This window comes from Rutidosis leptorrhynchoides, chromosome 3 (assembly GCF_046630445.1).
Source record: "Rutidosis leptorrhynchoides isolate AG116_Rl617_1_P2 chromosome 3, CSIRO_AGI_Rlap_v1, whole genome shotgun sequence".
NCBI classification, from domain to species: Eukaryota; Viridiplantae; Streptophyta; class Magnoliopsida; order Asterales; family Asteraceae; genus Rutidosis; species Rutidosis leptorrhynchoides.
The window spans coordinates 478,039,610-478,111,698 of NC_092335.1; positions in this window are offsets into that span (position 1 = coordinate 478,039,610).

A 72,089-nucleotide genomic window follows, 5' to 3' on the forward strand; every position below is an offset into this window, starting at 1 on the left:
CTACTACACCGAGATGATTGGCGGTTCGGACGAGCGGATGAATAAGATCCAGAATTTGAGAGAGTATATGATCATGACGAGATATTCTGGAGATGAGAGAGAAAATGGTATTACGAACAGGTTCGCCGGTAAGTGCCTCAGGTTCTTCGCTAAGAGGGCAATGTGGTGGATGGAAGGGATCGCCTTCTTCTTGTCTCCAATAATTAAGTAGGCTACGAACCCATCCCCAATTCATCCAGAATAGATGATGGCTAATTGGTTGATCCATTCCGGTTACACTGTCTTCGGAATTCAGGTGAATATCTATATCGGAATGGCTGTCAGAGTTTAAGGAATTTAAACTAGATACGGGATCCATCTTGTATAATTAGGGAGATGATTTTTGATATGAATTAGATTATAGAATTTAGTTTGGTATTCTTCAATACATAATTTACATATGCATATATAATACCAAATTCCATAAATCACGGAGAAATTTTCGGAAGATGTCAGGAAAAGTTTACAGTAACAGATACGCTAAGATATGAATTTTGTCTATACACTATTCATGCAATCAATGCAGTAAAACGTGTCTAGAGTAGGAATGATAAGCAGGTAATTTCTGACAAGAAATGATAAGCAAAACTTTTGACATGCAGACACGGTCGAAATCCAGACTTACTAATGCATCCTAACAACTATCAGTTAGACACACTCATTCAAGACCTGGTTCGCTAGGACCAACGCTCTGATACCAACTGTGATATGTGGGGACAACCACCGTCCCACCCAGTGCCTTCTCAGCTAACCGCCTGGTGACCACTGAGCATATCTCAGACACTGATTTTAGGGCCTGCCTCTCGGCTACTGCCAACCCTCGTAAGGGATCGCAAGGAGTAAGAGCCAATGCTTCGTCAGTGGTAACACTGTGAGAACCTCCTTTATGACTAACCCGCCACACATGGACGGCGTTATACCAGCTCTGATACCAACTGTGACGATCGCTCCAAATCCATATGGACGAACACGTCATTCATCGATTTCATTGCGAGGTATTTGACCTCTATATGATACGTTTGGTAAATATTGCATTCTTTTGAAAAGGCACACCATAAATGAATATTTAAATCAAAGGTTTTCGACATCTGATGATTTCTACATATAGACAATCACCGTAAATAATAGTTTACAATAGTACTTCCGTTAACAATGCAGTCAAAATAAGATACATGGTGATGATTTGGTGAATGCAACATTTCCTTGAAAAATATGCCATGTACGACTCCATGCACATAGCTTGTCTAACATATAAGCAAACAGCGAAAGACTTCTAGGAAACCTGAGAATAAATATGCTAACAAGTGTCAACACAAAGGTTGGTGAGTTCATAGTTTTAGTGTTTCGCATGATCTGTATATAAAAGTGGATCACAAGATTTCAGTTGTTTCATCCAGAAATGTTTATCAAAAGTTTCAATAGATTCTACGTAACAGAGCACCCTGGTAACTAAGCTTTAATGTTATAATGATAAATACCCCATTCGTTTTAATACACGCAAACCAACGTGTCCTAAACTCAAATAACACACGTCCGTTAAAAGGCTAGCGCTCTAGCTCGGACGGGGATGTCAAGCCCTATGGATCCATATACTGTTATTCGCGCCCACCAGTCCATATCCTATGTACTAGCAGCTACTAGTTACCAAAGCTAAGGGATTTTTGGTTCAAACTCAGTGTAGAATTAAGTATGTACTTGTATCCATTGCGATTAAAATAAATTGCATGTATTCTCAGCCCAAAAATATATATTGCAAAAGCAATTAAAAAGGGAGCAATGAAACTCACCTTAGCAGCATATAAAGTCATTCACCAAAATGTGACCGAAACTCGGATTACCAAATAACCGTAGATCTCAACCTAGAGAACATATGTTGGTCAATAAATGTCTATCAAGCTAGGTCTGGTCATAGTTTATCACAATCCTAATGCTCGAGATCGACATACAAAAGTTATCCAAAGTCATTTCAAAAAGTCAATTTTGACAATAGTTCAACAAAACGAGACATACCTTATATAAGGAGTCATTTACTCGTTTGGTAATATTCAAAAATCTATTTTATCAATCTCGTAAACAAGTTGTTTAAATCTTAATTGCAGATTCAAAAGCAATTTCAATTACGTCAGTCATAATTCAGTTGATCATATCTCTTAATCCGTTCATCGAAACTATTCGATATCTAAATGAAAAGTCATTGATTTTTCGCCAGCTTTCCAAAAACATGCATATCATATACCTTTTACCAGTAACATATGTATTAAATTCGTGATCTATTATAAACTATTTAACGACAAAATTAATCGTACTAGCATGCATAATCCTATATACTCGAGCACTAGTCAGGGATACACTATTAATATATAATAGATAAGATATAAATGCTTACGTATCAATATTGTGATTCAATATTGTAGAAAAGTACGTAGACGCAACGGAGATGATAAATACTAGTTTGACTCACGAGCAAAACACTTGAACAATACTCAAAACCTCCTTAGTAATAACCCATAGTTTCCTTAGCTCTATCCCGCTTGAAAACCCATTTTGAAAGTGACACGCTCATGAACTCGTCATAGTATTTTAAGTGATATAATTAGTAATAATAATAATACTACTAATAATAATAAAATAAATAATAATAATAATCTTATTAATAATAATAATAATAATAATAATAATAATAATAATAATAATAATAATAATAATAATAATAATATTAATATTAATATAAATAATAAATAATAATAATATTACAGAGGGAGTAGTATAGGTGTAAACAAAACTCGAGCAGAAACTGGCATTTTATAGGTAACTTTTTGGAATCTGATGCCCATGCGATCCCATGGGGTTTTAGTGTATTTTTCATGCGATCGCATGGCCGCCTGATCCAGCTCAAAATGTTTTTGTTTTCTTGTTTATCGACATATTATTATATAATATATATAATATATATAATTTAAATAATTAATTATATATTATATTTAATTCATGTGCATAGTTGACTTGTAATTTTCGTTCCGATGACTCGTACGTTGTCACTCGACTTATGTCCCGGTTCCGGTTTCTTGAACGCATTTTCGTACGCTTAGAAAACTCGCAATTTACGTTTTGTGACTCGTACCTTTGTCAAAATATAGTCTTAAATTATCAATAAACTATATCTTTCAAAGTGTATCTTAAACTTTCGAGTGTTTTGGTCATTTACTTCTATAAGTCATTGTCTCGCTATTTGTTAATATATATATAATAACAAATCATTTTATGACCAAGTTAATATATATTTTCAACATTCATAAACACGTTTTAAATATACGTCGCAAGTTATTCATATAATTAATATTCCAACTTATCATATATATTCAAATAAATATTTAAACCAATAAGTTTAATGTACGGTATCAAACAATTAATACAGTATTACGTTTTCAAGTTATAGTATATATATATATGTATCTATATACATATAATTGTTCGCGAATCGTCAAGAATAACCGAAAGGTATATGAATATATGAAAGTAGTTCAAAAATTTTGAGATTCAGTTTTACAGACTTTGCTTATCGTGTCGGAAATGTTAATCATACAAAGATTAAGTTTAAATTTGGTCAGAAATTTCCAGGTCATCACACCAAGTAAGAATACAACTCACTTAAGAGTTTTAGAAGGATGATGACCCAAGGTTACATCATATTCTTAGTCTTAACAAAAATACAAGTTCTATTTACAACTAAAGCTACAAACTTTCATTCAATCAAACAAGTATGAACATAAACTTGATCAAACAAAGTAATGGAACCCTAAACTAGAGAGCTTGGATCCTTTTCATGTAGTGACCCGAACTTTTCCATGTTTATATATATTAAATGAAATTGATATTTATATGATTATGTGTTTCCAACATGTTAAGCATTCAAACTTGTTAAGATTTGATTAATTGAAATAGGTTTTATATAGACAATTGACCACCCAAGTTGACCGGTGATTCACGAACGTTAAAACTTGTAAAAACTATATGATGTCATATATATGGATATATATATATATAGTTAACATGGTATTATGATAAGTAAATATATCATTAAGTATATTAACAATGAACTACATATGTAAAAACAAGACTACTAACTTAATGATTTCGAAACGAGACATATATGTAACGATTATCGTTGTAACGACATTTAATTGTATATATATCATATTAAGATATGTTAATATATCATAATATCATGATAATGTAATAATTTAACATCACATTTGATATAATAAACAATGGGTTAACAACACTTAACAGGATCGTTAACCTAAAGGCTTCAAAACAACATTTACATGTAACGACTAACGATGACTTAACGACTCAGTTAAAATGTATATACATGTAGTGTTTTAATATGTATTTATACACTTTTGAAAGACTTCAATACACTTATCAAAATACTTCTACTTAACAAAAATGCTTACAATTACATCCTCGTTCAGTTTCATAAACAATTCTACTCGTATGCACCCGTATTCGTACTCGTACAATACACAGCTTTTAGATGTATGTACTATTGGTATATACACTCCAATGATCAGCTCTTAGCAGCCCATGTGAGTCACCTAACACATGTGGGAACCATCATTTGGCAACTAGCATGAAATATCTCATAAAATTACAAAAATATTAGTAATCATTCATTACTTATTTACATGTAAACAAAATTACAAATCCTTTATATCTAATCCATATACCAACGACCAAAAACACCTACAAACACTTTCATTCATCAATTTTCTTCATCAAATTGATCTCTCTCAAGTTCTATCTTCAAGTTCTAAGTGTTCTTCATAAATTCTATAAGTTCTAGTTTCATAAAATCAAGAATACTTCCAAGTTTGCTAGCTTACTTCCAATATTGTAAAGTGATCATCCAACCTCAAGAAATCTTTCTTATTTACAGTAAGATATCTTTCTAATACAAGGTAATACTCATATTCAAACTTTGATTCAATTTCTATAACTATAACAATCTTATTTCGAGTGGAAATCTTACTTGAACTTGTTTTCGTGTCATGATTATGCTTCAAGAACTTTCAAGCCATCCAAGGATCCTTTGAAGCTAGATCTATTTTTCTCTTTTCCAGTAGGTTTATCCACAAAACTTGAGGTAGTAATGATGTTCCTAACATCATTCGATTCATACATATAAAGCTATCTTATTCGAAGATTTAAACTTGTAATCACTAGAACATAGTTTAGTTAATTCTAAACTTGTTCGCAAACAGAAGTTAATCCTTATAACTTGACTTTTAAAATAAACTAAACACATGTTTTATATCTATATGATATGCTAACTTAATGATTTAAAACCTGAAAACACGAAAAATACTATAAAACTGGATATACGCCGTCGTAGTAACATCGCAGGCTGTTTTGGGTTAGTTAATTAAAAAACTATGATAAACTTTGATTTAAAAGTTGTTCTTCTGGAAAAATGATTTTTCTTATAAACATGAAACTATATCCAAAAATCATGATTAAACTCAAAGTGGAAGTATGTTTTCCAAAATGGTCATCTAGACGTCGTTCTTTCGTTAGAAAATGACTACCTTTACAAAAATGACTTATAACCTGTTTTTTGACTATAAACTTATACTTTTTATGTATAGATTCATAAACTTAAGTTCAATATGAAATCATAGCAATTGGATTCACTCAAAACGGATTTAAAACGAAGAAGTTATGGGTAAAACAAGATTGGATATTTTTACTTGTTGTAGTTACGTGAAAATTGGTAACAAATCTATACAAATCACATCCTAGCTAACTTATATTGTATTATACATGTATTCTAATATATTATGTAATCTTGGGATACCATAGACACCTATGCAAATGTTTTGACATATCATATCGACCCATGTATATATATTATTTGAAACAACCATAGACACTCTACATGCAGTAATGTTGGAGTTAGCTATACAGGGTTGAGGTTGATTCCAAAAATATATATACTTTGAGTTGTGATCTAGCCTGAGACGTGTATACACTGGGTCATGTATTGATTCAAGATAATATATATCAATTTATTTCTGTACATCTAACTATGGACAACTAGTTGTAGGTTACTAACGAGGACATCTGACTGAAAATATTTAAAACATTAAAACGTATTAAAAAATGTTGTAAATATATTTTGAACTTACTTTGATATATATGTACATATTTGTTATAGGTTCGTGAATTGACCAGTGGCCAAGTCTTACTTTCCGACGAAGTAAAAATCTGTGAAAGTGAGTTATAGTCCCATTTTTTAAAATCTAATATTTTTGGAATGAGAATACATGCAGTTTTATAAATGTTTTACAAAATAGACACAAGTATGCGAAACTACATTCTATGGTTGGATTATTAAACCGAATATCGCCCTTCAAGTCTGGTAGCCTAAGAATTAGGGAAATGGCCCCTAATTGACGCGAATCCTAAAGATAGATCAATTGGGCTTAACAATCCCCATTCAGGTTATGGATGGTTTAGTACTTCGAGATTATTATACAGATGAGAGGTTCTGTTTTGGGGATATTCTATGCATTAAGTTAATGTCGGTTACCAGGTGTTCAACATATGAATGATTTTTATCTCTATGCAGTTTGCGAAATGCCTGATAAGAGATGTGTTATAAAAATGAAATCTTGTGGTCTATTATTATGATTTAATAATATGTAGGTTAAACCTATAACTCACCAACAATTTTGTTGACGTTTTAAGCATGTTTATTCTCAGGTGATTATTAAGAGCTTCCGCTGTTGCATACTAAATTAAGGACAAGATTTGGAGTCCATGCTTGTATAATATTGTTTAAAAACTGCATTCGAAGACTTATGTTGATGTGTAATATTATTGTAAACCATTATGTAATGGTCGTGTGAAAAACGCTATATTTTAGATTATCATTATTTGATAATCGTCGTAATATTTTAAAGGTTATGGTTTGCTTTAAAATCGAATGCAGTCTTGGAAAAACGTCTCATATAGAGGTCAAAAACCTCGCGACGACATCAATTAATATGGAACGTTTATAATCAATATGAACGGGACATTTCAGTTGGTATTCGAGCATTGGTCTTCGAGAACCAGAAAATTTGCATTAGTGTGTCTTATCGAGTTTGTTAGGATGCATTAGTGAGTCTGGACTTCGACCGTGTTTTCTTTAAAAATGATGGCTTAACATTTTTGTTGGAAACTATATATTATTGACATGTAAATATTATGTGATATATTAATCTCTTAACGTGTTTGATATTGTGTGATAGATGTCTACCTCAAGCATGAATCCCATTGACTCACCTAATAATAATGAAGAATCGAATATATATTGGGAAGATTCACAAATTCCCGAAGAACTGGAAGAAGAAGAACCGGAAGAAGAAGAACCGGAAGAAGAAGAACCAGAAGAAGAGGAACCAGAAGAAGAGGAACCGGAAGAAGAAGAGGTTTCGGAGGGGGAAGTATTAGGAACCACAGAAAAACGGTCAAATAAAAGAAAATCCTCAACCAATGGACCAAAGTTAATAATGGTCAATGGTGTTTCTGCTAAGGAAGCAAAATATTGGAAAGATTAACAATTCTACGATGAATCGGATCCCGATGAGGATTCCGATGATGTTATAGAAATTACCTCGACCCAATTTAATAAAGCGAAAGAAAATAATAAGGGAAAAGGTATAAAAATAGAGAAACCTGATTCCAACCCCGATGAACTTTATATGTATCGATAACATCCGTATTTCCTAAAATGTAACAATGACCCGGGAACCTCTAAACCACCAGGTTTTTCTAAACCATTGTGGAAAATGACAGCTCGTATTAGGCGAGCATCATATATCCCTAGGAAATTAGCAAAACGAATGTAAGACCCAAATATTTATTGTACATAATGTATTTATGGTGTACGATGCGTGTATGAAGTTTACGTGTTGCTTGCTCGAACGCCGAAGGAAACTGGACATTGTCTGAAGTGACAAGGTGTGTACGTATCCTTTCAACCCCAAATAAAGTTTGTGTTGATGTTCCAAAGCCTTACCATTGGAAAGGAAATCTTATCACGTTTCCAACGATATTTGATTCATCGAAAACGGAGCTACGGTCAAAAAGTTATGGCCAAAACAAGAAACTGAAAACTGACCTGAAGGTTGGAGCGGCGCTCCACCTTTCGGCGCGGCGCGCCGAACCCGTCTGATGCAATTTTCAGCCTTTTTAAAAGGTCTAAATGAGGGTTACTTTGGTATTTTCACTTGGGGTCGGTTTGGGGTCATCAAAACTGATCCATTGATCAGTTTGGATCACATCTCACTCATCAAACACTCCCATCCTCAAACCCTAGAGAGAGATTGAGTTCTAGTGAGAGAGAACTCCATTTGGAGAAGAAGGAGGTTGTTTCGGGTCAAACCTCAAGCATTAAAGTTGTTCTACTCGTCAACGGCATCATTTTGGCGGTATTGGTAAGTTCTAACTCCGAATTTCATTGTTGATTTTGCTATTCAAAGTTAGGGTTTGAACTTGATTTGTTGATAAACCCATTTAGACTCATGAAGTGGGTTTAGTGATGCTAGTAATCGGGTTTATTGTTAGTGTTGGTGGATTTTGGGTTGGTGAACAAATTGGCCTTGATTAGGACTTGTAATTGGGTTTAATCACTAGGTTTAGTGATTATGGAAGTGTTAGAACACTTTAGGTGTGTTGGTTGACTAATTTTGACTTTGGGTCAAAATTAGGGTTTGGTGATGATTATGACACAATTGTCGAATTAATAAGGTTTATAAACTTAAAATGGATTAGGTTGAAGCATAGAATCGAGTTAAATATGTTTTGGTGTCAAAACTTGCTAATGGCGTAATATTGACTTCTTATGGGTCAAATTAGGGTTTAAGTGTCATTTTGGGAAAGATAGGTATTTAACACCTATGATGGGGTTTAATTGGCGTATTAAGACCATTCTCACTTGAGTTAGTGATTATTGGTTAATTTTGGGCGCGGTTTGTACTTGGAAGTGCATTTGGGTCAAATTTGCACTAAGTGTCAAATTGGGTTGGTTTGTAAATCCAATCTAAGTGTGTTGTTGAATTTGTGATAATGGAATAGGTACTTTCCATTGACGAGTTTCAGATTATTCGGTAGCATTCTTCAAGGCGACAAGGTGAGTGGTAATATCCTATATGCATATGTATGTGTAGGATGGGTGCGGGTCGGGAGAAGGGGTTCTCGCTTGTAGAGCTCGCTTCTCGTATAGGTGGAATAATTATATGTGTAGGTATATAATATATCTATTTGTGGTAGCGTGAAATGTGTAGTGTCGAGGTGTTAAGACACCACGTTTCATGTGACGAGTGATGTGTCGAGGTGTTAAGACGCCACTCGGAGTGAAGCATCGAGGTGTTAAGATGCCACTCTAAGTAATTGACGGGTGAAGCATCGAGGTGTTAAGATGCCACTCGGGGTGAAGCATCGAGGTGTTAAGGTGCCACCTAGGGGTGTAGTGTCGAGGTGTTAAGACACCACTCCGTAAAATAATGAGTGAAGCATCGAGGTGTTAAGATGCCACTCGGGGTGAAATACCGAGGTGTTAAGGTGCCACCCTAGGGTTTAGTGATATTTGTTATCATTCGTGTGGCGTGTCCATTTTATACATATATATGTATGTAGTATGTTATCATTCACTAAGCGTTAGCTTACCCTCTCGTTGTTGACTTTTTTATAGATTGCATGGATGCAGAGGCTCGGGTAAGCGGGGACTAGTGGACTCGCGTAGTTGCTTTAGAAGGCTTGCTTTTGAATTGATTAGGATTGGGTAGCGTATCCCCAATCACCATGCTCGACCTTTATTTTGTATTACAAATCATGTGGTTGAAAACTTGTATTTTCGTACGAAAGTTGTAAAACGGACGATGTGGTCCCAGTCTTCGTAAAACTAATTTTATTAATGGAACGTGTTAGTTCTACATATGTTAATGTATGGTTAAAAGTGTTTTGTCTAAATACGTCGGGAAGTGGTCAAACATTTTCGCATTTCATGACTTTTTGGACAGGCCACTTTGGCGCGCCGCGCGGCCATATGGTGCGCCGCGCCAGGTGCTGTACCAGCAAAATATTTTTTTTTCTGCGTTATTGGTTGGTTAACGGGTTGGGTTGTTACAAGTGGTATCAGAGCATGGTCTAAGGGATTTGGGTGACTTGAGATAGGTGCCTAGACTTAGACTTGTGTGTGTGCTTAATTGTTGCGGGACTTGTAGGATTACGGGTCGGAATGGGTTTAGTTAGTGCCTTGTTTATAGATTGACTAACGTGTATATTAGTAATGCGGATATTATTAATATATTATTGTGATGTGATAATAATTCTTGCGTGTGTTTATATCGCATAGGATTTTGTTTGTGCTTTGTTTATGTTGCGGTTGCATATATCATCGAGCGAGGCGGTCGTTGTACTAACGAGCCGATACGGCGTGTATGCGTAATAAGGACTTGCAAACCTTATTACGGGTGCAAATCGTGCTAGCAAGTGATGTACAATGAGTGTTTAGCAAGATGGGACGGTGTTGTGCGTGTGGTTTATACGTTCGTGATCTAATCATTTGCATTCCTTAGAATGAAAATGGAAGATGGATGCGAAGCGAGTGAGCCTATTCACGAAGGGAAGGATGAGTTAACGTTAAAGATTGAGGCTGTGTTTGAACGATATGTCTCGATTTTCACCGGCAGAGTTAGAGAAGTAACCAAGGGGTTGGTCGAAGGACAAATGACGAAAGTGGTCCGAGACCAAGTGACTAAAGTTGTAAAGGAATAGTTTGAAAAGAGGTTTCCCAAACCTCGAGGTAGCGATGATGAAGATGTACTTGCAAGGTTAGGATTACACGGTGCTCATGGTAAGAGGGCACGAAGTACGCCTGAAGGCGTCGGGAATGTGAAGAAGAAGAGTAAGAAGGGTTACAAGCTTACGTGCTTTAAGTGTGGGGAACGGGGTCATTTGGTACAAGATTGTACGGTAGTGCCTTTAGGCTCAATCAGGTGTTTCATTTGCCGGATGGAGGGACACCGGAAGTCAGAGTGTTCCGAATCGCATGACGATCGGGTTAGGAGGTTAGAGCGCAAATATATGATGGGAAGTGGAGCACGGAAGCCCAACAGCGCTACATCAGGTACTTTTAGTACGAAATCATATGTCATTCGTCTATAATAACATGCAGTATGTGCGTAAGTCTTAGCTAAACTTTATTCTCCGTTGGAGATAATTTGTAGCAAGCGGGCGGTTTACGTTTATGGTTCCGGTTTGCTCTCAGCAGAGCGTATAAGTGGTGTGTTGTGCCTTGACTCTATGGTGTGAATCCTTGGGTGCTTAGGCATTTTGGTTGGTATCTGGTTGTTTAGCTCGTTCGAGTGAGACCCTTAAGGTCTCAATTGTGTTGTGCATGTTATTGATATGGGTGACGTTCCTAATGGAAGTACCCTATGGTGACTTTGGATTTTCGGGCGAAGGGCGTAAGACTTGGCGTAACCAAGCATTCCTTAGTATTTGGGAAATGTCTCTACCAAGCCATGGAAATGAGTTTTGGTGTTCGGATGTTAGAGCGTGTTCGCTCTCGTGTTGAAGTTGATGAAACATGAGGTTCGACGGGTGGGATGAAACCCGAGAAATCGAGTGTTTTGGATCTCGATGTATGTTGGTAAAGGATTCTACGTGACGCAACATTAGGTGCCTCTTTTATACCTACTAGCGTGGTGTTCGACTCCGATTGTGTTGCGGTTACATTGTACTTAGGGTACCGAAGTGAAACCCTTAGGTTCATGAGTGATCAGGTGAAATTCGACAAACTAAAGCAATTGGATGATTGCGAGTGTATAGTTCGTGTAATTTGTGGTACATTTTTCGTTCGAAATGTTCAAGGATAGGTTAGGATCCTTAGTATGCTCAAAGTTGGAGCAAGACATGGTGATGGGCCGTGCGAACCCAATTATTGGTAAAGTCTACCTTTGGTAGCATTGTACGGGTGTACGAGATGCGGTTATGGAACGTAATTCCAAGTGGAGGAGTTACACTCCCACACGAGGAGGTTTTAGTGTGAGATTTCGGACAATGTTTTAGTAAACCGAAACTTGTGTCGGGACCTAGATTTGGTCGATTGTGGTAGAGTACAATTTCGGTTAAATTGTACTTATGATTTTGGATTTGAATTATCACCAAGGTGGTAATGTGGTAAATCTAGTTGAGAGATAATGGACGTGTTTGGCAAGCAAGGTGAAATCCCTCGGTTAAGGGATGTGTGTGTCGGATTCTCTTTTAGAGAATTATTGTTTTGTACCTATGTTTGATATAGGTGGTTCTTGCTCGATTGTGTGGATGGTTAGTGGTATCCGTTAGGGTTTACTATAGTGTAACAGAGTGCGATGTTGCACTACTCGTTGTTCGAGGCCAAAAGTACGTATGTGATTGGTGAAGCATGACCTTCGGGGTCCGCTGACTTCATCCGGTGTTGAGTGATCTATTGATTGTTTTATACACCGATGGTGGGATCGTGAGGACCATGTTGTGTGATTAGTGATTGCGATAGCCGTGTTTCGCTCACGTGTTGTTACGGGTGTGACAATAGTCGATTTTGGACACCTTAGGATTAGCGTTGCCATAGTCGTTTTGGGCGCTTTTGGTTTTAGTCGTTGCTTATGACGTTAGGATAGTGGCGTATTGGTTGTATTGCGCACTACAAAGGATGTTTAGTGGTAAGAGTAATCCGTGAGGATTCATGTGGTTCGATCTTCAACGTTCGGATTGTTGACTTTAGGTTGAGACTTGGTCACTTTTAGCGTTGTCCGTGGTAAAGGTACGCTAAGGAATTTATATCTTGGTACGAGGTTGGTTAGGTTTTTCCTGATATGGGAAATTGAGCAGGTTTTAGTGCTCGGATTGTGGTTTTGATAAATCACGGTTGACAATTTTAGTTGTTAAAAGTGATCCATTGAGAAGAATTGTCAAGGAAAGTTCGTATTGGGACTTGAGTGAGGATCGTTGAGTAGGTCCGGATTGGTTAAGTGGAGAAGATCACGAGGACGTGATCGAGTTTAAGTGGGGGAGAGTTGTAAGACCCAAATATTTATTGTACATAATGTATTTATGGTATACGATGCGTGTATAAAGTTTACGTGTTGCTTGCTCGAACGCCGAAGGAAACTGGACGTTGTCTGAAGTGACAAGGTGTGTACGTATCCTTTCAACCCCAAATAAAGTTTGTGTTGATGTTCCAAAGCCTTACCATTGGAAAGGAAATCTTATCACGTTTCCAACGATATTTGATTCATCGAAAACGGAGCTACGGTCAAAAAGTTATGGCCAAAACAAGAAACTGAAAACTGACCTGAAGGTTGGAGCGGCGCTCCACCTTTCGGCGCGGCGCGCCGAACCCGTCTGATGCAATTTTCAGCCTTTTTAAAAGGTCTAAATGAGGGGTACTTTGGTATTTTCACTTGGGGTCGGTTTGGGGTCATCAAAACTGATCCATTGATCAGTTTGGATCACATCTCACTCATCAAACACTCCCATCCTCAAACTCTAGAGAGAGATTGAGTTCTAGTGAGAGAGAACTCCATTTGGAGAAGAAGGAGGTTGTTTCGGGTCAAACCTCAAGCATTAAAGTTGTTCTACTCGTCAACGGCATCATTTTGGCGGTATTGGTAAGTTCTAACTCCGAATTTCATTGTTGATTTTGCTATTCAAAGTTAGGGTTTGAACTTGATTTGTTGATAAACCCATTTAGACTCATGAAGTGGGTTTAGTGATGCTAGTAATCGGGTTTATTGTTAGTGTTGGTGGATTTTGGGTTGGTGAACAAATTGGCCTTGATTAGGACTTGTAATTGGGTTTAATCACTAGGTTTAGTGATTATGGAAGTGTTAGAACACTTTTAGGTGTGTTGGTTAACTAATTTTGACTTTGGGTCAAAATTAGGGTTTGGTGATGATTATGACCCAATTGTCGAATTAATAAGGTTTATAAACTTAAAATGGATTAGGTTGAAGCATAGAATCGAGTTAAATATGTTTTGGTGTCAAAACTTGCTAATGGCGTGATATTGACTTCTTATGGGTCAAATTAGGGTTTAAGTGTCATTTTGGGCAAGATAGGTATTTAACACCTATGATGGGGTTTAATTGGCGTATTAAGACCATTCTCACTTGCGTTAGTGATTATTGGTTAATTTTGGGCGCGGTTTGTACTTGGAAGTGCATTTGGGTCAAATTTGCACTAAGTGTCAAATTGGGTTGGTTTGTAAATCCAATCTAAGTGTGTTGTTGAATTTGTGATAATGGAATAGGTACTTTCCATTGACGAGTTGCAGATTATTCGGTAGCATTCTTCAAGGCGACAAGGTGAGTGGTAATATCCTATATGCATATGTATGTGTAGGATGGGTGCGGGTCGGGAGAAGGGGTTCTCGCTTGTAGAGCTCGCTTCTCGTATAAGTGGAATAATTATATGTGTAGGTATATAATATATCTATTTGTGGTAGCGTGAAATGTGTAGTGTCGAGGTGTTAAGACACCACGTTTCATGTGACGAGTGATGTGTCGAGGTGTTAAGACGCCACTCGGAGTGAAGCATCGAGGTGTTAAGATGCTACTCTAAGTAATTGACGGGTGAAGCATCGAGGTGTTAAGATGCCACTCGGGGTGAAGCATCGAGGTGTTAAGGTGCCACCTAGGGGTGTAGTGTCGAGGTGTTAAGACTCCACTCCGTAAAATAATGAGTGAAGCATCGAGGTGTTAAGATGCCACTCGGGGTGAAGTACCGAGGTGTTAAGGTGCCACCCTAGGGTTTAGTGATACGAGGTGTTAAGTATACTAAAGAATGTTATGAACATCGATGACTTGTTTCGCGAAGTCATTCCCTTGCGAAGATTTGGTTAACCATGGTTATTGTGATGTAAGCGTAAGCAATTATGCTATTCGAGATATTATATATATATATATATATATATATATATATATATATATATATATATATATATATATATATATATATATATATATATATATATATATTGTATACGTATAATGTTGTTTATATTAATGAATTGTTGTGATGTAGCTAACCCTCCGGGTGTGGCTTATTGGCGTTGTTCACATCGTCGTTGGTGAACTCACTTTATTTATTGTTAGCTTGTTGCTTAGTGATGTTACGGTATGCTTAGACTAGCTTGCCTTTATGCTTGGATGCTTCGGTATGCGGTATTTGATATTTGTGTGGCGTGTCCATTTTATACATATATATGTATGTAGTATGTTATCATTCACTAAGCGTTAGCTTACCCTCTCGTTGTTGACTTTTTTATAGATTGCATGGATGCGGAGGCTCGGGTAAGCGGGGACTAGTGGACTCGCGTAGTTGCTTTAGAAGGCTTGCTTTTGGATTGATTAGGATTGGGTAGCGTATCCCCAATCACCATGCTCGACCTTTATTTTGTATTACAAATCATGTGGTTGAAAACTTGTATTTTCGTACGAAAGTCGTAAAACGGCCGATGTGGGCCCGGTCTTCGTAAAACTAATTTTATTAATGGAACGTGTTAGTTCTACATATGTTAATGTATGGTTAAAAGCGTTTTGTCTAAATACGTCGGGAAGTGGTCAAACATTTTCGCATTTCATGACTTTTTGGACAGGCCACTTTGGCGCGCCGCGCGGCCATATGGCGCGCCGCGCCAGGTGCTGTACCAGCAAAATATTTTTTTTTTCTGCGTTATTGGTTGGTTAACGGGTTGGGTTGTTACAACGAACCAAGTCCGAAGAAGAAGAAATGAGTGAGTCGGATTAAAGAGTTGTAATCATGTTGTGTAATATATGTAATATAGTGTGCTTGTACTTTTATGTTCTATGTAAAAATTGCTTGTATTGTTTGTTAATTATCTTTTACGAATCTAATCCTTGTCTATTTTACAGTATAAAAACAAAATGGACATTAAGGGTAGACAACCGAATATTTTAGAAGACCTACCAGAGGATATGATTGAGGAAATCTTGTCTAGAGTCGGTCAGAATTCATCAGCACATTTAGTTATGGCGAAATTAACTTGTCAAACATTTGAAAGACTTTCCAGAAATGCCTTAGTTTATAAAAGGCTTTCCTTTGATAGGTGGGGTATATCACATTGGGGAGACCGTAAGTTACGCCGTGTTTTCTTTAAAGCGTTAAATGCGGGGAACCCAAATGCAATTTTACGCTACGGGTTAAGAACCTATTTTGACTTAACATATCCCAACATAGGATTTCGTGAGTTAGAAAGAGCTTCTAACATGCAACATAAAGAAGCATGTTATGCTTACGGGTTAATAATGTTCGCTTCTCATCAAATTGAGAAAAAGAACATTGGGTTGCAACTTTTAAATAAAACATTCCCACAAGTGATGGACTCGGTAGTTGAGATGAGAAACAAGTTTTTTAGATTATTACGGGGCTGTTGGACATTACGAAACCCTCGTCCTTTTGACGACATTACAATATGCTGTCTTGTCAACGATCACAATGGTTATGTTCCACAAGACCAAGGATGGGAAGTAGTCATAGTAAAACCAGAATGCATGACTTGTTTCTGGACGTATGAATTACGTGTCTTTATTGCCTTTATTGAACGACTTGCGTATTAACTAGAATTGTCTTCGCAACTGTTTTGTATCAGAGTTTTTATGTGCTATATTTCATGCTATATGTAAAATAGCGGTATTGTAAGTTTGCAAAATATTGTATAAAAGTTTGAATGTGAAATATTATTATAATCAGTTTTCATATAGAATTGTAGTAGTTGAATTGTATGTTAGCTACTAAGTATGAACTTAACGGGTAGGTATTACCCGAATTAAAACTTATAAAACGCTAATATGAAGAAAAAGCTTTTATAAATGAGTTCATATTATGCTACGGAATACTATTGACTACTCTTAATATTCTATATGATTAACTTAATTCTTTTGGCTATTTTTGAAGGAAATGGCACCGACTACTCGTCAGAACTTGAACATGAGTGAGGAAGACTTCCGTGCTTTCCTTGCAGCAAATATAGCTGCAGTACAGGCTGCAATGCAAAACAACAATAACTCAGGGTCTAGCAGTGGAGTTAACTGCACTGGAAACCGTGTAGGATGCTCCTACAAGGCTTTCACTGCCTGTAAACCTCTGGAATTCGATGGAACTGAAGGACCAGTCGGACTGAAACGATGGACCGAAAAGGACGAATCTGTGTTTGCTATAAGCAAATGTGCTGAGGAAGATAAGGTAAAGTACGCCATGCATACCTTCACAGCTACTGCGTTAACATGGTGGAATACCTATCTCGAACAAGCGCGATAAGATACTGCTTACGCACTACCGTGGTCAGCATTCAAACACTTAATGAACGAGCAGTACCGTCCCAGAAACGAGTTCAATAAGCTCAAGTTAGAGCTTAGAGGGTTACGAACACAAGGGTTTGATATTACCACGTACGAACGACGATTCACAGAGTTGTGCCTATTGTGTCCGGGAGTGTTAGAAGATGAAGAAGAGAAAATCGACGCATTTGTAAAAGGGTTGCCGGAAAGGATCCAAGAGGATATAAGTTCACACGAGCCTACCTCCATACAAAAGGCAAGTCGAATGGCTCATAAACTTATAAATCAAATTGAGGAAAGGATTAAAGAACAGGCGGCCGAAGAAGCCAATACGAAACAAGCCAAGAGGAAATGGGAAGAAACCAGTGACATGGGTCACAATTTCAACAATCAACCCAACAATCATAACTACAATCGCACCAATTTTCGCAACAACAAACGCAACAACAACAACCACCCCAGCAACAACTACAACAATCGTTTCAACAACAATAACAACCGCAACAACAACAATCCCAACAATAACAACAAGTGGCAGAAATTCTTCCAGAGATGTGAAGGATACCATCCAACTGGGCTTTGTATAGCAGTGTGTACTAAGTGTAATAGAAAGGGCCATGGTGCGACAAAGTGCGAAATCTACGGATCAATGGCTAAGGTAATAAATAATGCCGGAGCAAGTTATGCAGACATTACCTATTTCGAATGCGGGAAGAAGGGCCATTACAAAAATATGTGTCCAAATCAGGGGGATAATAATGGGCAAGGCCGAGGAAGAGTCTTCAACATTAATGCGGTTGAAGCGCAGGAAGACCCGGAGCTTATTACGTGTACGTTTCTTATTGACAATACATCTGCTTATGTTTTATTTGATTCGGGTGCGGATAGAAGCTATATGAGTAAGGATTTCTGTGCTAAATTAAGTTGTCCATTGACGCCTTTGGATAATAAGTTTATACTAGAATTAGCAAACGGTAAATTAATTGCAGCAGATAATATATGTCGGAATCGAGAAATTAAACTGGTTAGCGAAACATTTAAGATTGATTTGATACCAGTAGAGTTAGGGAGTTTTGATGTGATAATCGGCATGGACTGGTTGAAAGAGGTGAAAGCAGAGATTGTATGTTACAAAAATGCAATTCGCATTGTACGAGAAGAAGGAAAACCCTTAATGGTGTACGGAGAAAAGAGCAACGCGAAGCTAAATCTTATTAGTAATTTGAAGGCGCAAAAGCTAATAAGAAAGGGTTGCTATGCTGTTCTAGCACACGTCGAGAAAGTACAAACTGAAGAAAAGAGCATCAATGATGTTCCCGTCACAAAAGAATTTCCCGATGTATTTCCGAAAGAATTACCGGGATTACCTCCACACCGATCCGTTGAATTTCAAATAGATCTTGTACCGGGAGCTGCACCAATAGCTCGTGCTCCATACAGACTCACACCCAGCGAAATGAAGGAACTTCAAAGCCAATTACAAGAACTTCTAGAGCGTGGTTTCATACAACCAAGTACATCACCATGGGGAGCTCCTGTTTTATTTGTCAAAAAGAAGGATGGTACATTCAGGTTGTGTATCGACTACCGAGAGTTGAACAAACTTACCATCAAGAACCATTACCCACTACCGAGAATCGATGACTTATTTGATCAATTACAAGGCTCGTCAGTTTATTCAAAGATTGATTTACGTTCTGGGTATCATCAAATACGGGTGAAGGAGGACGATATTCCGAAGACTGCTTTCAGAACGCGTTACGGTCATTACGAGTTTATGGTTATGCTGTTTGGATTGACTAACGCACCGGCTGTGTTCATGGACCTCATGAACAGAGTGTGTGGACCATATCTCGATAAGTTTGTCATTGTCTTCATCGATAACATACTTATTTAATCAAAGAATGATCAAGAGCATGAAGAACATTTGAGGAAAGTACTGGAATTGTTGAGGAAAGAAAAATTGTACGCTAAGTTTTCAAAGTGTGCATTTTGGTTGAAAGAAGTTCAATTCCTCGGATATGTTGTGAGTAAAGAAGGTATTCAGGTTGATCCGGCAAAGATTGAAACCATTGTAAACTGGGAAACCCCAAAAACTTTGAAGCATATACGTCAATTTTTAGGATTAGCTGGTTACTACAGAAGATTCATCCAAGATTTTTCCAAAATAGCAAAACCCTTGACTGCGTTAACGCATAAAGGAAAGAAATTTGAATGGAAGGATGAACAGGAGGAATCGTTCCAATTGTTGAAGAAAAAGCTAACTACGGCACCTATATTGTCATTGCCTGAAGGGAATGATGATTTTGTGATATATTGTGACGCCTCAAAGCAAGGTCTTGGTTGTGTATTAATGCAACGAACAAAAGTAATTGCTTATGCGTCTAGACAATTGAAGATTCACAAGCCAAATTATACGACTCACGATTTGGAATTGGGCGCTGTTGTTTTTTGCATTAAAGACTTGGAGGCATTACTTATATAGGGTCAAAAGTATTATATATACCGACCACAAAAGTCTCCAACATATATTTGATCAGAAACAACTAAACATGAGGCAGCATAGGTGGATTGAATTGTTAAATGACTACGACTTTGAGATTCATTACCACCCGGGGAAGGCGAATGTGGTAGCCGACGCTTTGAGTAGAAAGGACAGAGAACCTATACGGGTAAAAGCTATGAACATAAGTATTCGTACTAACCATACTACTCAAATAAAGGAGGCGCAACAGGGGGTTGTAAAAGAAGAAAAGTTGAAGAATGAGTTACCCAAAGGATCAGAGAAACATCTTAAAATTTGGGAAGACGGAACCCGATATAGGGCTGATAGAATTTGGGTACCAAAGTTTGGGGATGTGAGAGAAATGGTACTTAAGGAAACACATAAAACCAGATACTCAATACATCCCGGAGCAGGAAAAAATGTACAAAGATCTCAAGAAACACTTTTGGTGGCCGGGTATGAAAGCCGATATTGCTAAATATGTAGGAGAATGTTTGACGTATTCAAAGGTCAAAGCTGAACATCAGAAACCATCAGGTCTACTCCAACAACCTAAAATCCCAGAATGGAAATGGGAAAACATTACCATGGATTTCATTACTAAATTTCCAAGGACTGCAAGTGGTTATGATACTATTTGGGTAATAGTCGATCGTCTCACCAAGTCATCACACTTCCTGCCAATGAGAGAAGATGACAAAATGGAGAAGTTAGCACGTCTATACTTGAAGGAAGTTGTCTCCAGACATGGAATACCAGTCTCTATAATCTCTGATAGGGATGGCAGATTTGTTTCAAGGTTTTGGCAGACACTACAACAAGCATTGGGGACTCGTCTAGACATGAGTACTGCTTATCATCCACAAACTGATGGGCATAGTGAAAGGACGATACAGAAGCTTGAAGACATGCTACGAGCATGTGTTATCGATTTCGAAAACAGTTGGGATCGACACCTACCGTTAGCAGAATTTTCCTACAACAACAGTTATCATTCGAGTATTGAGATGGCGCTGTTTGAGGCACTTTATGGTAGAAAGTGCAGGTCTCCAATTTGTTGGAGTGAAGTGGGGGATAGACAGATTACGGGTCCGGAGATAATACAAGAAACTACCGAGAAAATCATCCAAATTCAACAACGATTGAAAACCGCCCAGAGTCTACAAAAGAGCTATGCGGACAGTAAAAGAAAAGATATAGAATTTGAGATTGGAGAGATGGTCATGCTTAAGGTTTCACCTTGGAAAGGCGTTGTTCGATTTGGTAAACGGGGGAAACTAAATCCAAGGTACATTGGACCATTCAAGATTATAGATTGTGTCGGACCAGTAGCTGACCAACTGGAGTTACCTCAACAACTTGCAGCTGTACATAACACTTTTCATGTCTCGAATCTGAAGAAGTGTTTTGCTAAAGAAGATTTCACTATTCCGTTAGACGAAATCAAAATCAATGAAAAACTTCAATTTATTGAAGAACCCGTCGAGATAATGGATTGTGAGGTTAAAAGGCTCAAGCAAAAAAAGATACCAATTGTTAAGGTTTGATGGAATGCTCGTAGAGGACCCGAGTTCACCTGTGAACGAGAAGATTAGATGAAGAAGAAATACCCGCACTTATTTCCAGAAGATACGTCAACACCTCCAACTGCCTAAAATTTCAGGACGAAATTTATTTAACGGGTAGGTACTGTAGTGACCCGAACTTTTCCATGTTTATATATATTAAATGAAATTGATATTTATATGATTATGTGTTTCCAACATGTTAAGCAATCAAACTTGTTGAGACTTGATTAATTGAAATAGGTTTTATATAGACAATTGACCACCCAAGTTGACCGGTGATTCACGAACGTTAAAACTTGTAAAAACTATATGATGTCATATATATGGATATATATATATATATATATATATATATATATATATATATATATATATATATATATATATATATATATATATATTTAACATGGTATTATGATAAGTAAACATATCATTAAGTATATTAACAATGAACTACATATGTAAAAACAAGACTACTAACTTAATGATTTCGAAACGAGACATATATGTAACGATTATCGTTGTAACGACATTTAATTGTATATATATATCATATTAAGATATGTTAATATATAATAATATCATGATAATGTAATAATTTAACATCACATTTGATATAATAAACAATGGGTTAACAACACTTAACAGGATCGTTAACCTAAAGGCTTCAAAACAACATTTACATGTAACGACTAACGATAACTTAACGACTCAGTTAAAATGTATATACATGTAGTTTTTTAATATGTATTTATACACTTTTGAAAGACTTCAATACACTTATCAAAATACTTCTACTTAACAAAAATGCTTACAATTACATCCTCGTTCAATTTCATCAACAATTCTACTCGTATGCACCCGTATTCGTACTCGTACAATACACAGATTTTAGATGTATGTACTATTGGTATATACAATCCAATGATCAGCTCTTAGCAGCCCATGTGAGTCACCTAACACATGTGGGAACCATCATTTGGCAACTAGCATGAAATATCTCATAAAATTACAAAAATATTAGTAATCATTCATGACTTATTTACATGTAAACAAAATTACACATCCTTTATATCTAATCCATATACCAACGACCAAAAACACCTAAAAATTCTTTCATTCATCAATTTTCTTCATCAAATTGATCTATTTCAAGTTCTATCTTCAAGTTCTAAGTGTTCTTCATAAATTCTATAAGTTCTAGTGTCATAAAATCAAGAATACTTCCAAGTTTGCTAGCTTACTTCCAATCTTGTAAAGTGATCATCCAACCTCAAGAAATCTTTCTTATTTACAGTAAGATATCTTTATAATACAAGGTAATACTCATATTCAAACTTTGATTCAATTTCTATAACTATAACAATCTTATTTCAAGTGGAAATCTTACTTGAACTTGTTTTCGTGTCATGATTCTGCTTCAAGAACTTTTAAGCCATCCAAGGATCCTTTGAAGCTAGATCCATTTTTCTCTTTTCCAGTAGGTTTATCCACAAAACTTAAAGTAGTAATGATGTTCATAACATCATTCGATTCATACATATAAAACTATCTTATTCGAAGGTTTAAACTTGTAATCACTAGAACATAGTTTAGTTAATTCTAAACTTGTTCGCAAACAGAAGTTAATCATTCTAACTTGACTTTTAAAATCAACTAAACACATGTTCTATATCTATATTATATGCTAACTTAATGATTTAAAACCTGAAAACACGAAAAACACCGTAAAACTGGATATACGCCGTCGTAGTAACACCGCGGGCTGTTTTGGGTTAGTTAAATAAAAACTATGATAAAATTTGATTTAAAAGTTGTTCTTCTGAGAAAATTATTTTTCTTATGAACATGAAACTTTATCCAAAAATCATGATTAAACTCAAAGTGGAAGTATGTTTTCCAAAATGGTCATCTAGACGTCGTTCTTTCGACTGAAATGACTACCTTTACAAAAATGACTTGTAACCTGTATTTCCAACTAAAAAATTATACTTTTTCTGTATATATTCATAAACTTAAGTTCAATATTAAATCATAGCAATTGGATTCACTCAAAGCGGATTTAAAATGAAGAAGTTATGGGTAAAACAAGATTGGATATTTTTACTTGTTGTAGCTACGTGAAAATTGGTAACAAATCTATACAAATCATATCCTAGCTAACTTATATTGTATTATACATATATTCTAATATATTATGTAATCTTGGGATACCATAGACACGTATGAAAATGTTTTGACATATCATATTGACCCATGTATATATATTATTTGGAACAACCATAGACACTCTATATGCAGTAATGTTGGAGTTAGCTATACAGGGTTGAGGTTGATTCTAAAAATATATATACTTTGAGTTGTGATCTAGCCTGATACGTGTATACACTGGGTCGTGGATTGATTCAAGATAATATATATCAATTTATTTCTGTACATCTAACTATGGACAACTAGTTGTAGGTTACTAACGAGGACAGCTGACTGAAAATATTTAAAACATTAAAACGTATTAAAAAATGTTGCAAATATATTTTGAACATACTTTGATATATATGTACATATTTGTTATAGGTTCGTGAATCGACCGGTGACCAAGTCTTACTTCCCGACGAAGTAAAAATCTGTGAAAGTGAGTTATAGTCCCATTTTTTAAAATCTAATATTTTTGGGATGAGAATACATGCAGTTTTATAAATGTTTTACAAAATAGACACAAGTATGCGAAACTAAATTCTATGGTTGGATTATTAAACCGAATATCGCCCTTCAAGTCTGGTAGCCTAAGAATTAGGGAAATGGCCCCTAATTGACGCGAATCCTAAAGATAGATCAATTGGGCTTAACAACCCCCATTCAGGTTATGGATGGTTTAGTACTTCGAGATTATTATACAGACGAGAGGTTCTGTTTTGGGGATATTCTATGCATTAAGTTAATGTCGGTTACCAGGTGTTCATCATATGAATGATTTTTATCTCTATGCAGTTTGCGAAATGCCTGATAAGAGATGTGTTATAAAAATGAAATCTTGTGGTCTATTATTATGATTTAATAATATGTAGGTTAAACCTATAACTCACCAACAATTTTGTTGACGTTTTAAGCATATTTATTCTCAGGTGATTATTAAGAGCTTCCGCTGTTGCATACTAAATTAAGGACAAGATTTGGAGTCCATGCTTGTATAATATTATTTAAAAACTGCATTCAAAGACTTATGTTGATGTGTAATATTATTGTAAACCATTATGTAATGGTCATGTGAAAAACGCTATATTTTAGATTATCATTATTTGATAATAGTCGTAATATTTTAAAGGTTATGGTTTGCTTTAAAATCGAATGTAGTCTTGGAAAAACGTCTCATATAGAGGTCAACAAAGTTAAACGTGTACCAAGTACATAGCTCGTTTCAAACGTCAAGTGACACCAACGGTCGTAAAAGCATTCGGGGATCAAGTTAAGTGATTACACACTTAATAGCACATTGTAAGGTATTAATGAATGTAATTAACCATTAAATAAGATCCCAGAGCATAAACTAGCTCAGTACGCACATATATGCAGTTTTGTAAAGGCATAAAGCACAAAAGCAAGTCGAAAAAGTCAGGTCGTTACATTACCCACCTGTTAAAGAAAATTTCGTCCCGAAATTTTGTGGAGTGACCAACAATGGTACCGTTTTTGAATAAGAAGGAGCGTATCGAAGTTCCGAGAGACTTGAGGGCTCAGAAGTGAGTTAGTTTCCTTGAAAGGTACTTGGGTGCATAAAAGTAAGAATAGGTATATGCCATTAATTAAGTCTCTTGTCCTAAGAGATCAATAAATTGATTTCGTTTCTTGTTAACATGAACATGTCCTCTGAATATATATACCCACAAAAGGAAAGATGATGTTTTTAGCCCTACAGGCATCTTCAGTAAGCTGGATGCATGAAATGCATCATGAATGTTACCAAACTCATCTAAAACATTGAGCGCTTATGTCGCAGTACAAAGCTGACATGTAGAATGGAAAACATGGTGATCATAACCGTGTGATTTGATGTCTGGATAGTGTTAGCCACGGATTTTACTAATCCCTTAATTTTGGAAGGAGACCATAGGTATAAAGAACCCGATATTTAAGAAACATTTTTTTGATTTCATGAATTGAAATTTTATCCGAAAGTGACAAATCAGACTTACATGCAATGCCATCCATAATTATTTATAGTGTCTTCAGGGCGGTCTGAATGAACAATGAAAGATATCACCCAGTTTTCCATGATGCATGTGATCTAATCCTTGAATGGAATGAAAGCATAGTTCCATAATGTAACTTTATCCTTCCAATTACATGTTGAAGTTAGCGTTAACATTAACTAGAACAACATATAGTTGCAACCAACGAAGGAAGGAATGTGTAGAGTAACCACATCTGTGTTATAGACGTTTTAAGCAGTCCCTTCTAAGAGGATAACAAGATTCATAGATTCTCAAAGTATCTTATATTACATTTCTGAAAGAAAATCGCACGAAAGGTGTGATCTTTGAACGAGAGTGAACTCTTCGAGCGGTTCATTCTGAATTTATCCTTATACTTAAGGGGATGCGCGGATGAGAAGATACGTAAACTCTTAGTCCTAAAGAATGGTTTACTCCGAGTGAAAATAATCTCAAAAGTGATTTCTTGTACCTCAATATACTGATTCATAGAGATGATGTTTACGAGGGTGTTGCGATTAGTCGTGAAACATTGAGAGTAGAAACCCACCCAGTGCCTTTCCTACGATAGGGTAACCACTGAGTGTACCCCAGAAAACTGATTTATCGGCCCGCATTTTTGCCATGTCTAACCTTAAAAGGAACATTTTACGAGCCCAAAGACTTCCTAACAAATTTTATAAATCTGCCATCCAAAGTGGCTCAAGAGTTTTTAACAAACATCTTAATAGTAAGCTTCATCCCTAACGGAGGGCGAGAAGAAGTGTGATCCATACATGGTGTAGTCTAATACGAAAACCTTTAATAAAATCAACCAAGGAAGTTCTTTAAAAAAACCTTTAAATATTTGATGTAACAACATAAACGGAACGAAGTTTCTAGTAAATTTAGAAGTATGTACAATGTGCACCATTTTGCACAAAACTATTTGACTTAAGTTAAATAACTCGATAAAGGAGCGATTTTTAAATAATTTGCAGGCATAACTTAGTGTGTACTAACCCAGAATAAGTAAAGGTAAAATTATTAACTTGCATATATACATACATATATGAATTTAGAAATCACATAAGTGACAGAAAAGTTTTATTACTTTCATTTGTCCATAAATCTCGTGAGGACCGCATAAATAAACAACGTGTAAAAATTTTGATAAACATAGTTTTTTGTATTTCAGGGGTTACGAGTTGAAAAAGATCGAGTGAAAAGTCTTTGGATCATCGGGTGACATGCCACTAAGTAATGAAAACTTAATGAATTAAATGCAGTTTTGATAATTATCAGGACATAAGTTTTTGGGCAAAAAATGTTCACGTGTGAAGCCGTTGTTAAAAAGTGAGGTATGAAGGATAGAGCATGAGGATGAGAAGTTAATCGCCTCTTGACTTTGCAAAATGCCAAACAGGTTATGACTAATACTAAATTCGGAATACTGATGGTGTTAGTATCACTAAATGAGAATCCCCTAGAATAAGTCAAGACTTAGAGTTATGTAAGAAAGAGCATCGCTCCAACGGGTGTGGCAAATAAGATCCCTGGGGTAATGCAATAATTTTGAATGGTTTAAGTGTTAGTGGATGCCCGTAGGCTTTGCATGACGTGGTAGTAAGTGCCTTCATCACATTCACACACACATGAATCTCTTAATTTCAACAGTTGTTAGTCTTCATGATGACTTGGATACGAATGAGCAACGAAAATTTTATATGACAAGCAACGAAAATTTTATAGAAATCATTTAAGGTGACAATGTAAGAAAAGAAACGAAGTTCTTAGCAAACTAGGGTTATGTATAACACGTATCATTCAAGGTAAAATGTCTTCTGAATAAAAGATTTGATTTGTAAAAGTGAAAGTAAAATTTCATATGTATTAGTCAAAAAGAAGTAATTATTTACTTTATTTTATATAACTTATACGATTTCAAAAATTTGCACGAATGGCAAATAAATTTATTTTTATAAAACTTTGAGAGGATCGCACAGTAAAATAGTGTGAGTAAAATTTTGGCAAACAAAATTTTCATACTTCGGAGGTTACAAGTTGGAAAAAGATTGATGAGGATTGAGTAAAAGATTTTGAAAATTTCGGGTGATATTTGAGGTAATAAAAACTATTGAATTTAAATGTGGTTGATGACTATTAGTAGGGCAAAAGTCCTTCGACTAAAAATGCTTAAGTGTGAAGTTGTTGCTTATAAGTGAGATACAAATAGGAGAGTATGAGAGTGAGAACTAACCACCCACTGATTTTGAAAATTTTTGAACTGGTATGACTAATATCGAAGTAAGAAGGATGATGGTGTGATTATCATCGAATAAGAAATCTCTCGGAATAAGTTAGGATTTAGAGTCGCGTAAGAATGAGTATCAAATAAGATTCTTGGGTAGTCCTTAATATAGAATTTGAATTGCTGAAGTGACGGGATACAATTTGTGACGACCCAAAAATTTCCGACCAAATTTAAACTTAATCTTTATATGATTTCTGACACTATAAGCAAAGTCTATAATGTTGAGTCTTGAAACTTATAGAACTATATTCATATGTTCAATTACCCTTCAATTATTCCTGGCGATTCACAAACAATTACTTGTAAATAGATGCGTATATATTTAAATAGATATAAATAATAATTTGAAATAATAAAATACACTTTAATCATTAAAATTAATAATGTAAAATAATTTACAGAATAATTGAGTTACTATATATATATAAGATTTTTATACATAATTAATACTATATGTATATTGTAATACATATAAAATGTAAATATTAAATACTCAATATAAATTATTATATAATATATATTATATATAATCAGTAAATGTTACATAAATAATAATATGTAATATCAATATAATAAATTTACTTACAATTTAAAATATAGTTGTTATATTAATATCACTATTATTTATTTATATCCGTATTATTAATATAATTAAAATTATAATATATAGATATAAAATTTGATATAAGTAATTTGTTACATTATTACTATTATTACTTTTATAATTATTATTACAATTATCATTTAAAAATCATTATTATTATTATTGTAGTTATCATTATTATTAATTATTATTAAACTTATTAAAAATATCATTTTTTATATTATTATCACTTATTATTATTAGTATTGTTATTATATTAACAATATTATTATTATTATTATTATTATTAATATATTCATATTAATTATTAAAATTAATTATAGAATATAAAGACAGATTTTTACGCGTGAATTTTATGTCCATGTTAGTTACAATTTTCTTCTTCTTATCTGTTATTCTATTCGACTTGTGACACCATGTCAATTATCATCAACCCCATAAGGAAACCTTGATCAATTATTTTTGTGGAATCAAGCATCTAAAACCACCATATCTTTTATATATATATATATATATATATATATATATATATATATATATATATATATATATATATATATATACACACACACGAACGTACAATTTGATCATAAAAACACCTTCATCATCTTACAACCAAGAATCCATTTAATCACCATCCAAACTCACCTTTCATTAACCACACACCACCCTTCTTTATTTATATGTTTGATGAACGGTCGATAAAACACAAACCCACCACCGTACCACCCCTATGAAACCCCATAAAACCATCGATACCCTCACCATATTCTTGAGCCAAGAACTCCCGGACATCATTCTCTTTAATCGTAAACCCGCCACCTTTGTGATTTTCTTCTTTTAAACTGATTACCAACACCTTATTTTTTTTTCCTTCTATTTCTTACGTGATTGATTGAGCACAATCATATCGCCACCTTCCATCACCACCGTGACCTTCATTCTCACAAAATTGTAACCAATCAAACCACCATAAAACCGCTACAACAGCATCGGCTATAATCTTTGTTTTTATCAAGATGTACAGCAGCCTATGCTGCAACTGTGACTCATTATGTTTCTATTTCCTGTCGAAGAACACCTTGTCCACCTACAACTACTCACTGTACCTATTGCACCTTGCTATTTCTATTTCAAACTTCCACGACAACCACCACAAGCTAATACTATTACGGTTAAGATAATGCTCCAGCTATGATATCTGTTTAGTATTTATATCATAAACCATCATCACCGATCACCCTTAACGAAGACCACCTTCATCATTCTCAAAACTGCACAAGTATTTTTCTGTTTTTTTATCCCTTTTGTAAAGCAGCTATTATATAAATTCGGTTACCATAAGCATGTGAGAAAAGGATATTTGTGGGACAAGTAAAATCTAATGGCAGACAACCACCCCACATGCAAATAAACAAATCCTAAAACTTTGCATACGTTGGTTTTTGGCAATAATTGTTTGAACTTTGGCCGAGTGCCTTTTTCTCTTGATAGGGCCATCGTGACCTTGTTTCTTTTCTTCTACTACCGTGCTGTTTCTACTTTTAAATGTTATACAAAATTAAGATTGATGAGTGACGAGGTAATTGATATCAGATGGGGTATCCAAGAAAGTCGTAAGCTCCAGTTCACTTTATTTTTTGTTGTGGTGCTCAATTATATAATCATATCGATATCCAGCCTCCTTAGTTATTAATTGTTGAGCTCATGAGCAAATTGGGCCTGAGGCCACTATATTATATTTAGTGTTACATCATGGGCCGAGTGTTTATTTTTTTTTATGGTGGGCTGCCGTAATCCAATCTTTGACTTGGGCCGCCATGTATGTGCTTGTTGGGCCAAGTCTATATCAAATATCATAGGAAAACTGCTACTTATGTTCTGATAGGATTAAAACGCGTTAATAATAACGATGGTGATAATACTCGATGATGATGGTGGTGACAACGTTAGTGAGATAATGAAGATATGATGATTTAGTTAAATCAAACTGTAAAGTACTTTCTTGTGTACTGTTGATGTTATGCGAGGCGTATACGAAATAGTTATATATTTGCTACAAAATACTATTAAATACGATACAATTTTACACAAGTTATTTATTTATTTATAGAGTGGATATACCTAAACCTTGCTACAATACTTATAGGCAGTGTACCTAATCGTACAGTAGTGTAGTTTTTAGTAAGTCCGGTTCATCCACAGGGAACTTGCCAATTTTAACGCTATATTTTTAACTTATAATTGTAAAAATACAAAAATATATATAAGTAGTATTATTATTATAAAAGGGGGGTTTTACCGTTTAATGACCAGTTTGTCGATTTTAAAACTTAAGTCACAGTTAAAACCTAATGTAAAATATTAAAAATAAATATAACTTAATTTTAAGCGTAAAGTAAATAACGATAATGAAATTGCGATAAATAAAAGTGTAATAAATAAAATTGCGATAATTAAAGAGCACGATAATTAAAAGTGCAATTAAATAAAATAACAGTAAATAAAAGTGCGATAATTAAAAGTGCAATTAAATATGAAATAAAGGAATTATGCTTATTTAAACTTCCGTAATCATGATGTTTGATGTGTTGATTTTTAGTTTATTACCATGGGTTAATTGTCCTTTGTCCTGAATTATTCAATATGTCCGTCTAGTTTTTGTCCATAACAGTCCATCAGTCATAAATATAAAGTGCGAGTGTCATCGTCAAATTATCCTTATATCCGAAGTCAAATATTCCAACTAATTGGGGACTTAAACTATAATTACGCCAAGTGTCCTTGTACATAATTCACCCCTGTTTTAATAAGTCCATTAACTATTAATCCATTCCCGTGTCTGGTTAAATGAACGATTATTAGTACTTATAAATATCCCACCCATCGTGTCCGATCGAGTGTATATGGTTATTTATAGGTACGTCCAATTGTAAATCTTTATATTAAATTAACAAACTATCATTTAATTAAACAATTATAAAGCCCATTAATAGTCCATAGTCTAATTTCCACAAGTGTCGTTCTTTTGTCCAAACCCCAATTATGGTACAAAGCCCAATTACCCTGTCTTAAATATTTAGCCCAACATGTAACGACCCGGATTTTTCCCATCGTTTTATACTTATGAGATTAATATCTACATAAATTAAACCTTACCAACATGATAAGCAATCCAAATTGTTGAGACTTATGCTTTTGAAAAGAGTTTTACACAACGTTTGACCGTCCAATTTGACCGATGATATCACGAACTATATAACACACGATAATTATATGATTATGTATATATACAATCTATACATATTTAACATGATTTAAGGATGGTTTAACGTCTCATTGTGTACTAACAACAATGAGTTATAGGTATATTTTCAGATCACTAACTTAAGTTTTCAAAACGATAACTATATGTAACATTCTTTGACATATATACTTATAATCTATAATGTGTTGGTGATTTATGTCACCAATATGATTTAAGTGTAATGGGATTAATTTGTTAACCAAAATAATCTTGATAAATAGCGAACAAGTTTGGGAAAGTGTGGAGTGCACACTTGTTTGAACTTATCTTGATCATGACGGGGGTTCGGGGGCAGCGCCCCCGATAGCGGGGTCCAAGGGGTGGCAACCCCTGGCGGGGTCCAAGGGGCAGAGCATTGCTTTATTAAAAATGTCTTAAAATTTTATTTTGGCCCGGTTTGACCCAAAATAAAAGCCCAGCTTTGAGCCTCTTTTACAGTTATAAACCCGTCCATATTTGAATTCTCGTTCCGTTTCCTCAAAATTTCTACAAGTATATCTAGGGTATATGTAACCGTATCATACCCAGCTTCTATACGTATTTACTATTAGTATATTCCAACAATAAACTCCAATGATCAGCCACTAGACATGATGTTACATGTGGGAACCAACCATTTAACCTCATGTATGACTTATATGCAAGAAAACAAACTAAATCTCCTATATATCTATCCCATAATCACATCATTTTGCACACACACACATACAATTTCATTTCCAATTTTCTTTCAAGTTAATTCACTCCCTAATCTCTCTTCATGTACCTACTCAAGAACGTATCAATATAGTCATCTGATTTCAAGGAGATTACTTCCAATCTTTCAATCCCACTCCACCACTCTTTTGATTCCAAGATTTTTCTTATCTTTTCCAGTAGCTTTATCCAAGTAACCTGAGGTAGTAACCTTATTCATAATCTTATTCGATTCATATTTATATAGCTATCTTATTTTGAGTTATAAATTATAACAACAAGAACATAGTTTGAATGATTTCAAACTTGTTCACAAACTAAATAGATCCTTCTAACTTGACTTTTAAAATACTTCAAGACCTGTAATATATCATAATGATATGCTAACTTAACAAGATACAACTTGTTTTTACAAATAACACCTTAAAACAAAATCGGATATTCGAAGCTGGTTTAGCTACGAAATTAATTGGAGTTAAACTAAACTAATCATATTTTTACTAATTAATATGATATTTTATACTTATGATTTGATTTTATATATTTCAGGACCACCCGTAAACAACACCAGAAGATTAATCATAAGACCTCATGATTGTACGCAACACGTCATTTGACAACACGGTACTTTATGTACTCAACACGTCATTTGACAACATGGTACCATGGGTCGAGATTAATTCTGATCAATACGAATATGATGGGGTCTTTATTTATTTTATTGAGCAACTAATTGTGGACCATTAACAACAGACTGCTAACTACGGACTAAGAAAATATTAAAAGTATTATAAGTATATATATATATATATATATATATATATATATATATATATATATATATATATATATATATATATATATATATGTAACGATTACTTGAAAAGAAAGTATGTTGATATATTATATATATGGTTAGGTTCGTGATATCTATCGGAGACCAAGTCGTGTTAAATACCTTCAAGGCAAAAGTGAGTATATAGTCCCACTTTTAAACTCTAAATATTTCATGATGAGAATACATGCATTTTATGATTTACGTTATGGACACAAGTGATTAAAAATATATATTCTACGTTGAGTTGTATCACTGGCATACTTCCCTGTAACTTGGTAACTACTATTTACATGCGGTATTGTAAACGCGAATCCTGTTGATAGATCTATCGGGCCTGACAACCCCAACCGGACTGGACGACCAGTATTCAACGGTTGCACAGTACTTCGTTTCGGTGACTACACTTGGTACGGTGTAGTAAGATTTCATAATAAAGGGAATATGCGACGTTGATTAAATGTTAAGTATGGTTATCAAGTGCTCAACAACTTAGAATATTTTATTAAAACGTTTATATATGAAATCTTGTGGTCTATATTTATAACGCTGCCGGCATTAAACCTATATCTCACCAACTTTATGTTGACGTTTTAAGCATGTTTATTCTTAGGTGATAACTAAAAGCTCCCGCTGCAACATGTTGAATTTAAGCAAGATCTTGAGTATGCATATTTGTGTCAAAAATAAAACTGCATATCGGAGAAGTTCTAATGTAAAATACGTTGGAAATCGTGTTGTTATCATCACATGTAAAGTTTGTAAGGATAAGATTATCGCTAAACGATAATCATTATTATGTTGTTTAAACTTTGTATTTTTAATAAAAGTTATGGTTTGTATTGTAAAAACGAATGCAGCTTTCTTTGAAAAATGTCACATATAGAGGTCAATACCTCGCGATGAAATCATATGTTATTATATTTGTCCTTATGGTTTAGGACGGGTTATGACACAACATCACGATTACTTCGGCTTAAATAAGCATAATAATAACTTAGCTACGAGATATTAATTTAAAAAGGTTGAACATAACTTACAATGATTAATAATAGCGTAGCGTTATACGGACAGAATTTTAACTTACACCCTTACAACATTCGCTAACATACCCTTATTATTAAAATTAAAATTAAAATTAATATTAAAATTATAATATATATATATATATATATATATATATATATATATATATATATATATATATATATATATATATATATATATATTACGAGTGAGATAGAGAGATAGATAGTGTAAAAATTCAGCCAAAACATGCGAACTTTATAGGACCTGAGCTGATACTGTTCACCATGTGATCGCATGGTTTTATAACTGCCAGGCCATGCGATCGCATGGCCTGCTTTTCTAGCTCACACGAGTTTGTTTGCTTTCTTGCCGACGGTATTTAATAATAATATAATATATAAATAATTTATAGAATTATTTAAATATTATATTATATTCGTGTGCATAGTTGACTTGTAATTTTTAGTCCGTTGCGTCGAGCATTGAGAGTTGACTCTGGTCCCGGTTCCGAATTTTCGAACGTCCTTGCGTACAATTTAATATCTTGTACTTAGCGTTTTGCGTCTTGTACTCTTGTAATTTTGAGACGTTTCCCATCAATAATTTGAACCACTTTGATTGTACTTTGTACTTTTTAGCTTTTTGGTCGTTTGCGTCTTCAAATCGTCGAATCTGTCTTTTGTCTTCACCTTTTATTATTTAAACGAATATCACTTGTAAATAGAACAATTGCAACTAAAAGCTTGTCTTTCTTGAGGGATAATGCTATGAAATATATGTTCGTTTTTAGCATTATCAAATATTCCCACACTTGAGCGTTGCTTGTCCTCAAGCAATATATTCTTGAAATAAAAATACTAGAATCACTTCTTTATTCTCCACACTTTGTACATCAGTGATTTCTATACGGCGGTATAAACAATGGTAGTAACGATGTGGTTTAGAGTCCCACATGACTATAAAAATTTAGATCCTTAAGGAAATTGGATCTTTATGAAAACATTTGATCTTTTGAAAATACAATCTAGCTTTTACCCTAGATAAGTTTTCTAGAATAACCCTTCACCGGTGGTTGCAAAATGTTTTTGTGGGTTTGGTGGGTTTCAGATTTGAAAATTTTAGCTCAAAACTTGCGGTTTTGTGTCACCCACTTGCTAACCTTGTATTGGGAAAGCAACACGTCCAGTATACTTGCTCCGTATATTACCTTTCGGTAAACTACCGTCCGGTTGTAAAGGAAAGCGTTGAACAAGCAACTGTTAAGGCAATGTCCCCTGACATGCTTTTAATTATGGTCTATATCGTGTCGGATGCAATTACTATCCTTTGTAGGAGCAATAGTAAAGCTCACCCTATGGTTTTTTCGGTCTGGTACAAAGTCCTGTCTTTGACCATGCTATGCAACCACCATTCTTACGGTTGACACCCGATTTGGTTCAGGTGACCTAATGAATTCCAGGTGAATTCCTAGGATTTTACGTTCAATGGTAATGAACGCATTAAAAATGGGTTTTCAGAAAACAAATCGGTTTGTAGTTTGATCAAAATATTTTCTCGTTCAAGCTCGAGTTTAGATATCATCGAATTCCATGAGTTTGAATTCTCAATCTTTAAAAGTCAATCTCAAGGATTGAGTAATATCAGTCTTAAAAGCTGATTTTTGATCTTTTAAGGAGATTATCCTTTCTGGGGGTCTGATTCATTAGTCTTATCAAGCTAATTTGCACGGCGCCCTCCCCATTTTACGAGACAGATCCTCTCATGGTTAGGATAAGTCTGATCACTTGGCGACCCTGTTTGATGCTGAGGTCCGTGGATTTCCAGCTGATTTGTGAGAAAACTTTTCAAGGTTTTTCGTAGACTCTACAACTGGTCTGGACGACAACTTCCTGACCTAAATCAAGAAGCGCGTTTCTTTTTCAGAAGACTTTACTTCCTTTTAATGATGGAATTGATTCATCGTGTAGATCCATCTTTCTTTCAAATATATTACAGTAAATCGGGTAAAACTGATTAGTTTAGTCCAAAGCAAAAGTATTTTCAATTATTTGTACAAAAATATGTGATATATGTTTTAAATAACTTGGTAAATTTTTCCCACACTTGGCTTTTATTTTCCTTTCTTTACCTTTTTATTGTCCTCTATTCCATTTTAAATGAATTCTAACATTTTGGGTTGTTTCTCAATTTATATCTTTTCCGAGGTAACAATAATTTCGGTGTTAACACCTAGTTTTATCGTTCATAAATATGTATAAATATGTTTTGAATTCATTTAATTGAAAATTTTGAAAATTTTACTAGAATTGGGTAGTCAGTATATAAGACTAGGTCTGTTCTTTATTATCAGAGAGCACTAGATTCTAATACAACTACTGCGTTACTAGTATTTTTAATGGTAACCAAGTATTAAAAATCCGAAAGAATTTAACCCCTTCCCACACTTAAGATCTTGCAATGCCCTCATTTGCAAGAAATCAGTAACAATTTAAATTATTGAGGGTGATTAGCGTAGAAAAATGATTAAATTTTACCAAAGTTTCCAAACATATTGGCTTTTGTTTGCTGAATGATAAATGGTGCATATCATTTGTTCATTCCGTCTTGTTGTTACATCACATTTGTTTTTCGTTTTGTCGTCAAAATTAGTAACTTTTGCTGAACTTAATGCCAGTCTTTGAAAATGCGCTGTTTTACCCTGTTGTATACAATTGACACTATACATACATACAAATATAAACATGCATGGTAATTTGAAATGGGACTTAACATCCCACTTTCAAATCAAATATGAAATATTAGTACAAAATAATAAAAATATTAAACATTACAATAAAAGTATCACAATATTATATGTTTAAACATAAATAAATAGAAATAATAAATAATAAAAATCATAGAAAACACCAACGGGAACTATATCAATCTGGATAGGGGTTCCAGTTCATGTCGTCGGTCGGGTTCCATGGTTGGTGATAAGTGTACTGGTAGGCCTGGTTAGGGTCGTAGAGAGTATATGGTGGTCTCATCTCGGGCTAGTGTAGAGGATAGTAAGCGGGTCGGGTCGGTACGTAGTGATCCTGAGGTGATAGCCGACTCATGGTCTGACACAGATGATAGTCCCATCTATCATGCTGTCGTTGCCTAGAATGCTCGTACTCATTCCGGGCTTGCTACTGCTCGTACCGTCTATGTCTCTCCTCGTTTGTCATTTCTACCTCATATACACGCTGGTAGACATCAGTCATAGCCTCCCTAATGACATCCCTAATGTCATATGCTTCCTCCATTTCCTCATCTGAACCTCTCTCTACCTGAGGATGATTACCAACATATGGTATTGCCTGATTGCGTCTGCTCTTTAATACCTTAGCACCCTGATAGACCCTCAATCCTAAAGGCTCAACCTGTTCCCTACATACCAAAAGTGGACCCCCTTGATCCCTATTGTAACGACCCGGAAATTTCCGACCAAATTTAAACTCTAATCTCTATATGGTTCCGACACGATAAGCAAAAACCCTAAAGTTGACCCGCACTTTTTCGATCATTCTATACTTATAAGATTAATATTTACATAAATTAAACCTTACCAACATGATAAGCAATCCAAATTGTTGAGATTTATGTTTCCGAAAAGAGTTTTACACAACGTTTGACCGTCTAGTTTGACCGATGATATCACGAACTATACAATATATGATAATTATACGTTTGTGTATATATATGTATATATACATATTTAACATGATTAATGAATGTTTTAATATCTCATTTTGTGTTAATAACAATAAGTTATAAGTATATTTTGAAACTACTAACTTAAGTTTTCAAAACGATAACTATACGTAACGTTATTTGACATAAATACTTAAGACTTATAATGTTTATACATATATCGTATAAGTAATGTATTTAATCACTTTTAAAGACTTAAATACATAAAATCATATAAGTGTATTCACAAAAGATAGCTATATTTGAATCCTCATTCCATTTTTCACAAAATTTCTATACGTATATCTAGAGTATTTGTACTCGTATCATACCTAGCTTCTATACGTATTTACTATTGGTATATACACATCAAATCACCACCTAACCAGCCCTTGTTCATGCCTTATGTATAAGGTAATTACTTTTGAATGATTGTAAGACTAATTACAAAAATACAAACTAAAAATTTGTCCATGTCTACTACATAAACATTTTTTTAGGAGTATATATGTATCCTCATTTTGTTTCATTTTTACTTCCATTCTCTAGCTAAAAACACCCACACTCTCAAGAACATTAAACTCCATAAACATTCAGCAAAGTTCCATGAAGATCTAGCTTCAAAAACCTTACTTAAACACCATAAGAAAACCATACAAAAACACTTCAAGAAATCCTTCCAAGAACACAAATTTACTTCCAATCTTTCATCCACTTCCATCACCCTTTTGATTCTAGCTTCTTACTCCTCTTTTACAGCAACCTTGTCCAAGGAACTTGAGGTAGTATCTATGTTCATAACCTTATTCGATTCATATATATATATAGCTATCTTATTTTGTGGTATAAAAGTTTAACAACAAGAACATAGTTTGAATGTTTTCAAACTTGTTTGCAAACTAAATAGATCCTTCTAACTTAACTTTTAAAATACTTCAAGACCTGTAATATAACTTAAATATATGCTAATTTAACAAGGTATAATTTGGTTTTTCAAAGAATATCTTAAAAACTGTTTTTACGACGTCGGAGTGCCACCGGGGACTGTTTTTGGTTGGATAATTAAAAACTATCTTAAACTTTGAGTTGGAGGTTTATGTTCTGGAAAAATGATTTTTACTATGAATATGATAACACATAAAAATTTCATGATTTAATTCAAAGTATAAGTATTTTTAGAAAAATAATCATTTAAGGTTGTTTAAATAAAGGAAAATGTTTAACTTCATAAGTTTCACTAAAGTTTCACCTATGCCGTGTGATTATGAATACAAACCAAGGTATTTTCAGTTCATAGTCTTAAAGAGGGACTCGATCCAAGGAGATGGCAAGTTGAATCAACGAAAACGGATTTGTAACGAAGAAACTATGACCGAAACAAAATTGATTATCCAAGACTTGTTTAACTTCGGGATTAATTGGGAAAAATTAAATAAAATCACATCTTTCTAAAATAACATGATATTTTATATATATGTACTCATAATTCAATTTTATATGGTTCAGGATCACCCGTAAACAATACGAGAAGATTAATCATAAGATCCCATGATTGTACGCAACACGTCATTTGACAACACCGGTACTTTATGTACGCAACACGTCATTTGACAACACCGGTACCGTGGGTCAAGATTAATCTCGACCAATACATATACGATGAGGGTTTTATTTATTTCATTGGGGGTTTATTAAACATCTAAATATGAACCATTAAAATTGAATTACTAACAACGAACTGCTAACTACGGACTAAGGAATTATTCAAAGTATTAAAAGTATAACAAGTATATATATGTGACGTTTGTTTAAAAAAAGAAAAGGTATTGATATATTATATATGGATAGGTTCGTGATATCAACCGGAGATCAAGTCAAATTATATATATATCTTCAAGACGAAAGTGAGTATATAGTCCCACTTTTAAACTCTAAATATTTCGGGATGAGAATACATGTATTTTATGTTTTACATTATGGACACAAGTAACTGAAAAATATATTCTACGTTGAGTTGTACCACTGGCATACTTCCCTGTAGCTTGGTAACTAATATTTACAGCGGTATTGTAAACGCGAATCCTGTTGATAGATCTATCGGGCCTGACAACCCCAACCGGACTGGACGACCAGTATTCAACGGTTGCACAGTACTTCGTTTCGTGACTACATTTGGTACAGTGTAGTAAGATTTCATATTAAAGGGAATATGCGACGTGATTAATTGTTAAGTATGGTTACCAAGTGCTCAACCACTTAGAATATTTTTATTAAAATGTTTATATATGAAATCTTGTGGTCCATCGTTATATCGCTGCTAGCATCAAACCTATATATCTCACCAACTTTATGTTGACGTTTTAAAGCATGTTATTCTCAGGTATGAATTAAGACTTCCGCTGTGCGTTAGCTCATATTAAGGATACTAGTTGGGACCATTTAAGCCATGATACAAGAACGTTGCATTCGAGTCATTGAAGATCATTAAAGACATTTATTAAGTAAATGACAGTTTAGGTCATTTGGATATCGAGAAATGTTTGACGAGTTTATTAATTTTTTTATGTAAAGATAGATTGCCTTTTAAGAATAAATGCAACGTTTGTAAAATGTATCATATAGAGGTCAAGTACCTCGCGATGTTATCAACTGTTGTAATTCGTTTGTAATCAATATGGACATCGTCCGGATGATTAGTTTCGGATCCTTTCAGTTGGTATCAGAGCGTTGGTCTTAGCGAACCAGGCCTTGCATTAGTGCGTCTAACTGGTAGTTGTTAGGATACATTAGTGAGTCTGGACTTTGACCGTATCTACCTGCTAAAAAGTTTTGCTTATCATTTCTAGTCGGAAACCATCTGCTTATCATCCTTAGGGAGTTGCCTGCTTATCATTCTTTAGTCTAGACACGTCTTACTGCATCTAGTGCATCGATAGTGTATAGACAAAATTCATATCCTAGCGTATCTATTACTATAAACATTGCCCGACGAATTTCAAAGATTCTCCGTAATTCACGGGATTTCGGTATTATATATACATATGAAAATTATGTATTGAAGAGTACCAAACCCAACTCCTATAATCTATTCCAAACCAAAAAAATTCATTTCTCCAACTATACAAGATGAATTCTTCATCCAGTTCGAATTCCTCCGACTTCGATAGCTACGCCGACATGGATTTCCATTCGAGCTCCGAGAACAGCGTCACCGGAATGGATCAACCAATTTCCCATCATCTATTCTGGATGAAATGGGGATGGGTTCGTAATATACTAAATTTCTGGAGGCAAGAAGAAGGTGATCCATTTCATCCACCAAATTGCCCTCTTAACGATGAACCTGAAGCACTTACCGGCGAACCCATTCGAAACACCATTTTCTCGCTCATTTCTAGAGTATCTCGTCATGATTACATACTATCCCATATTTCAAATCTTGTTCATTCGCTCGTTCCAACCGTCAATCATCCCGGTATAATAGAAGAAGTCAACGAACTCCGTGCTCGGGTAGTGGTTTTGGAGAATATGGTGCGAAGGTTACAAACATCAACAGCAGCACCAGCAGCATAATCCGTACTACCATCGTCAACGCCGACAGTACCTTTATCACCCCAATCACAATCTCAACATCACAATCTGTATCTCGAATATCAACATCACACGACTCAATATCTGTACTTCGAGTATGATCTTCGTTCTATATATCGTTCTACATCGATTATCTTCGCTTTACGTATCGTATGACGATTATGTAATTTCTAAAGTCTTAGAGATTATGTAATCTAGAATTAACGATAAATCAAATGAGTTTAATATCTTATTGACTCATTAAATCTATGATTATCTCTGAAGAAAATATATATGCAAGTATATTTTCATAAAGATAGTAATTAAAAATTCCTTCGTACAAACTATTAATGATGAAAATATTTTAACGGGTGGGTAGTACCCGAGGAATATTTAGAATTCACATTAATAAGTTATATTGTACATTCTTGAATCTGATTCAACGGTTATCTATTATCTTACTTACAACCACCGATATTCGTATCCGCTCACCCCAGAATAACCATTTTCAATCAAATTTCATATTCGGATTTTGACCTACCAGAATCCAACAAGTGGCATAAAGAAGAAAACATTGGACAATTAAAATGAATTAAAATGTTGATTGTAACATATGAAACTAAACAATTCTTCAAGTTTGCCACTTGATTTTATCTTAAACCTCATTCGTAACTTGACGATTACAATTCGCATTCAAATCCTTTCATGATTTCTGAAAACACCCTGAACTATGAAGTAGCTCTTGAAATGCTGATGAAGCAGCAAAAACTGTAAACGAATTTAACAATCAAAAGATTGATGATAAAGAATGGTATGGTGGTAAAGCTGAGAAAAAGAGAAGGTTTGGAACTGGAAAACGGATTGAGCAAAGTATGAAGGAGGCCGTGAACAAATCATGAAAACAGAACCTGCCTTCAAAGGATCCAAATGATCCAGTGCCTGCTGAAACCGTTAGTAAGAACACTGCTCCTTATTCTAAACTTTTCAAGATGATATTCTTCACCATCATTTTATCTTAGATATTATAAGATATCTTCATTCGTTATACATATTTTTCATATTTCTGGAGATATTTTTACAACTATTCCTATCTGCGATCATTTAACTCTCCGTAACATCTGCGCTACAATATAAAAAAAAACTGTGTTAGTTTCTAAATTCTGAAATCTCTAAGTTTAAAAATATGAATGTTTTGAAGTAGTGTTGGGAACTGATACATGAATTAGTATAATATAATGAAACTTGATCAACTTCATTATATTACAGTAAGTCATGTTAAGTTTCTAATGGAATGTGATGATTCACAGTACCGTCATCATGTGCCATGTTACACGGCTCTTACATTCTATCAAGTCTTCAAACATATTAGAACGTATCACCTTGATAGTTCTATTTTTTTTTCCGGAATATTCGAGTAATTTAACGAATCAAGATCGTGCCATTACAATTTCATTCTAAAACCAATAGCAAGGTTCATTCCAAATTTCCTACCTACAAATTTCGGACCATTGTTCGCTTGGCTCGAGGACGGGAAGAAGAAATGAAGGGACAAAACTTCAGAATAGAAATAGGAACATAAACCACAGCAAATAAGAGAGAGCATTAACTGTGGATGACAATGATTTTAAGGGACGGGAGTAGGAACATCGAAATATAAGGGAAGGTATAAAACCTAACAACAACCCCGAAACTACAAACCGTGCATATCAATACGTATTGCAACGTAAAGGCACGGGAGAATTAAAAACATTATAATTCCAAGGAAAGGATAAAAGAGAATAGATTCTTCTGGTGATAGATGAAAAAAAAGAATGAAAGATATGAAAGTTAGAAATATAACAAGGGTTAGAATGGGATGGAGCATATTAGCGAATGTCTTAAAGTAGGAACTAAAGAGAAAGAATAGAAGATGTGGGAAGAAAGAAAGGGAATGAGGTAAATTTATAGTGAAATATTCGACAAAGAAATCAAAACAGATTGCCGCGTTAAATCAAAGAAGATCCTGATCGCCGCAAAACTAAATCTTATTACATAAGATTTTCTTTAAAACCCTTAAATCCCGGAAATCGATCATAATCATGTCATCGGTTACAACAATTCTATATTTACTCATTTCACTCTTTTGTGATAGCTTCGCTCGTGCGTCTCACATAACCAAATCGTTTTATCTAAATCTTTCAATAATGATAAAATTTCATTATTACCTCATATTCGTCATGAAAACATTCCTATTGTTGTTTATGACAACCTCTACCAAATTTCGAGGACGAAATTTCTTTAACGGATGGGTACTGTAACGACCCGGAAATTTCCGACCAAATTTAAACTCTAATCTCTATATGGTTCCGACACGATAAGCAAAAACCCTAAAGTTGACCCGCACTTTTTCGATCATTCTATACTTATAAGATTAATATTTACATAAATTAAACCTTACCAACATGATAAGCAATCCAAATTGTTGAGATTTATGTTTCCGAAAAGAGTTTTACACAACGTTTGACCGTCTAGTTTGACCGATGATATCACGAACTATACAATATATGATAATTATACGTTTGTGTATATATATGTATATATACATATTTAACATGATTAATGAATGTTTTAATATCTCATTTTGTGTTAATAACAATAAGTTATAAGTATATTTTGAAACTACTAACTTAAGTTTTCAAAACGATAACTATACGTAACGTTATTTGACATAAATACTTAAGACTTATAATGTTTATACATATATCGTATAAGTAATGTATTTAATCACTTTTAAAGACTTAAATACATAAAATCATATAAGTGTATTCACAAAAGATAGCTATATTTGAATCCTCATTCCATTTTTCACAAAATTTCTATACGTATATCTAGAGTATTTGTACTCGTATCATACCTAGCTTCTATACGTATTTACTATTGGTATATACACATCAAATCACCACCTAACCAGCCCTTGTTCATGCCTTATGTATAAGGTAATTACTTTTGAATGATTGTAAGACTAATTACAAAAATACAAACTAAAAATTTGTCCATGTCTACTACATAAACATTTTTTTAGGAGTATATATGTATCCTCATTTTGTTTCATTTTTACTTCCATTCTCTAGCTAAAAACACCCACACTCTCAAGAACATTAAACTCCATAAACATTCAGCAAAGTTCCATGAAGATCTAGCTTCAAAAACCTTACTTAAACACCATAAGAAAACCATACAAAAACACTTCAAGAAATCCTTCCAAGAACACAAACTTACTTCCAATCTTTCATCCACTTCCATCACCCTTTTGATTCTAGCTTCTTACTCCTCTTTTACAGCAACCTTGTCCAAGGAACTTGAGGTAGTATCTATGTTCATAACCTTATTCGATTCATATATATATATAGCTATCTTATTTTGTGGTATAAAAGTTTAACAACAAGAACATAGTTTGAATGTTTTCAAACTTGTTTGCAAACTAAATAGATCCTTCTAACTTAACTTTTAAAATACTTCAAGACCTGTAATATAACTTAAATATATGCTAATTTAACAAGGTATAATTTGGTTTTTCAAAGAATATCTTAAAAACTGTTTTTACGACGTCGGAGTGCCACCGGGGACTGTTTTGGGTTGGATAATTAAAAACTATCTTAAACTTTGAGTTGGAGGTTTATGTTCTGGAAAAATGATTTTTACTATGAATATGATAACACATAAAAATTTCATGATTTAATTCAAAGTATAAGTATTTTTAGAAAAATAATCATTTAAGGTTGTTTAAATAAAGGAAAATGTTTAACTTCATAAGTTTCACTAAAGTTTCACCTATGCCGTGTGATTATGAATACAAACCAAGGTATTTTCAGTTCATAGTCTTAAAGAGGGACTCGATCCAAGGAGATGGCAAGTTGAATCAACGAAAACGGATTTGTAACGAAGAAACTATGACCGAAACAAAATTGATTATCCAAGACTTGTTTAACTTCGGGATTAATTGGGAAAAATTAAATAAAATCACATCTTTCTAAAATAACATGATATTTTATATATATGTACTCATAATTCAATTTTATATGGTTCAGGATCACCCGTAAACAATACGAGAAGATTAATCATAAGATCCCATGATTGTACGCAACACGTCATTTGACAACACCGGTACTTTATGTACGCAACACGTCATTTGACAACACCGGTACCGTGGGTCAAGATTAATCTCGACCAATACATATACGATGAGGGTTTTATTTATTTCATTGGGGGTTTATTAAACATCTAAATATGAACCATTAAAATTGAATTACTAACAACGAACTGCTAACTACGGACTAAGGAATTATTCAAAGTATTAAAAGTATAACAAGTATATATATGTGACGTTTGTTTAAAAAAAGAAAAGGTATTGATATATTATATATGGATAGGTTCGTGATATCAACCGGAGATCAAGTCAAATTATATATATATCTTCAAGACGAAAGTGAGTATATAGTCCCACTTTTAAACTCTAAATATTTCGGGATGAGAATACATGTATTTTATGTTTTACATTATGGACACAAGTAACTGAAAAATATATTCTACGTTGAGTTGTACCACTGGCATACTTCCCTGTAGCTTGGTAACTAATATTTACAGCGGTATTGTAAACGCGAATCCTGTTGATAGATCTATCGGGCCTGACAACCCCAACCGGACTGGACGACCAGTATTCAACGGTTGCACAGTACTTCGTTTCGTGACTACATTTGGTACAGTGTAGTAAGATTTCATATTAAAGGGAATATGCGACGTGATTAATTGTTAAGTATGGTTACCAAGTGCTCAACCACTTAGAATATTTTTATTAAAATGTTTATATATGAAATCTTGTGGTCCATCGTTATATCGCTGCTAGCATCAAACCTATATATCTCACCAACTTTATGTTGACGTTTTAAAGCATGTTATTCTCAGGTATGAATTAAGACTTCCGCTGTGCGTTAGCTCATATTAAGGATACTAGTTGGGACCATTTAAGCCATGATACAAGAACGTTGCATTCGAGTCATTGAAGATCATTAAAGACATTTATTAAGTAAATGACAGTTTAGGTCATTTGGATATCGAGAAATGTTTGACGAGTTTATTAATTTTTTTATGTAAAGATAGATTGCCTTTTAAGAATAAATGCAACGTTTGTAAAATGTATCATATAGAGGTCAAGTACCTCGCGATGTTATCAACTGTTGTAATTCGTTTGTAATCAATATGGACATCGTCCGGATGATTAGTTTCGGATCCTTTCACCTATCTACACCCAAATACTCTCCAATGAGAGTAACAAAAATACCTCCTCCTATTATTCCCCCTTCCTGTATTCCTTCCACCATCTTAGACAAATAAAAACCAACACAGTAAGGGATATTAACAAAGCCTCTTGGGTCTCGAATACACTTTAGGTAAAATAAATCATGTAAGGTCATTTTCTCCTTGTTGTGACCTCTCTGTGTAATCGAGTTAGCCAGAAATCTATGAATTATATGAAGCTCGGCTCTGTGAATATGTAAGTAGGTGTGTGTTCCTGCCCGCCCAAAAACATTAAAATCTGACATACGCCTCCAGACGGCGTTAGCATCAAAATTCTTATCTACCCTTTCACTATAATAAATCAAATTCATACAATCGGGTAGTAGTAATTCAGTGGGCGTATATATCTGTAAAGCCCTGGTCATGTCCAGCATAGACATCCTGTACATCCTACGGCCAAGTATAAATCTAAGAAAACTTCTATCACCTAACCTATCTACATCCTCATTTAACGCTATAGTACTCATAAGCTCAACGCACCATTCCTTATATACAGGCCTACGAATGGTGAATAAACGTTCCCAATCGGGAAAAGAAGAGCTGCCATACCTTTGGATCAGATGCTGTCTAACTGAGTTAGCAAGTTAGACCCTTTCCAAAGGATCCCAATCGATTACCCTTGGCACTTCTACATTTTTCGGTACCAGTTTAAATTTGTTACTTTGATATGATGGGTAATCTCTCCAACTCCAATCAAATCTCAGATTAGGATGCAACTGTTCTTCATGAATCGTTGGGTGTTGTACTATGGGATGCATCGGAAATACTATGAAGGCATCAACATATTCTTGTTGTGGATCATAATAAGGTACGTGTTGATCAGGTTGTTGTTGTTGTTCCTGTTGTTGCTCTTGTTCAGGTTCATATTGCATTTCTGGTTCAGGTTATGGAGCAGGTTGTCTAGATGATGATGATGCACCATCAGTATTGGTAAATCTCTGCAAAACACATTAAACACAAATTTTGTGCATCCAAATATGTATTATTGTTAGCAAAATAACAACTTGAAATAATTACAATAACATGTTTAATCAAAATTAAACTTATACACATTTTCACAATTTTAACAATTCTACACTTTTTCAAATAAGCATATATGAAAATGTTTACAAAGTTCATAAGCATTCAACTCAAATAACATGTTAAAACAACCATTACTAGCAATTAAACAAGTTTCAAATGGCATTTACATCAATTTAATCAAGTTCATGAATTTTAGACCTAAAAAGTCCACTTTAATTCTCAAAAATCATGTTTAGGATCAAAGTTTGAATTATTTAGCTATCTAAACATGTTACACTACTTAATTTAGCAATAATTCATGAAAAAAATCGGCCATAACCTGTTTATATCAAAAAGCCCCAAATTGCTCAAGAACACAAACCCAAGATTCCTAAAATTTTTGAAGTTTTTGGCTTCAAATTATGTTAAATAGCATCAATCTAGGTTATACATGCATAATATACTAACAATTTAACTTTAATTACACTAGAAATTAACAAAATCAAATTAGGAAAAATATAGCTCAAGAACACTAAAAATCAAATTTAAAGAGGTTTAGGGGTGAAATTGTTACCCTTCTTGATAAACTTCTTATCAAATTCATGATTAGAGCGGATTATAGTGAGAAATTTGGTTGATTTTGGTGAAAAATTGATGAATTTAGGGGTGTTTTTGAGTGTATGTTTGTGTATGTGTGGAGTGAGACAGAGAACCAGCTCGTTGGCTATTTGTTCCTGACCAGTTTTTTGACACCATGCGATCGCATGGTTTTACTGGCCAAACCCCATGCGATCGCATGGGGTCCTGGTATTTTTTTTTTTATATAAAAACCTTATAACTTTTAACACAAAATGATTAATTAAATTTTAAAAATTTTGTTTTCCTTTTTATTTAGGACGACGTCGTTTCGGATCGTTGTCCTAGTCCGTCCCTCAACAAAATTTTAAAATTTGTCATTTTTAAGCGCGGTTTTAAAAGCAAAGATTTTTGGGTTTTTTTAATGTTTTTGGCATACTTTAATTCAATAAGATTAAAAATAATGATAATAAAAATTCTCATCCCTCCCTTGGGTAGAGCAATTTCGGTTCAACGACCTAGTTTTCAACTCACGGCGAATTTTAAAAATCAAATTTTTAACTTAGTGAAATAAAGTAAATTTTTGTTTTTAAATTCACACCAAACTTAAATTTAAAATGCATAAAATTAAAAATTCATATAAATATCATCAATATTTTTATACATTAAAACTTTATATTAAAAATTTTGTTTTTAAACATACAAACTTATATTAAAAATATTAATTTTTCAAATATTTAAAAACTTAATTATATTGATTTTAAAAAGTTTACAATAATAATTTAATATTAATTTTAAAAACAAAGTAAAAATAAAATTAAAAATCTTTTTGGTCTTTTATCTCACTTTAATCAATCAAATATTATCAAAAATATACGCCCCTCTTTTCGGTAAAGTAATTTCGACTATATTACCTAGTTTTACTCCTGACGAATTTCTGAAATATTTTGGGTTGATTGATTAAAGATATTTATACCTTAAGAATAAACGGTAAATTTCACAGTGATGTAATAAATTTTTGTATGATATCAATAATTTCGGTTACGCATACCTAATTTTATTGAATACCAATTTAATACTTTATAGCGAACGATTCAGCGTTTATTATCAAAAGGTTAAAAGCAATAAAAATAAAAATAAAAACTGTATATACTTACATGTGAGAAAGAATTCTCAGAGACCTGCTTTTGCCGACTCATAGGAGAGTCGTGTGATTTGGTTCTCCATAGCTACGTAAGCATAACCTCAAATCTTCAATATCTTTTCTTCTAAATATATAAACGGTCCTTCTCTGCATAGAGTAACAAATTCGGTATTTGAATATGTTTGATTATTTGAACATTTACCTTCGTGTGACCATTTTCCACATTTATAGCATCTTTCAAGGTGTCGTGCTCTTCTTTTCGTTGCGGATTTTGATTTTCCTTTACCAAAATGTATCTTATGATGATCTTTTCTGAGTTCTTTTCTTACTCCGTCCATTTTGACTCTTATGAAGGATACCAGTTCACTCAGAAGTGTGTCATTATTACGTTTAGTAATCATAGCGTGTAGCATTAGACCATGGTTCAGATCAAAGGAATTCTTCATCTCGTAAAACCTAAAAAAAAAAAAAATTCAGAATGGGGGGAGAAGACTAGTTCTTTAGGGTCTGCTAGGGAAAGACCATACGGATTCCATTCTCGGAAATTACACGAAAACAGAATATCTAACTCTAACAGAAATACATATTACCCTTAAAAGATTCGAACCTTCCCACACTTAGTTAGCTGTGGTGTCGAAATTATGATTAACTTCATCTTCAACTTCCATTGGATTATCTATGTAATGTTTAACTCTGTGACCATTAACCTTAAATTCAATCCCATTTGAATTTATTAGCTCTACTGTTCCGTATGGGAAAACTCTTTTGACTATGAATGGTCCAGACCATCTTGATTTCAATTTTCTAGGAAATAGCTTGAATCGTGAATTGAAAAGAAGGACTCTGTCTCCTTCCTTAAATTCTTTTGAACTTCTGATTTCTTTTATCATGCCATTTCTTCGTTCTTTCCTTATAGATTAACGAATTTTCGTATGCTTCATGTCTTAATTCTTCTAATTCGTTTAGTTGACTTAACCGTAGACGTCCAGCTTCATGTAAATCAAGATTACATGTCTTCAAAGCCCAAAATGCTTTGTGCTCAATTTCTACTGGAAGATGACATGCTTTTTCGTAAACGAGTCTGAAAGGTGTGGTTCCAATTGGAGTTTTATAGGCAGTTCTAAAAGCCCAGAGTGCATCCTCCAATTTCATGGACCATTCCTTCGGATTTAATCCTACGGTTTTCTCTAGAATACGTTTTGATGCTCGGTTGGTATTTTCAACTTGTCCACTTGTTTGTGGATGATAAGCTGTTGAGATTTTATGAGTTACTCCATATCTTTTGAGAACTTTTTCAAGTTGATTGTTACAAAAATGAGTACCCCGATCACTTATTAAAGCTTTCGGTGTTCTAAATCTAGCCAAAAGACGTTTTAAGAAGTTGACTACAACTCGTGCATCGTTAGTTGGGAGAGCTTGTGCTTCCGCCCATTTAGATACATAATCAATGGCAACGAGAATGTAGAGATTATTAAGAGATTTTGGAAATGGACCCATAAAGTCAATACCCCAAATGTCAAATACTTCACATACTTGAATGACATTTTGTGGCATTTCATCACGTTGACTTATTTTTCCAGCCCTTTGACATGCATCACAGGATTTGCAAAGAAGGTGTGCGTCTTTGAAAATTGTAGGCCAATAGAATCCAGCATCGTAAACTTTTCTTGCTGTGAGCTGAGGCCCATAATGCTCTCCTGTTGGTCCTGTGTGACAATGGTTTAAGATTTGACTAGCTTCATCCCCGAATACACATCGGCGTATTATTCCATCGGGACAACTTTTAAACAAATGTGGATCTTCCCAGAAATAGTGGTTTATATCACTAAAGAATTTCTTTCATTTTTGGTACGACAATCCTTTTTCAAGGAATCCACATACTAAGTAGTTTGCATAGTCTGCAAACCATGAAATTTCATTATAATATATCTTCAATAGATATTCATCAGGGAAGTTATCTTGTATGGCCGATTCATTTAGAACTTCTAATTCAGGATTTTCAAGACGAGAAAGATGATCAGCTGCGAGATTTTCTGCTCCCTTTTTATCTCGGATCTCAATATCGAACTCTTGTAAGAGTAAGATCCAACGGATTAATCTTGGTTTAGCATCTTGTTTTGAAAATTGGTATCTAAGAGCAGAATGGTCGGTATAGACCACCGTTTTAGCTAGAACGAGATATGAACGAAATTTGTCAAAAGCAAAGACAATGGCAAGGAGTTCTTTTTCAGTAGTTGTGTAATTCGTTTGTGCTCCTTGTAATGTCTTACTAGCGTAATAAATAGGTTGAAATCGTTTTTCAATCCTTTGTCCTAAAACAGCTCCCATTGCAAAATCACTTGCATCGCACATTAGTTCAAACGGTAGATTCCAATTTGGAGTTATCATGATCGGTGCATTAGTGAGTTTTTCTTTAAGAATATTAAAAGATTTGATACATTCATCTGAAAAGATGAATGGAGCATCCTTTTCTAGGAGTTTATTCATAGGAGAGGCAATTTTAGAAAAATCTTTTATGAAACGTCGGTAAAAACTGGCATGCCCTAGAAAACTCCTAACTCCTCTAACATTGGTGGGATGTGGAAGTTTAGCAATTACATCTACTTTAGCTCTATCCACTTCAATTCCTTCCTTTGAAATTTTATGACCGAGAACGATGCCTTCTTTAACCATGAAATGGCATTTATCCCAATTTAGTACTAGATTTGATTGTTCGCATCTAATAAGCATTCGTTCAAGATTAACTAGACATGATTCAAATGTATCACCAAAGACTGAAAAGTCATCCATGAAAACTTCCATGCATTCTTCTATCATGTCGTGAAAAATCGCCATCATGCACCTTTGAAAGGTTGCAGGGGCGTTGCAAAGTCCAAATGGCATGCGTTTGTAAGCAAAAGTACCATAAGGGCACGTGAACGTGGTTTTCTCTTGGTCCTCGGGTGCTATTGGAATTTGAAAGTATCTGGAAAAAATCATCAAGAAAACAATAGTAACTATTTCCGGCTGATCTTTCTAACATTTGATCAATAAAAGGTAAGGGAAAGTGATCTTTTCTGGTGGCGTCATTTAATTTTCTATAATCAATACAAATACGCCATCCTGTTACAGTCCTAGTAGGAATAAGCTCATTTTTCTCATTTATGATGACAGTCATGCCACCCTTCTTAGGTACGCATTGAACTGGGCTTACCCATGGACTATCAGAGATTGGATAAATTAAACCTGCATCTAGCAGTTTAATAATTTCTTTCTTAACAACATCTTGCATATTAGGATTTAGTCTTCTTTGGCGTTGCACATACGTTTTATGACCTTCTTCCATAAGGATTTTATGTGTGCAATACGAAGGACTTATACCTTTAATGTCATGAATCTTCCATGCAATAGCTGGTTTATGAGCTTTTAACACAGAAATGAGTTGAGATTTTTCATTTTCAGTAAGAGAAGACGATATTATTACAGGTAATTCAGATTTGTGACGACCCGGAAATTTTCGACTAAATTTAAACTTTATCTTTATATTATTCTGACACGATAAGCAATGTTTGTTAAGTTAAATCTCAAGGATTTTAAACTATGTTTATACATTCATTTAAACCTCGACCAAATTCCAATGATTCACGAACCATTAAATGAACATATAAGAATATGTATGTATATGTGTATATGTTATAAATTGAAAATGTCAACAAAGTATTTAAAAGTATAATGCTTTATATGAATGTATTTGTTTCAATATGATTATCGACGAAATTTAAAAAATATATTAAATGATTGAATTATCAGAAACATTGAATTATGATTACAAGTCTCTGTTGAGAGGTCCACTATGATTTGAGAAATCTATTCCTCTTAACGATATTCGGAATAATTTGTAAAGCTATTTATAAATAAAAATAAAAAGTGTCATTTACGAAAGTTAGACAAAAGCTATTGGAGAATTGGTTTCCATAATATTCTATTAATCTATTTTCAAACGTACAAAAACGTTTTCAGTTTAAAAAGAACTTTATTATTAAAACGTATATAACTTTTATAAATATCTAGAATCACTTTTGACAACTCATTACTTAACCAGTATAATAAATATAACGATATTTATATTTTATTTCATTAAATATATATAACGATTTAAATTAATATTATATATATTTATACACGTATTATACATACATAGTTTTTATATTTTTACTATACTTTAACTTTACCTTTACTTTACTTTACCTTTACTTTAACTTTAATAATTCACTTTAATAATTCATACTTTAATAATTCACTTTAATAATTCATACTTTAATAATTCACTTTAATAATTCATACTTTAATAATTTACTTTAATAATTCATACTTTAATAATTCACTTTAATAATTCAAAAATCTATTATAAATAGAATTCAATAGGTTTCATTATTTCATAGAAACTTGAAAATATATTTCTCTAAACTCTCTCAATAGATTTACATATATATATATATATATTTGCTCTATATTATTTCAAGATATTATTAGTATACATAAAATATTACGACGGGGTGATGTCCGAGTGATTTCAAAATAGTTTTTTGAATGAGTCGAAGCTAAGGAAATTATGGGTTATAGCTATGGAGGTGATGGGTATGGTTCATGGGTATGCTCGTGAGGTCAATCTAGTTTTTATCATCTCCGTTGCGTCTACGTACTTTCCTGCAATATTGAATCTCAATATTGATACGTGAGCACTCATAACTTAACTTTTATATATCAATAGTGTATCCCTGACTAGTGCTCGAGTATATAGAATTATGCATGCTTGTACATTCGATATTGTCCTTAGATAGGTTTGTGAATCCTGAATTAGATACATATGCTACTGAGATAGGGTATATGATATGCATGTCATTGGAAAGCTAGCGAAAAATTAAGAACTTTTCATTTAGATATCGAATGGTTTCGATGAACGGATTTGAAGTTATAGTCAACTGAATTTTAGTATTATTGTTAAAATAATTATTATTACTATCGTCGTTATTATTTTAATAGAAATATCATTGTTATTATAAAATATCATTATTACTATTATGTTAGTATTATCATTTTATCATAATAACATTTTTAGTAAATATAAATATTGTTATTTTTTTTATAGAATAATAATAATTATTATTACAAAATAATACAACTTTTACTTATTATTATTATGATCAATATTATTTTATCAAATAAATAGGGGATACAAAGATATTTTTCACCACGCGTAATATAATTACATTAATAATACTTACCACTATAGTTTTACGATATTAAGTGAACTTTATAAATTTTACTACTTAAGATATATAAAAGTATAATTTATCATATATAAACGTTAATATAAATTTTTATTAATAAATGACTTTTATTATTATAAAATCTAATAAATATATTTAAATATATAAAACGACTATAGCTAAGTTATATAATAAACACGTATAAATTTTAGAAGTCATTTTGGGTCAAGTTGACTTTTGCATATTAGTCTCGAGCATTAGGATTGTGGTACACTATGACTTGACCAAAAATTGTTAGACAAATATTGACCAACATATAAATATATATAATTAATATAGGTTCGTGAATCCGAGGCCAACCTTGCACTTGTTAAATGACGTTATATGTATTTTTACTACGAAATACAGTATGGTGAGTTTCATTTGCTCCCTTTTATATATATTTTTGGGACTGAGAATACATGCGCTTTTTTATAAATGTTTTACGAAATAGGCACAAGTACTAAAACTAATTCTATGTGGGTTTAAACCAGAAATATACCCTTAGCTTGGTAACATTAAACTACTTGTCTATGTACGGTAGGCGCGAATTCTAAAGATAGATCTATTGGGCCTGACAAACCCCATCCTGACTATGGGATGCTTTAGTACTTCGAGGTTATTTTAAACACACCTGATCTGGTGTACTTCAGAGGGTAAAACATGAACGTTAAGGCTTGTTACCGGGTGCCTACAACTTATAGAATACTTTTATACACTTGCGAGTGTACATATATTTATAAACGGAAATCTTGTGGTCTATTAATATATTGAAATGATTATTATGATAAACCTATGAACTCACCAACCTTTTGGTTGACACTTTAAAGCATGTTTATTCTCAGGTATTAAAGAAATCTTCCGTTGTGCATTAGCTCATTTTAAGAATATTACTTGGAGTCATTCATGGCATATTTTGAAAGACGTTGCATTCGAGTCATTGAGTTCATCAAGATTATTATTATGTCAATTATAGTTGGATGTATTATGAAATGGTGTGCATTCCGTCAACTTTCGTTGTAAAGAAAGTTTGTCTTTTAAAAACGAATGCAATGTTTGTAAAATGTATCATATAGAGGTCAAAATACCTCGCGATGTAATCAACTATTGTGAATCGTTTATAATGTATATGAACGGGTCCTTTCAGTTGGTATCAGAGCGGTGGTCTTAGCGAACCAGGTCTGCATTAGTGTGTCTGACTGATAGTCGTTAGGATGCATTAATGAGCCTGGACTTCGACCGTGTCTGCATGTCAAAAGTTTTGCTTATCATTTTTGTCGGAAATTGCCTGCTTATCATTCTTAGTCTAGACACGTCTTACTGCATTGATTGCATGAATAGTGTATAGACAAAATTCATATCTTAGCATATCTGCTAATCCATATCTTAGCGTATCTGTTACTGTAAACTTTGCCTGACATATCCCGTAATTTTCTCCGTAATCTACGGAATCTTTTGCGCTATATATATAGATATTCTATGTAATTAGAATACCACCCGATAGCCGAAAAATCATTTCATATCAAAAAATTCTTTATTCAATCGAACAAAATGGAATTCGTCATTAGTTCAAGTCCCTCGAATTCCGATATGGAATCCCACTCAAGCTCCGAAAGCAGTGTGACCGGAATGGATCAACCAATTAGCCATCATCTATTATGAATGAATTGGGGATAGGTTCGTAGCCTCCTCAATAATTGGAGACAAGAAGAAGGTGATTCCTTCCATCCACCACATTGCCCTCTTGGCGATGAACCTGAAGCACTTACCAGCGAACCGGTCTGAAACACCATTTTCTCTCTTATTTTCAGAGTATCTCGTCACGATTATATACTACATCAAATTCTAGATTTTATTTATCCGCTCGTCCGAACCGACAATCACCCCGATGTAATAGAAGAAGTCAACGAGCTTCGCGCTCGAGTAGTGGCTTTAGAGAATATGGTGCAAGGGTTACAAACACCAACAAATAACGAAGTATTAATTCATAATTTCAATTTTATTGAATAAATACTCCGTAAAAGTTATGTAATTTCTAAAGTCTTTAGGGATTATTCAGTTCTAGTTTCAACCGTAAATCAAATGAGTTTAATTTAATATTAACTCATTAAATCTATGTTACATCTGAAGAAAATATGCACATATATATTTTCATAAAGACTGTAATAAAATTCTGTTGTACAAAATATTAATTGTGAAATTTTTTTTTAACGGGTAGGTAATACCCGAGAGATATATAAATTCACAATTAATATATTACATTTTTCGAATCTGATTAAGCAAATCATCAACTATACTCTCAAAATCTCACAACATTATACATTCTTGTATAGAAATCAAAACAACCATTCTCACCCGAATTTGATTACGCATTCTGATTTTGACAAATCAAAATCCAAGTCATGATTTAACAGAAGACATCACTCTTAGATTCCTACATCTTTCAAAGCTATACTTTGACTTCAAAACCGTGTTAGAACATCATATGTATATTAACGATTACAAACTGTGTTCAAACTCTCCGAAGTTTTCGAAGACACTTCAAACAATGAATAATCGAGATGATGATCTAATCACATATTACCCAAATTTATGTACCTAAAAAGCTCTCGAAGCCAAAGTCATAGTTTGACGCATATCCGTGTCAGACCCTTTGGCATTTGTTAGCTAAAATGACTTTTCAATTCCTTTTCAAAGTAGACGGTTTTGTCACAGCTCCAGCAAGTCAACTTCGACTTTTCAGTCGAACTAGTCTTATTATAACCTCGATAGATACGTTGCCCTTTCGTCATCGTTATTGGGGACCTTTCATATCTCGCCACCTTAGTAATAAACTTACCAACAACTTCAATTATCTTTGACTTTTCGAAAAATCATTATATTTATTGAAATCACATCATTTACTCATTCGCATCTTGTAACGAGAATTGTCATACGAATCATCGAAAAACAGTAACCAGTATTTTGAAATCTCGCAGCATGTCTACGCCAACAGTTATATGTGTACGTAAAATGTCTATCTCCTGGACTTACATACTTTGAATGTGAAGTTCTGAAAAATATTCTGAACTGCAAACTAGTTCTTGAAATGCTGACGAAGCATCAAAAACTGTAAACGATCTTAACAGTAAAAAGTTTGATGACAAAGAATAGTAAGGTGGTAAAGCTGAGAAAAAAAGAAGGTTTGGAACTGGAAAACGGATTGAACAGACTATGAAGGAGGCTGTGGACAAATCGCAAAGACTAAATTTGCCGAATTCAAATGATTCAGTGCCTGCTAAAGTCATTAACGAATACCTTACTCTTTATTCTAAACCTTTACAGGCAAATCTTCATCATCATCCATCAATATTAGAAATTCTAAGATATTATCATATCTTTCATTATAAATATCCGCGATATTTCTGAAGATATTTTCACAACTAATCTTATCTGAAGTCATTTATCTCTTTGCGCTATCAGTGTTACATCATATAAGAAACTATTAGTTTCTATATTCTATAAACTTTCGAGTTTAAATTATGAATGTTTTGAAGTAGTGTTGGGAACTGAAGCATGAGTTAGTATAATATAATGACACTTGATCAACGTGATTATATTACAGTAAGTCATGCTGAGTTTCTAATGGGACATGACGATTCACAGACCATGCCGTCATCATGTTCCATGTTACACGACTCTTGCATTCTATTTAATCTCTAAAAATATCAAGAATATATTTTCTTGATGATTCGGTCTTTTCAGGGTATTCTGGTAAATTAACAAATCAAGATCGTGCCATTACCATTTCCTTCTTAGAACATTAACTATGTTCATTTTGAAATTCATATCTGCGAATACTGGACCATTACAAACGTTGCTTAATCGCAAGAAGAAGAAACGAAAGGACAAAACTCCAAAATAGAAATTGGAGTATAAATCACAGTAAATAGAAGGGAGCATTAACTTGGATGTCAATGATTATAGAAGACAAAAACAGGGGCTTTAAAATATAAGGGAAGATATAAAACCCAACAACCACCCAAAAATTATAAACCGTATATATCGATGCATATAGCAATATAAAGACACGGAAGAACTAAAAACACTATAAAACCGAGAATATAGTAGAAGTAAATAGATTCTTCCGGAGGCAGATGAAAAAGAAGAATGACAGATATGAAAGTGAGGAGTATATCGAGAATCAGTACTGGATGAAGCATATTGACAAATACTTTAAAGTATGAGTTGAGGGAGAAAGAATAGAAGGTGTGAGTTGTAAGGAAACGAAGGAGGTGGATTTATAGTGAAATACCCGACAGAGAAATCAAGATGGATTATCATATTAATTCGAAGAGAATCATAATCTCCTTAATCACCGAAGCATCAAATCCAACATAGATTACAAATATTTTCTTTAAATTCGGAGATCAATTGTGATGACGTCAAAAGATATGACGAATCACTATAATCTTATTTCCTTCATTTACGATAACTTCCCTCATACGCTTTGAGTAATCGAATTATTTTATCCATACTTCTTAGACATGATAAAACTTCATAATCGTCATAATAACATTCTCATTGTTAGCCATAACGACCTCTATCAAATTTCGGGGACGAAATTTCTTTAACGGGTAGGTACTGTGACGACCCGGAAATTTTCGACTAAATTTAAACTTTATCTTTATATTATTCTGACATGATAAGCAATGTTTGTTAAGTTAAATCTCAAGGATTTTAAACTATGTTTATACATTCATTTAAACCTCTACCAAATTCCAATGATTCACGAACCATTAAATGAACATATATGAATATGTATGTATATGTGTATATGTTATAAATTGAAAATGTCAACAAAGTATTTAAAAGTATAATGCTTTATATGAATGTATTTGTTTCAATATGATTATCGACGAAATTAAAAAAATATATATTAAATGATTGAATTATCAGAAACATTGAATTATGATTACAAGTCTCTGTTGAGAGGTCCACTATGATTTGAGAAATCTATTCCTCTTAACGATATTCGGAATAATTTGTAAAGCTATTTATAAATAAAAATAAAAAGTGTCATTTACGAAAGTTAGACAAAAGCTATTGGAGAATTGGTTTCCATAATATTCTATTAATCTATTTTCAAACGTACAAAAACGTTTTCAGTTTAAAAAGAACTTTATTATTAAAACGTATATAACTTTTATAAATATCTAGAATCACTTTTGACAACTCATTACTTAACCAGTATAATAAATATAACGATATTTATATTTTATTTCATTAAATATATATAACGATTTAAATTAATATTATATATATTTATACACGTATTATACATACATAGTTTTTATATTTTTACTATACTTTAACTTTACCTTTACTTTACTTTACCTTTACTTTAACTTTAATAATTCACTTTAATAATTCATACTTTAATAATTCACTTTAATAATTCATACTTTAATAATTCACTTTAATAATTCATACTTTAATAATTTACTTTAATAATTCATACTTTAATAATTCACTTTAATAATTCAAAAATCTATTATAAATAGAATTCAATAGGTTTCATTATTTCATAGAAACTTGAAAATATATTTCTCTAAACTCTCTCAATCGATTTACATATATATATATATATTTGCTCTATATTATTTCAAGATATTATTAGTATACATAAAATATTACGACGGGGTGATGTCCGAGTGATTTCAAAATAGTTTTTTGAATGAGTCGAAGCTAAGGAAATTATGGGTTATAGCTATGGAGGTGATGGGTATGGTTCATGGGTATGCTCGTGAGGTCAATCTAGTTTTTATCATCTCCGTTGCGTCTACGTACTTTCCTGCAATATTGAATCTCAATATTGATACGTGAGCACTCATAACTTAACTTTTATATATCAATAGTGTATCCCTGACTAGTGCTCGAGTATATAGAATTATGCATGCTTGTACATTCGATATTGTCCTTAGATAGGTTTGTTGAATCCTGAATTAGATACATATGCTACTGAGATAGGGTATATGATATGCATGTCATTGGAAAGCTAGCGAAAAATTAAGAACTTTTCATTTAGATATCGAATGGTTTCGATGAACGGATTTGAAGTTATAGTCAACTGAATTTTAGTATTATTGTTAAAATGATTATTATTACTATCGTCGTTATTATTTTAATAGAAATATCATTGTTATTATAAAATATCATTATTACTATTATGTTAGTATTATCATTTTATCATAATAACATTTTTAGTAAATATAAATATTGTTATTTTTTTTATAGAATAATAATAATTATTATTACAAAATAATACAACTTTTACTTATTATTATTATGATCAATATTATTTTATCAAATAAATAGGGGATACAAAGATATTTTTCACCACGCGTAATATAATTACATTAATAATACTTACCACTATAGTTTTACGATATTAAGTGAACTTTATAAATTTTACTACTTAAGATATATAAAAGTATAATTTATCATATATAAACGTTAATATAAATTTTTATTAATAAATGACTTTTATTATTATAAAATCTAATAAATATATTTAAATATATAAAACGACTATAGCTAAGTTATATAATAAACACGTATAAATTTTAGAAGTCATTTTGGGTCAAGTTGACTTTTGCATATTAGTCTCGAGCATTAGGATTGTGGTACACTATGACTTGACCAAAAATTGTTAGACAAATATTGACCAACATATAAATATATATAATTAATATAGGTTCGTGAATCCGAGGCCAACCTTGCACTTGTTAAATGACGTTATATGTATTTTTACTACGAAATACAGTATGGTGAGTTTCATTTGCTCCCTTTTATATATATTTTTGGGACTGAGAATACATGCGCTGTTTTTATAAATGTTTTACGAAATAGGTACAAGTACTAAAACTAATTCTATGTGGGTTTAAACCAGAAATATACCCTTAGCTTGGTAACATTAAACTACTTGTCTATGTACGGTAGGCGCGAATCCTAAAGATAGATCTATTGGGCCTGACAAACCCCATCCTGACTATGGGATGCTTTACTACTTCGAGGTTATTTTAAACACACCTTATCTGGTGTACTTCAGAGGGTAAAACATGAACGTTAAGGCTTGTTACCGGGTGCCTACAACTTATAGAATACTTTTATACACTTGCGAGTGTACATATATTTATAAACGGAAATCTTGTGGTCTATTAATATATTGAAATGATTATTATGATAAACCTATGAACTCACCAACCTTTTGGTTGACACTTTAAAGCATGTTTATTCTCAGGTATTAAAGAAATCTTCCGCTGTGCATTAGCTCATTTTAAGGATATTACTTGGAGTCATTCATGGCATATTTTGAAAGACGTTGCATTCGAGTCATTGAGTTCATCAAGATTATTATTATGTCAATTATAGTTGGATGTATTATGAAATGGTGTGCATTCCGTCAACTTTCGTTGTAAAGAAAGTTTGTCTTTTAAAAACGAATGCAATGTTTGTAAAATGTATCATATAGAGGTCAAAATACCTCGCGATGTAATCAACTATTATGAATCGTTTATAATGTATATGAACGGGTCCTTTCAAGATTCAGCATGTAAATAAGCATATTCCAAATGGTTTGGAAGTGGTTTTAACTCTAATTTCGGTGGTTCTTCTATCGATGATTTATATCGATATCTGTCTTCTTCTTTTAGCATTTGAATTTCTTCTGTTGTTGGTTCATATTCATTAGCCATAAGTGTAGCTAACATTTCAGTTTCATCAATTGATTCAGTTACTTCTCCTAAAGAACATTCTCCTGTTCCTTGTAATTCTGGAAATTCTTCTAACAATTCTGCATGTGAATCTATAGTTTGAATATAATAACATGTATCATCTACAGATTGCGGTTGTTGCATGGCTCTCTCAACAGAAAAGGTAACACTCTCGTCCTCTATGCTTAGGGTCAGTTTCTTACCAAACACGTTTATTATTGCTTTGGCCGTGTTTAAGAATGGTCTTCCTAATATGAGAGGAACTCAAGAATCTTCTTCCATGTCCAGAATAACAAAATCTACTGGAAATACTAAAGTACCAACTTTAACTAGCATGTTCTCCATTATCCCTCTAGGATATTTTACTGATCGATCGGCTAGTTGTATACTTATTCGTGTTGGTTTCAATTCTCCAAGGTCTAGTTTAGCGTATAGTGAATATGGCATTAAATTTATACTAGCACCTAAGTCTGCCAATGCTTCTATTGAACTAAGACTACCCAGAAAACATGGAATCGTGAAACTTCCTAGATCTGATAATTTTTCTGGTATCTTATTCAACAGTACTGCAGAACAATTAGCATTCATAGTAACAGCCGAGAGTTCTTTCATTTTCTTTCTATTTGTGATTAGATCTTTCAGAAATTTAGCATATCTAGGCATTCCTGAAATCACATCAATGAAAGGAAGATTTACATTTATTTGTTTAAACATATCCAAGAATTTGGATTGCTCGGCTTCAAGTCTCTCTTTTCTCATTTTACTCGGGTAAGGAAGTGGTGGTTGTTATGGTTTAACATAAGGTTTAGCCTTAATTGTTTTATCTTCATTAACCTTTTCAACTACCGGTTCTGTTTCCTTATCTTACTCAGATTTTGATTCTTGTGGATTAGGAATAGAGTCATCAGAAATTACAGGAATTTCAGGTGGTTTAAGTGTAATACCACTTCTTGTGGTAATGACTTTAGCTGTTTCATTCCGGGGGTTAGCATTTGTATCGCTAGGTAAACTTCCCGGTTTTCTTTCACCTATCAACCTTACTAGGTTGCTTACTTCTTGTTCCAAATTTTGAATAGAAGCTTGTTGATTTCTAAATGCTTGAGCATTTTATTCATTGGTTTTTTTCCGAGATGTGAAAAACTGCGTTTGAGATTCAACTAGCTTCGACATCATATCTTCTAAATTTGACTTTTTATCATCGGTTTGTGGTGGTTTATTTTGAAAAATAGGTCTTTGCTGATTGTAAGTATTATTGGATACTTGTTGATTGCAAGGACCTTGTTGGTTGTTGTATGGAACATTTCAATTATAATTCTGGTTTTGATTGTAGATTGGTCTTGGCGGTTGATAATTATTCTGATAATTATTTCCAGGCCTTTGGTTCATGTATGAAACATTCTCTCTTTGTTCCATTGTTGGTTCAATACTGAGACAATCTTTTGTCAAATGTGGTCCTCCACACTGCTCACAACTAATTCTTATTGAGTGGATATCTTTAGTCATCTTTTCCATTCGTCTCTCAACAGCATCTATCTTTGTAGAAATGGAATCAAAGTCATGGCTAGAATCGGCTCTAGCTGCTTTAGATGATCTAACGATATCTTTTTCTTGGTGCCACTCATGTGAGTGGGAAGCAGTGTTATCAATAATTTTGTAATCGTCAGTTGCGGTTTTCTTCATAATGGAACCACCAGCTGCTATATCTATGTCTTTTCTTGTAGTGATGTCGCATCCTTGGTAGAATATTTGTACTATTTGACAAGTGTCTAAACCATGTTGCGGACATCCTCTCAATAACTTTCCAAATCTTGTCCACGCCTCATATAGAGTTTCATTTAGCTTTTGTGTGAACGTAACAATTTCTCCTTGAAGTCTGACGGCTTTAGATGCCGGAAAGAATTGTTTAAGAAATTTTTCAACTAAGACGTCCCATGTATCAATCGCCCCTTCAGGTAACGATTCTAACCAATCTTTGGCTTCTCCCTTTAAAGTCCAGGAAAATAACATGAGATATATATGCTCATCCTCCACTTCTCTGATTTTAAATAGAGTACAGATCGTATTAAAGGTACGAAGATGTTCGTTTGGATCTTCCTTCGGCGCACCACTAAATTGGCATTGATTAGTCACCATGTGTAGGATTTGTCCTTTGATTTCATAATCTGGGGCATTATTGTCAGGTTGAGTAATTGCGTGACCTTGGCCAGTGCGTTTAGCTCTCATTCGGTCTTCCATACTTAGAGGTTCCAGATTTTCCATGATTGAATTTGTTGAATCTGAATCACTAGAGGATTCTGATTTAATGGGTTGTTCCTCGACAATCTCTGTTTGAATGATTGGTGGTTCCGGAGGAAAGATTAATGGTTCAGGATCTCTGAATTGTCCCTGAATATCCTCCGAATTCTCAATTGTGAGGTCGGGTTCAAAAAATGGATTATCGGAAATTTGAATTGGAGTACTTGGTCGACTGGATGACGATTCTAAAGAAAAATCAACGGCGACAATATTGGCTAGATGTCTTGATCTGGTTACAGGTGGTGAACGTATGAAAGGTGGTGAACATTTTGCTCGGTGCATTCACTGAATATCCTATTAGTTATAAAAGATAAAAATTATATAAGCTATCAAATTAATAGACTTTTCTGCTTTTGCCCACGTTTCGAATAGCCAAAAGATGTAGCAGGGAGCCAGAACCCTTTAAATCGGAAGCTCACAACTCAGCCACTAACAAATCCAACTATTACTACGAAGCAGAAAATTTTGGATGTCTATCAATTTAACCACTTAAAATAATTTTTCGTTGAAATTTAAAGAAATTTTAGAGAAGGAATGGAAAATTCTATGTCCTAAAAACTAGAGCGGCGAGAAATAAGAAAGAAAAAGAGCGCGTCGGAAAACGTCGAAAAATAAAAGGTCGAAAAATAATAAAAAGAACGTAGCACGTCGAAACTTAAAAGTCTAAAAACTAAAAATTAAAACTTACGTCTAAAGCTATTAAAGCTTAAAAGAAATTCAATATCCAAAACGGTATAAACTTAAAAAGTACTAAAATTTATAAAACGGCGTCGCAAAATTCTAAAGCACCTAAATCTTAGTCTAAAGAAAAAGTACTTAAGAGATTTTACGGCAAAGCTTAAAAATCTAGAAATAAAAATAACTACGGCAAAAACTATGACTTAGAACTAAATACGAACGAAAAATACAAATATTACGCTAAAACAAATAAAAAGATACAAAATATAAAAATAAACTTAAAGTTGTAAAAAGTACAATTTTTATAAAAATATTATTTTTATATTATATATTTATAAATAAAAGTATTAATTTAATATAGTTAATAAAACTAATTAAAACTAAAAATAAAAATGAAATCTAAAAACTAAATTAATATTAGAAATTAATTAACTAATAAACCCTAATTAGGGTTTTAATAATAATAATAATAATTAATCCGTAATTAATGCAGTACTAGGATCAGATGTGACGTGTCAGATCAGGCCATGCGATCGCATGGTCTTTGCGTTATAAATTCATGCGGTCGCATGATGTAGGGTTTCGGGCCAGATGTTGGGCTGCTACAGTACCAGGGCGAGTGATTACTTATATATATTTTTTTTCTGTTTTATATTTAATTTTATGTTTTTATAAAATATATATATAAATAAAAACTTATATTTTAAGAACTAAAATAAAAATAAAGAAACTTTATAATTTTATATATATTTAACAAACTATTAAAAATATATAATTTTGGTTTTTCTTTTTATATTTTTTATTTTTAATAATTAAAAAGTAAATTTTTATAAAACTAAATTAAAAATCTCTTTTTTTATATATAGCGTTGCGCTTTCGGCGTTTAGAACTCCCCGGCAGCGGCGCCAAAAATACTTGATGTTATGCGAGGCGTATACGAAATAGTTATATATTTGCTACAAAATACTATTAAATACGATACAATTTTACACAAGTTATTTATTTATTTATAGAGTGGATATACCTAAACCTTGCTACAACACTTATAGGCAGTGTACCTAATCGTACAGTAGTGTAGTTTTTAGTAAGTCCGGTTCGTCCACAGGGAACTTGCCAATTTTAACGCAATTTTTTTAACTTATAATTGTAAAAATACAAAAATATATATAAGTAGTATTATTATTATAAAAGGGGGTTTTTACCGTTTAATGACCGGTTTGTCGATTTTAAAACTTAAGTCGCAGTTAAAACCTAATGTAAAATATTAAAAATAAATATAACTTAATTTTAAGCGTAAAGTAAATAACGATAATGAAATTGCGATAAATAAAAGTGCGATAAATAAAATTGCGATAATTAAAGAGCACGATAATTAAAAGTGCAATTAAATAAAATAACAGTAAATAAAAGTGCGATAATTAAAAGTGCAATTAAATATGAAATAAAGGAATTATGCTTATTTAAACTTCCGTAATCATGATGTTTGATGTGTTGATTTTTAGTTTATTACCATGGGTTAATTGTCCTTTGTCCTGGATTATTCAATATGTCCGTCTGGTTTTTGTCCATAACAGTCCATCAGTCATAAATATAAAGTGCGAGTGTCCTCGTCAAATTATCCTTATATCCGAAGTCAAATATTGCAGCTAATTGGGGACTTAAACTATAATTACGCCAAGTGTCCTTGTACATAATTCACCCCTGTTTTAATAAGTCCATTAACTATTAATCCATTCCCGTGTCCGGTTAAATGAATGATTATTAGTACTTATAAATATCCCGCCCATCGTGTCTGATCGAGTGTATATGGTTATTTATAGGTACGTCCAATTGTAAATCTTTATATTAAATTAACAAAATATCATTTAATTAAACAATTATAAAGCCCATTAATCGTCCATAGTCTAATTTCCACAAGTGTCGTTCTTTTGTCCAAACCCCAATTATGGTACATGTGATGACCCGGAAATTTCTGATCAAATTTAAACTTTAATCTTTATATGGTTTTGACACGATAAGCAAAGTCTGTAATGTTGAGTCTAGAAAATTTTGGAACGATGTTCATATATTCAATTGACCTTTGACTTTGCCCAACGATTCACGAACAATCGATTTGTAAATAAATATGTATATATATATATATATATATATATATATATATATATAATAATTTGAAATTATAAAGTATAATTAAATATGAAATAAAATAATTAAGTGTAATTTAAAAATGAAATTATATATAAATATATATGATTATTATATTGTATTATTTATAAAATGTAAATATTCAATAAAAGTTATTATATAATATATTATACAGGAACTATATATAAATGTATATGGATTCTATAACTAACTATTATTATATATACACTGACTTATATATAAGAAGTATAAAATCATATGTTATTGTATATAGATATAATTATCAAATGATACATAATTTATAATAGGTAATATTGAAATATTGAATTTAATTACAAGTTACAATATAATTATCAGGTTATTATTACATTCATTATTATCATTATGTATTAATATTTGCAGTAATATCAAGTATTATTAATGTTATTAGATATGAATTTAGATACATATAACCTGTTATAGTAATATTATAATTATTATTAAATTTAACATTTAAAAATTATTATACTTATTATTGTTATCATTAATAATATTGTTATCATTTTAAATTAACATTTTTGATTAAAAGTATTATTATCATTATCATTATTATCTTTATCCTTATTCTTATTATTATTTTAATTTTATTATTATCTCTATTATTATTACTATTAATGTTTTATTTTTATAATATTAAAAGTATTAATAATATTATTTGTATTTATAATTATATCAAATGTAACCAATATATATATGATCACACGAATCTGTTGTACAATCTAATCAGATATATTAGGAAATATATATTATTATTTATTATTATTATTATTATTAATATAATTATTAATTATATAATTCAATAAAAATCGTACAATCAGTTGCATATATCTTTCATGCTATTGCAAATTTTATTCTTGTCTCTTAAATGTGTTACAAAATCAGATTCAATCACAGCAAGATCGAATTCTGTTAGCTTTCGTAGTCACACTTTATTTATTTATTTTTTTCTCCTGATCGAATAGTTAAAGTCTGCAAATTGTTACAAGTCCAAATTAACCCTTAATACGGATAACTATCATTTACTGCTTCAATTGTTTGTTTTCTATCTGTATAATATGTTACCCATCACTGCAATTGAAAATCAAATTAAATCTTAATAAATATATGCTCGATAACCTCTGTTTTCTAACCTTTCAGCCAAAACACGAATTTGAATGAATTTCAAAAATCCTTAAATGTAGTTTTGTTAGAAATCTCCTACCTAAACTTTCTGCAAAGTTTCATTCTTTAATTTCTAATATTAAGCAAGAATTTCCGAGTCAAAGTTTTCATCTTAAAAAGTCAAAGATTGTTCATCGACTAAATTCGAGTTGTCTGTTTCAGTTTGAATTGAATTGATAATTTTTATAGATTTTAGGAAGGTTTAAGAACGTATTTCATTTAGGAATCTCTGTCTAAAACAGTCCCAATTTCATAATCAATTTTGGAGTTCATATATTGTCACGATAACTGCAGTTGCAGTTTATGTTTATTTTTTTCTGTTAATTCGATAACAACTACCTTCATTTCGTTTCTGTGCCAAACTCACACACCTAAACCCAGCAAATTAATTCATGGTCTTAATGGTTATGGTCTCTGGTCGTTCAGTTATATGAAGGAGATGAATAAAAGAATAGTTAATACGGGTTATAAGTAAATCGTATGAGTTTAAATCAGAAAAACGGGCAACAGCCCAATGGTTCAAAGTGTTAGCGGGGGAGTGTGAGGTCTTGGGTTTGAGTCCCGTTTGGTGCATTTCTTTTTAGGGTATATCTTTTCTCCTCATTTCATTTTCATTATTATTATTATTATTATTATTATTATTATTATTATTATTATTATTATTATTATTATTATTATTATTATTATTATTATTATTATTATTATTATTATTATTATTATAAATCATTATTGTAATTATTATTAAGTATTAGTATTATTGTTATTATTATTAACATTATTATTATTAAGTATTAAGAATATTATTATTATTATTATTATTATTATTACCATGAATATTATTATTGTTATTATTACTAATACAATACTTATGATCATTTATTATTGTTGTTATTATTAAGGTTATAATTATTATCATTATTATTATTATATCTAAAGGTATTATAATTATTACTAGTATTATTATAAGTATTATTAGCATTATTATTATTGTTGATATAAATATTTGTATTATTATTAAAATTATGATGATTATTATTACTATGAACGTAATAAAATTTATTATGATTTCATTAATACTAGTATTAGAATTATTTTATAAATTATTAGAATTAGTATTTATTGTTAACTTAAGTATTATTAAAATTATCATTTGTAATATGATTGCTATAATAATAATTATTATTAAGTATTATGTATTATTATCAAAATTATGATTTTCATTATTATTATTATTATTAAACCTTTCATTTTATTAAAAACTACTGTTATTATCATTTTTATAAGATTTATCATTTAAAACAATCATTTATATTATTATCATTAACACTAATATTATCATTACTATTATTTTAATTGCTCTAAGTATTAATATAAGTACTATTTTAACAAACAAATGAACTATTTATATATAAAATATTTGATACATTTAACATAACAAATTTATATTTTTATAATGAGATATATAAATTAATAATATAAAAATTATATCACTAATAATATATATATATATATATATATATATATATATATATATATATATATATATATATATATATATATATATATATATATATATTTGTTCGATTACAAGTATATGTTCTAATATAAATACGAATGATATAGGTTCGTGAATCCAAGGTCAACCCTATACTTGTTCAATGTCGTTCTATGTATTTTTACTACAAAATACATTAGTTGAGTTTCATTTGCTCCCTTTTTGAATGCTTTTGCAATATATATTTTTGGGACTGGGAATACATGCGCTGCTTTTATAAATGTTTTACGAAATAGACACAAGTAATCGAAACTACATTCTATGGTTGGATTATCGAATCGAATATGCCCCTTTTTATTAAGTCTGGTAATCTAAGAATTAGGGAACAGACGCCCTAATTGACGCGAATCCTAAAGATAGATCTATTGGGCCTAACAAACCCCATCCAAAGTACCGGATGCTTTAGTACTTCGAAATTTATATCATATCCGAAGGGTGTCCCGGATTGATGGGGATATTCTTATATATGCATCTTGTTAATGTCGGTTACCAGGTGTTCACCATATGAAAGATTTTTATTTACTATGTATGGGATGTGTATTGAAATATGAAATCTTGTGGTCTATTAAAATATTGAAATGATTGTTATAATAAACTAATGAACTCACCAACCTTTTGGTTAACACTTTAAAGCATGTTTATTCTCAGGTATGAAAGAAATCTTCCGCTGAACATTTGCTCATTTTCAAGATATTATTTGGAGTCATTCATGATATATTTCAAAAGAAGTTGCATTCAAGTCATTGAGTTCATCAAGATTATTATTAAGTCAATTATAGTTGGACATATTATGAAGTGGTATGCATGCCGTCAACTTTCGATGTAATGAAAGATTGTCTTTTCAAAAACGAATGCAATGTTTATAAAATGTATCATATAGAGGTCAAGTACCTCGCGATGTAACCAACTATTGTGAATCGTTTGTAATCGATGTGGACTTTGTCCGGATGGATTAGGACGGGTCCTCACAGTTGGTATCAGAGCGGTGATCTTAGCGAACCAGGTCTTGCATTAGAGTGTCTAACTAGTAGTTGTTTAGATGCATTAGTGAGTCTGGACTTCGACCGTGTCTGCATGTCAAAAGTTTTGCTTATCATTTCTAGTCGGAAATCATCTGCTTATCATTCTTAGGGAATTAATTGCTTATCATTCTTAGTCTAGACATGTCTTACTGCCTCTGTTGCATAGACAGTGTATAGATAAATTCATATCTAAGCGTACCTGTTATTGTTATCTTTGCCTGACAGCTTCCGTAGATTCCTCCGTAACATATGGGATATTAGCATTATATATGCATATGTAAATTATGTATTGCAGGGTACTAATCTACATCCTATAATCTATTTCTTATCGAAA